General features: G+C 39.4%; 1 protein-coding gene and 2 non-coding genes across 3 annotated transcripts in view; all 3 read right to left on the bottom strand.

Moving 5' to 3' along the window:
• Positions 1-33,151: 33,151 nt before the first annotated feature.
• Positions 33,152-33,258, bottom strand: LOC141609806 (small nucleolar RNA R71). Its single transcript, XR_012527715.1, has one exon. It is a non-coding gene; the product is annotated as a small nucleolar RNA R71 (small nucleolar RNA).
• A 21,492-nt stretch (positions 33,259-54,750) lies between these two features.
• LOC141610261 (small nucleolar RNA R71) lies at positions 54,751-54,859 on the bottom strand. Its single transcript, XR_012528165.1, has one exon. It is a non-coding gene; the product is annotated as a small nucleolar RNA R71 (small nucleolar RNA).
• A 16,531-nt stretch (positions 54,860-71,390) lies between these two features.
• Positions 71,391-72,089, bottom strand: part of LOC141607374 (protein FAR1-RELATED SEQUENCE 4-like) — a 1,493-nt gene continuing 794 nt past the window's right edge. The window contains exon 2 of the mRNA XM_074426726.1: positions 71,391-72,089. This exon is cut by the window's right edge and continues 204 nt beyond it. Coding sequence (XP_074282827.1) covers positions 71,391-72,089 — 699 coding nt within the window.

The raw sequence follows: 72,089 nt of genomic DNA, 5'->3' as shown, positions 1-72,089 counted from the left end.
ATGAAAATCCTAAGCTATTTAAGCTAAAAGGAGAAATAAGAAGTCTGAAAAGATACTTGGTTATAGTAAGAAGTTACTCAAAACTAGTATTTTCAAATTTGCTAGGACTTATGAGAAGTGCTAGGCTAATCATCTTGACAATTGTTGCAAGATCCTACAAAACATATACCTGGTACATTATGAGTTGGAAGAACACTTGACTAGTGCAAGTTATGTCGTCCACCATAATTCGTTTGTTATGTGATAAACAACAAGAAAGTTCTCTCAAAATAAAGAACCTAAACCTATTTTGGGAAACTAGATATGTACTTGGTGAGATTCATGCTATGTAAGACAAACATGAAAATAAAGGAAAATGCAATTCAAGAGTTTGAACAGATGGACACATGGTGTGTTAAACTCATGTTGCAAATAACTAGTGTTTACACACTTACAATATACATCACAAGGTGGTAATATGGTATTGACTACCCGAATGTGATGTCCACATTTGTCGTTTGAGTTATTATTAACTCACCTTATACTTTGTTACATCCAAACGGGTTGTAGAGACAATTGAACCCCGTTAAAGTGAACACGGATTAGCATTGTATTCGCCCATAGTCACTTACATGAGGTGACGTCTCGTAATGACTAGAGTGTGATGCGATTGATGGCAAGTTCAAGTGCCATGGAGTCATGTGAGATGACTAGTTGATCACATAGGCAGACTGTTAGGAACACTTTGTCGGGCTAATCACCGCTTATAGAGTTCTGGCAAATTTATATAGCCTTGTCGTGGCGAGAGCTACTATAGTATTCTAATGAGTCGATTCTTTTAACTAAAGACTGTTCACCTAAGGTGGCACAGTTTCAGATTAACTTTGATTTATGTTACTGCGACCTTCGTAAATAGGGTCAAATGGGCATATTTTGGGTTATGATGGTTGTGGCTAGTCGAAGGGAATAGTGCGATAGGAATTGTCCACCCCTTGTCAGGGTTAAAACAATATCTCAGGGCTAGTCAAGGAGTAATGAACTGGAAATGCGTGGCCACGCTCGGAAGGTATCTATGGTAGATAATTCCGGTCAATCAGTTATTCTCCCCGATCGAGGAAACCACTCTCGATATGATCACTTGCAAGTACGACCCGAAAGACACCTTGCATTGAGTGGGAGATAGTAATAGGACAAGAGAATTGGTGACGCACACTTGTCGAGGACAAGTGGGAGATTGTTGAAATAAGTGTCCTCCGACAATAATGCGATCACAACTATAGATCATAATGATCACATGTTTAAATCTCATATTTAAGAATATATGTGGGAAGTAATATTTTACAGTCAACTGGTCCACACATATCGGTAATGATTGGCTGACTAGAGTTTGACATTACTGTCATGCGACGGTGGTGATCAGTTGATCCCCTTAGGTCATACCTATAGGGAAATACTCTTAATTGATTATTTAATTAATCGCATGCCGATACGAGTTAATTAAATTGCTTAAAATTGACGGATAATTTTGTGAGTAAAATTAACGTGTCTCATTGTAATTCGATTAAATTAGATACGGTCTAAGTAGTCGAATTATTTTATTACTTAGATTAAATTATTGTTTACGAAACAATTGAAACAGGTTGAATAATTTATTATAAATACAAGTCGTTGTAATTTATAATTCGATAAACCATTTTGGTACAAGTAATCAAGAATTACTAATTAAATTTTGTATGTGACATATTTTATTAATATGTTGATTTTTAATATGTTAAAAATACATTATAATGTAACATGTCATGCAACATGTGACATATAACAAAATTGACAAATGACAAAATAAAATGGACCTTCCATTTTATACATATGTACCGAAATTTTAGAGGGGATTATGGTTGATATAGTGTTTTATTTTAAATATAAACATAATGATTAAACCTAATATATAGCCTTGCACATCTAGCCTATTCTTGAGAAGAACAAGACCATGTATTGGCCTAAAAAATCCCCCCTACCACCCGGTTTTTAAGAGAGAAAACAAGAGGGTTTTCTCTTATATATTTTACACTACATACATTTATATTTTGGTAGTGTAGGATTATTCAACATCTCTCTACTTTTGTGAAATAATTTTAGAGAAAGAAAGCTCACAAAAATCCTCTTCTCTTGACCGAAATACAAGAGAACAAAAATACCATTTTTGTGTCCAAATTTTAAGTAAGATTAGTATTATTACTAGTTCATAATAATATTAGTTATTAAGGGTGTTCCTTGGGTATAAACTTTTGGGAGAGATTCTAATTTGAATCTTAGTTCATACATTGTTGGAAAGCTCAAGAACTAACAAGTAGGAGATCCTGTTGGTGCCCAATAAATCCGAAGCACCAATGTAAGAAGTGACGATTTCTTCTCTACTTTGTTTTATGTTTGCATGCATAAGATCTTGTTTTAATTTTATGACTAAATTAAACTATCATACTATGAATATGTATACTAATGAGATTAATGAATCCTAACATTTAGAGGCAATCCGCTCGTCTTTCTCCAGACGCCCGTCGCATCAACGACCCGCTCGTCTTTTTGCTGCAAGATTTTGGGATTTTTCCTTGTAACGAAATCCGAGCGTCTCTTAGAAAATACGCTCGTCCATCTTTAACAAAGACGCTCGTCCCGACTTCGATCCGATCATCCTGGCTGTTTCAAATTTTGGAAAAACTCGCTGTAAGAGAATCCGAGCGTCTTCCCAAGAATTCGCTCGTCCCAAAACGGAGGAATCCGAGCGTCCTAGGGTCGAATCCGCTCGTCTCCCTGCGGCCTTTATTTCCGGTTTTCGCGATTTTGTTTCTCCCTCATCACACAATTTGTGACACCTCAACCTTCTTTCCACTTATAATATAAAAACTCCCTCTCTTATGACTCCAACACATATCCCAAACACTCATTCACTCCACAAAAACAAAACCCCCCCAATTTCTAGGGTTTCAAAAGATTCAAAAGCAAAGATCTAATCCACAAAGAGCATCTCCATATTTCAACAAATCAAACTCCAAATCTACAATCAAAGAATGGGCCAACAGGATCTTCATTTAGGGAAAGAAGAAGGCCAAGAGTGAGAGGAAGCTCATCTACTTCTCACATCAACACTCTAAGGAGGGAACATGAAGAGATTGTGGATCTCACCAAGCTTGACGATTTTTCCAACATTGAATTTGTGAACGATGTTCAAATGCTTGTCTTTCACCGACTACTTGGTAAGAATATTCTTCCTACCAATTTTCTATGCCATAAAACATTAAGGAAGCTTGGAATATACCATCAAACGGAAGCCCTTTTTGAGTTATTTGGTCTTTCTACCTTGTTCCACTTACATGAGAAAACCTACCGACCTCTTGTTCTTGAGTTCTTAAGTTTCTTAAAGATCACAACTTTGAACAAAACAATTTGCATAGAGTTTAGATTGGAGAATGTGACAAGGATGATGACTCTTGTTGAGTTTACAATTGTACTCGGTTTGGATGTTTCGCCTACCCGAACATCAAGACCTAAGAAGTATAGTGTGGCACCATTGTGGAGAGCCATGACCGGTCAAGACTTTTTATATATCAAGGAATGCTTGGAATTTCACATCCAAAACCCTATCCTAATGCTCAGTTACCAGTTCTTATCCGGAACTATTTTTGCACGCCGAGACCCGACAATTGTGAATGAGCTCGATCTTGTATTCATGGAGTCATATCTTGAAATCCAAGGACGAGGTGGATATCATTTTAATGCACCTCTTGTACTACTTGAGAAGTGGGCTAAGTTTAGAAATGGGGATGACGATGGGATGAAGCATATCGTCAATGGAGGACTCGTTACGAGGCTTGCGAAGCACTTCAATCCAAGGTTCAATGAAAACAATGAGTACACTCCACTCTTCGGGAATACAAGGATCAATGAGGAATTACTTCTTGTGCAACATCATTGGATAACACACGAAGGTGTTGAAAAGAGGATCAAATGGATAACAAAGGGAAGTAACCCTATCTACTTGCCAATGAACGGTTTACCGAGAATTTCACCAAGGAGGGGTCCTCTATCCCCAATCCCGTCATACCTTATCTCCACAAACCCGAACCAAGCAAATCAAGCACCACCACAAACCCAACAACAACAAAACGAGCCACAACAACAAAATGAAAAGATCAAGATACCTCCCTACCTTTTTCAATACAAACCATACAATCACCCTAACCCCTTCATCCTCCCCTGAGACGATTTTATGATGGGAATTCTCCAAGACATGAATTTCCGTCAATATGAAGCCGCCGTGGATAGCTACTATGCTCTTTACCCACAATTCCACCATTTGGTTCAACAAGGGAAGGTTAGCGAGGAGGGAATGTTTCCCTCTTGGGCCAAATGGACATTCTCTTCCCAAACTCGGAAAGAGCAAATAAAGGAGCAAATGGGCAAGAAGGCGAAGGGAGCGATAAATCTTGTGGTGGGGATACGGTGGAGCTCAATAGTGACGAACATGAGTTCATGGACTTCAATGCAAGTGATGCATCCAAAGAGGTTTGGGATAGTGACTTAGAGGGGGATGATGGCGATCTCTAGGGATCTCTTCATAGCTAGATGGAGCGGGCATGAGGCACCCATCAAAGCTTAAGTGAAGATTCCTTATCCTCCCTCTTTTTAATTTTCATGAAAAGAATTTGATGTTTTGATAATTTGTACCATATTTGTCTTATGTTCGTGGAGTCTTAGCAACATGGAGGACTAACACCTTGGCTTCATTAAGGTGTTCATTTTCATTGTTCCCGACTTGTAAAATCCAAAATGACAATTTGTAGTTTCATGCATTGCATTCCATGTGCGTGAACTACCCCGAAATTCAAGACGTTAGAAAAAATGTCTATTTTGGTTTGGAGAAGTCCATGCATATGCATTGGGAGCTAATTTAAATTATGCTCTTCGCCATAACAAAAACACATGCATCATGTAGTGTAGCTTAGTATTGTTGCATTTAGTTTAGAAATCATGCATATTCATTGCATAATTTCCTATCGTATTGGCCATTGGGGATAATGCCCATACTAGTGTGGGGATGATAAATTCTAACTTGACTTTTATTCAAAATCCAAAAAAATCAAAAATTTCGAAAAATCCAAAAAAATTGAAAAATTGAAAAAATAAAAAAAAAACATGTTCATTTCCTTTTTAGTATAGTCTTGTATATATTGTTGTATATATTGTGTTTGTTCATCCTTGTTCACATTGATCGACTACGCCACATCCGAGACATGAGGATATTGAAGACCGCGTGGTATGATCTTTCCAATCTCCTTTTTCCTCTTTATGTTAATGACTATGTGGCTTTATTTTGATTGATGCGGTAAAAACAATGTGAATCTAGGATTGCATTTAGATTATTTGGCATACTACTTGGTAGAAGCATATGCATTAGGATGTATAAATGTTAATTGCATCATGGCATGTAGTTTGCATGTTAGAAAAAATTTGTGAAACCATCTATTTGGGAAGCTTGACAAGTGTATATAGGCCCTAGTAGATGCTTTTTCTTCTTAAGACTTTGCTTGTTAGAATACTTGTAAAACACCTTAGGATGTGTCATACTAGTATCCTTTGACCCATGGATTAAGGCCTAGTCAAGAATACCTTGTGGTGTGATAACTCCTTGGCTACCGTTTATTCCAAGGTGACCCTTGAAACCATGCAACCATCATTCATCCATATTCTACCACATTTTGTCATCAAAGGGAATGGGCACAAAAAAAATTGTTCAAATTGAGTTCAAGAAATGAAATGAAAAGTAAAAAAGTTTGCAAATTGCATCAAAAGAAAAGAGGAGTAACAAAAATAAAAACTCCTAATGCTTCAAATATAAGGCACCCTCGCTACTAATTGGGGTGACTTTTAAAATGTTCAAAAGAAAATTTAAAAAGTTGTCAAGTATTAAAATGCCAAAAATCGCAAGAAATTGTTCTCAAAATGTCAAATGCCACAAGAAATTGGGGGGAAAAACAACAACAAAAAGCAAACTCCCACATGAAACTCAAATTCTATTGATCCCTTTTCCATCGAATCCACTTTTGTGCATGGTAGAGAGGGGACGACCCTTCTTCTTGTCTAGGCAAGAAGGGGAATTCTACGATCCTCCAGTGTTTCTAACACCATAGGGAGTCTATTCTTGACAAAAGCATTTAACGATTGAGGACAAAGGTACCCTAGCTTAACACAACTTGGAGGTGATTTATTGGTATCCTTCTAGGCTTAGTAGTTTGAAGAAATTGCATCTATGAAGGAGTATGTACCCTTGAATTGCTTCCCCTTTAGATAATTTCCGCCAATTAGATGAGGAAAGTGGCTATTCGTTAGTAGATGCATCCATTACTTGTTTTTGTTACTTTAATGCTTGGATGTGTCGCCATTTTGGCAAGACCCACCTTGCCTTGCAATAAGGCATCCTACCTCATGGTTGTCTTGTTCTGAGTTGAAGGGGCGGAGTGAGACCTGCTAATTGTCTCGTGTCGGCTATATTAGTAGAATAGTTTAAATAAGGGTCCTAGTTTTTGTCACCTCTTTACTCGGGACGAGCAAAGGTTCGGTTTGGGGATATTTGATGTGACCATTATTTGAGCATATTTAGTCCCCGAATTAGCCTCGTTCCTATGCTTTTTAGTGCATATTTGGGTCATTTACTATCTTTAGTCCTTTGTTTTGCATATTTTTTGAGGTTTTGTTTCCTTGGTAGGAGAGGAGTGTAAACCTTGCATTTTCATGGCAAAATAGAGCTAAATTGATCGAATCTAATGACCAAGCATCAAAGAGAAAGACAAGACTAGAAGGCCTTTGTACATATTATAGTAGATGGGCAATGATGAAGAAATCCTTGCATCCCTGACAAAATCCCAGAGGATTGTTGGGAGAAGAGAAGAAGAAAAGAAGAAAAGGAAGGCTGGGACAAGATCCGCTCGTCCAACCAGCCATGACGCCCGTCCAAGACTGCAGGAATCCGAGCATCTTTACCATAGAGACGCTCGTCTAGAAGCCTCCCAGGACGCTCGTCTAACCTTGAAGGCCGCCCGTCCAGCCACCTGAGAATCCACTCGTCCCGACCCTTGGACGCTCGGATTGTGTTACAGACCCACGTGTCCTCTTCTTGCTCCATGAAAGATGCGAATATTTGTAAAAGACCGGCAAAAAGGAGACCCACATTTTTTTCTGAGAGGAGTGATTCCTCAAGGACTTAATCGTCATTTAAGCCCTTAGTAAACCCGAATTTGTGCACCTAATCCCCACTATAAATACCCCATTAGTCTAATTAGATTGAGGATGTTCTTATTATCAATCTTTAGTGTAGTTTATATCATTCTAATCTCTTCTTAATCATGTAATCAACTTCTAATCAAATATTAATACAAATCTCATTTCCTTAATTTCTCTTTTGTTCATCTTTTATTTTGGGTAATTGAAGATTATTTAGGTTTATTGGGAGATTGGCAACCTTCCATCAATCATCAAGTACTTCTTTTATTCTTTGTATTATTATTTTGGAATCATCATTAGGTATAACTCTCTTAATCCCTTTTTAATTATTGTTAATCATCTTCTTTTATTCATCATGTTTTGCTTTGTTAATATGATTGACAACCTTGTTAACATGTTAAACTTGATAATGAGTGAGTAGTTTCCTTAACTAGGGTTAATGGGTAATTAGGTGAAACCAACATGGGGGATGATTCATGCTTAATTTAATATATTTTCATAATTTATTTGCTTGCTTGTGGTGATCTTAACTTATGCACATGTAATGTTTGATGAAATGCGAGCCTATGAATCCTTGCATTTTTTACCCATCACTTACCTTTTCAATGAGACTTGTAAGACATAAACCAACTCGAGTCTCATTAGACCATGAATATAGTTGAGTAGGGAGGATTAAGTCGACTTGTAGGTATTGTACAATCTAATCGATTCGGCTCCGGGACCCAAACCTTCCTAGGATTGTAAGATATAAACCAACTCGATCCTATCACAACAATAATTGCTTGCTTATAATTTGAGAATATGTTTGTATGATCAATTCCAATGAATCCCCTATGACCCCATGACACCCTCGTGCTTTTAATCATTTGTTTACATCTTATTTTAATCACCTTGCTTGCTTACTTTTATTGTTATTTAGTTTAGTGATCTTCTTATCTCAACCCAAATTGTGACACCCCTAGACACCGCTACTTGCAATCGAAAATCCTACATCAATACCCGTCCCTTGGGATCCGACCTTTACTTGCCTCTTTACTAATAGTAGAGTTGTTTGTGAAGTTATAAATATTGTTTTGGTCAAGGTGCCCCTAACGAAAAGTAACCGAAAACTAAGCTCCAAGTGAGTCCGACCAGTTGCCATACCAAACAATCAAACCCTGGTCTGTGGAGAGGTCCGTGCCAAACAAGAGTAAGGTCGGTTCCTAGTCCATTACCTCGATTAGTGAAAGCCCTTGATATAAACATGAGTATGCACCACGGTATGGTTGACGTCAATCGCTATCTATCCTTAGGTCCAGATAAGAATTTGGACCGTCCAGACGGGATGATTGGTCAAATGGGTTGGGTTGGGTTTAGGAAGGCCGAATAAAACGACCTAAGAAGGTCAAGTAATGAAAACCGACAACTATCTCGTATAAACTATTCCCTAACCTTGTTCAAGTTTCACCCTTGGCAACACGTAAGTGTGTTCTCCCCAGCGAAGTCGCCAAACTGTGGACACAGGGGCCACGGGGGGCGATTGGGAATAAGCGTTTGCATTTGTGGAGTCGCCACCAATATTTATGGGAAATTGGAACCGTTCGAATACCTCGTGTCATGCCAAGACACAAAGTAGTGACATGAACACTAAGAACTCGTACCCTTAGCATTCTATATTTAGAATGACTCTCGTGGATGCCAATGAACACGGATGTTCACAGAGATCTGGAGTAAGGGGTGAGGGTACGTATTAGGAAGTCCTTTTACTGAACACCTAATCTCGCCCGCCTAGATAGCGGCCTCTACTAATGATTAGGGAAATCGTTTGTACTCGATATGTTGTCGACTATATGCATGCAATGCATCATCCAACGTTTCAATCCTAGCATTTGAATTAAACTATGTCGTTGAACAAGTAATTAGCACTTATTAATGTCGAATTAGGATTTAGAATTAATTACATGTGAAGAACAAGTAAATAAATCATACAATAATAATATAACGATAATTACAATAAATTACAATGGATAAATTAATTTACGTCAAAAATATATTTAAGAAGGACAATTTGAGAAAAGAAAGTAAAATAAAATAAGGTTAGAAAATATGGATAGATTAAGGGTGATATTACAGCTAATAGTCGATTAATACATAATTAAGGATTTAGGTCAAAGCAAGAACGGAATTTCAGAGACAGAACTTAACCCGGAACACGCGCAGCATTGCCGCGTCCCTTGGAAGAGGCGCAGTGGTCACTGCGTCTGTTCCTGAGGTGAGTTATGGTTGTGAAGTCAGAACTGCGTGTTATTTACGTTTGTTTGTATGTTTAATGATTAATTATTAATGTTTAACTCAAGTGAAAGTGATTTAGCATGTTAATTATGTACAAGAACGCCATAAAAGCGATAAACACAAATTAAAACGGATTAAAACTAATTAAAACAAGTTATAAACTAGTTACAATTAATTAGGTTTATTTATGGTGACGGAAACGATTTGAAAGGATGTGATAAACTTATGAAAACATATACAAAAGTCGAATTCCAGAGAGTTGATATGAACAAATCGAATCTCTAAAACCCGGGTTTGATTTGATGACGAAAATCCGCAAATATCGATTATAAGGGATTTAAGCCATAAAACAAAGCATAATAATTATTAGGATATATTTAAGATTTATTGTGTATGAATGAAAGAAAAATAAGAAATAAGAACAAAAGGAACGAAATCATCAGAGAACCGGGGAAGAAGAAGAAAGGCAAGAACTGCGGCAGCCTCTGGAAGATGCGCAGCAGATGTTGCAACTCTTCGAAGAGGCGCAGCAGTTGCTGCGTTTCTTCTCGACGTCTGGTTACTGCTGATCCGTAAAAACGGTTTAATAAAAGGGTTTTATAAGTCGGTTTTAAAGATACTTTTGACGTAAATCTTACATTAATTAGTACAAAAATAGAATACAATAATAAAGATGGGATTTACACCCTCAAACTTACATGTTTGATGAAACGAGATTAACTAAGTTATCGTTTTAGTGATTGCTCGACTCGAATGTATGATGAAAGTGCCCTCGTAAGATGATTTAGATTAAATTGATTGATGTGTAGTGGTCAAATTAGTCGGTCATGCAACGTGACTGGTACTCAGAATGATCTGAGCTTATGTGGTCGATTGATCAAGCACGTAGACGTCAAAGGCTTAGAGCACGGTCTTAGAATGCAAAGGGAGAAGAGAAGGGCGGACACTCGCGTGAAAAATATGTGGAACGAAGGTCCCTATTTATACTAAAAATATGGAGAGTTATGGAATGACTCAAACTTTGGAAACAAATCACGGAAAAATCTGAAAACTGGCAGAAAAGAGTTTGGGAAGAGGCGCAGCAGCTGCTACGATCCTTCGAAGAGGCGCATCAGGTGCTGCGTCCTTTCCCCAAGTGGTTTCCTCCTGCGGAAGAAAGATTTCCGCGTTTCTTTTATGGAATTGCGGTGGAGCTCAACTTCCTTATTCATTAAAATAAGATTTTCGGGATATGTTTTACCAAAAGATATAAAATTAAATTATGGAATAAAAATATCCGGAATATTCTGGGACATTCCGACTCGGCATTTAAACGGTTTATTAGAAAATGAAGCGGTTTTTTGACCCGGACTCCAAATGAACTCTAATTACTATTAAAACGACCGTATCAGCGCGTAGATGACGACCAAGGGCTAGATACACGTATTTAAGTTATCACTTGATGATAAACTTACGGGCTGTCATAAATCATTCCATGTAACAAACATGCGGCCCAATCATCACCGGGTGGCTTGCGAGAGGTGCAGAAATGAGGTATCTACAAATGTGCATGATTGATAAATTGATCCGGTAAACCCCGACCTAAGATCGAGAGCCTGGTGAGGGTTAGAGCTGCTACAAACATTAGAGTGCCCTAATAAGTTGCGAGAGCCCGTTAGAAGCATTCTAGGGCGATTAGCGATCCGAGAGGACCTTTTCACTATCCCTTAGACCGATATTTGCGACCGATCTATGACCTAGACAATACCGTTAGACGTTCATTGGTGAACCGACAATCCTAGTTGTCTCTCCATACTTTTATGCTCATTCTCTAATCTTTTATTTCTCTTTCCTTCACTACTTGTAGTTTAGCACACAAAATCAAACAACCCCGAATTTGTTACCTAGACAGATTTTAGTTAGCAAGTAGAACACATTATAGTCTCCCTGTGGATACGATCCTGACTTCCATAGATATATTAGTTAGAGACCAGTTGGTTATTTTTAATAGGTTGCGATAGCCGTGTCAAATTTTGGCGCCGTTGCCGGGGAGACGGTGATTTTCTATTTGTTTATTTTAGTTTGTCTTTTGTCTCAAGGGACTTTAGTTCCTTGAGACCATTCTTATTCTTTTCCTTTAGTGTTTGTTTATGCCCAGGTCTCACAGGTCCGAGCTCATTCCGTTTAATCTCGAACCGGAAAAGACATTTCGCGCTAGACGAAACTTTTGGAAGGAAATCCGTCAAGCCGATGACTTGAGTACGCTTGAATCCGTTTACGCCAAATTTGTCATAGAAACTCGATCCTTTGAAGAGGATATTTCTACTTCTGCCGCCGCTCAGATCATGCCTAAATTATCTAGCCATTCTGAGCCCATGCTCAATTCGATACCTAAGGGTTTCAAACTCCCTACAACTGAAAATGGCATGTTTGATATCCGCCCTTCCTATATCGATATGGTGGATCGAAACCAATTCAGAGGTAAGGGAGGTGAAGATCCTGGCAAGGACATGGAAACATTTACAGATTATTGTTCAGCAATCCCTCTTACTGCTGGGGTAACACAAGACCAGGTAAAGGAAATAATGTTTCCTTTATCTTTGAAAGACTATGCTCGTGAGTGGTATCGCGATTTAGACAAGGAAGCAACTAGGATAACTGACTGGAATTCTTTAGCACTTGCCTTTTACAAGAGATACTACCCTCCAAAGCGAACAAATGCTCTACGGGGACAGATTACTAGCTTCAAGCAGTCTCCAACTGAAGATTTGAACGAGGCTCGGGTCCGTTTCAAGAGGCTTATTCGCTCCATTCCTCATCACGGGTTTAGCCATGGTTCCTTTGCAACCAATTTTATAATGGGTTGTATAACGATCATAGGGCTATTCTTGATGCTTATGTGAATGGTAGGTTCCAGAAGAATATTGATGATGATAAGGGATGGAATATTATTGAGGAGATGGCTACCCATACAACAGAGTATGAAAATCCGAGGGGTAGTGTGCGAGATAGTAGCGAGGATAACAGTGTCGTAGATGCACAATTGGAAGCGATGAATGCCAGGTTCGACAAACTTGAATTGGGTCAAGCCTCGGGTGGTCATCAAATGGTTAATGCTATGATGCAACAAGAGCCTATTTATGAAAGACGTGGAATTGAGGGACATTATGCAGCTGAATGTATGACGGAGAAGGAGCAAGTGCTTGCTTTTCGTGACCACAAGCAAGCTAGTCCGTACTCAAAGTTTTATAATGAGAGAACTAGGGAGCATCCTAACTTCTCTTGGACAAGAAAAATGTGTTGAATCCTACTCCATCACCACCGCAACAAAAACAACAGCCAACTTATATTCCACTGCATCACAAACAACAAGGGTTTCAAAATCCTCCATCATTTCCTCCGCCTCACCAAAACACCTCTCAAAATCCAAGTGACATGACAGAGTTCAAGGGTATGGTGAGATCTCTTATGATACAACTCCAAAAGAGTGATCAAGCTAAAGATGCGCGTCAGTTAAGATGCTAGAGACTCAGATAACACAATTGGCATCAAAGCAAGCTACTAGGCAACCGGGTTTGTTGCCATCTCAGCCTGAGCATCCACATGATATGGCTAATGCTATACATCTCTGAAGCGGTCTCACTTATGACGGACCATCTATGCCTAAAGAAAGTGACAATTTCATTATTGAAGAAACAGATGTTAATGCTGAAGCTGAGATAGACGACGAAGAGAAGGCTGGTTCGAGCAGTGCTATTCGATCGACGGGAATTGTTGGTCGATCGACAGAAAAACCATGTCGATCGACACAAAAACCATGTTGATCGACAGACATACCATGTTTATCGACGGATATTCGTGATGGATCGACATAAATTATTCGTAAGTTAACCGACGTGTTTGATGAGTCGGTTTATACTGCTGATAAGTCGATTGGTGAAGTCGTTAAGTCGACTAATACAAATAAAAGGAAGGAGAAAATTTTTGAGACACAAATAGCTGTTAAGGTTCTATTTCCTAGTCGACTACGGGATACAAAGATAGAGCAACAGTTCGGTAAGTTCATGGAGGTTGTTAAAAATCTTCAGGTAACTATTCCATTCACCGAGTTGATCACCCAGGTACCCTCTTACGCTAAGTTTATGAAAGATATTCTAACACGTAGGAGAAATTTTAATGAAATGGAGATGATTGCTTTTACTGAGTAGTGTAGTGCACTCCTACAAAACAAATCTCCACCTAAACTGAAAGACCTGGGTAGTTTCTCAATTCCCTGTACCATTGGCACACATGTGATTGATAAGGCCTTATGTGATCTAGGAGCGAGTGTCAGTGTCATGCCTTATTCAATTTGAGAGAAACTGAATATGGGTAACCTCAAAGTCACTAGTGTGACTCTTCAAATGGCCGATAGAACAGTAAAGCGACCTTTAGGTATCTTAGAGGACATCCCTGTTCAGATAGGTAAATTCTTTATACATGTTGATTTTATTGTGTTAGACATGGCTGAGGATATCCAGATTCCTATTATTTTGGGTAGACCATTGTTACACACTGCAGGGGCTGTCATTGATGTCAAGCACGGATGCTTGACTCTTGATGTGGGGGGGGGGGGGGGCGATAAAGTAACCTTTAACTTAGCTACCACACTAGAAAAGCCTATGATAGAGGATACTTGTTATGCTATCAACATAGTTGATGAGTCTATGTTTGATTATTGGATGGGATCCCTGATTATGAACCCGTTAGAGGCTTTGATTGTTCATGATGATTACACAGAGGACATACAGGTTGATTACGAGACAATGAAGGCTGCTCTAAAAGGTCGAGAGTTCACTATTGAGAAAGGTGAAATGGTAAATGAAATCATGGAAACCTTTTATGCTGTTGAGGTAAAGAAACCCGAGCTCAAACCTCTCCCTTCCCACCTTAAATATGTGTTTCTAGATGAACCAGAGCAGTACCCTGTCATTGTTAGTGGCTTAGTGCTAAACTTGATGATAACCAACTTTCTACTTTGTTGGTTGTTCTTAAAAAGAATAGGAAAGCCTTGGGTTATAGTTTGAATGACCTTAAGGGAATCAGTCCTAACATTTATATGCACAGAATTTAGTTAGAGGAAGACCATAAGCCTTGCAAACAAGTTCAACGTAAGTTGAACCCGAAGATGCAGGATGTTGTTATGGCGGAAGTAATGAATTTACTTGGTGTAGGTATCATTTGTACTGTTGGCAACTCTAAATGGGTAAGTCCGGTTCAGGTAGTCCCGAAGAAAGGAGGGACTACAGTGGTAAAAAATGATAAAAATGAATTGATATCGACTAGAGTTGTAACAGGTTGGCGTATGTGCATTGATTATAGACAGTTAAATGCTGCCACAAAAAAAAAGATCACTTCCCCCTTCCTTTCATTGATCAGATGTTAGAAAGATTGGCCTCGCATAATTTTTTCTGTTATTTTAGACGGATATTCAGGTTTTTTTCAGATCCCAATCCATCCTGATGATCAGCATAAGACTACTTTTACTTGTCCGCATGGTGTTTTTACTTATCGCAGAATGCCATTTGGATTATGTAATGCCCCAGCTACCTTTCAAAGGTGCATGATGGAGATATTTTCGGAATATATAGTCGATTATGGAGGTATTTATGCACGATTTTAACGTCTATGGCAGTGATTTTGATGATTGTCTAACTAACCTTGAGAAAGTTTTGCAGGGATGTGTTGAAGTTAGTTTGGCTTTGAACTGGGAGAAGTGACATTTTATGGTCAATGAGAGAGTTGTCCTTGGGCACTTAGTATCTAATAAGGGCATCCAGGTCGATAAGGCAGAGGTGCGAGTGGTAGATCAATTGCCTCCTCCCGTGAACGTTAAGGGAGTTAGGAGTTTCCTTGGTCACACTAGCTTTTATCGCCGGTTTATCAAAGATTTTCTAAGATTGCTAAACCACTTACACAGCTGTTGCTTAAGGATGCCCCATTTATTTTTACTGATTAATGTCTTTCTGCTTTTAACAGGTTGAAGCAGGCTTTGATTATCACGCCGATTATTCAGGCTCCAGATTGGGAGCTACCATTCGAGATAATGTGCGATGCTAGCGATTATGTAGTTGGCGCGGTGCTGCGTCAAAGGAAAGACATAGCTTTGAGTGCAATCTACTATGCGAGCCGAACTCTGGATGAGGCTCAGGTGAAGTATGCCACTACTGAAAAGGAGATGCTAGCTGTAGTTTATGGACTTGAGAAGTTTAGGTCTTATCTACTCGGGTCCAAGGTGATTGTTTTTACTGATCATACGCCTCTGAAGCACCTTCTTGTCAAGAAGGACACGAAGCCGCGATTATTGATATGGATACTCCTAATTCAAGAGTTTGATTTGGAGATTCGAGACAAGAAAGGCTCTGAAAACGTTGTTGCTGATCATTTGTCTCGATTACAGCTGCAAGATGAGGGAGATATTGTAACACCCCGTAAATTTGAAGACCTTTATTATATTTTAAAAGTAATATTTTAATCTATTTTAATTTAATATTGATTTATTTGAAATAAAATTTATTTAATAAAATATAATCTTATTTTATTTTGAAGAAATGTAATTATTTTTGATAGTTTAGAAATGTTTAAAAGTGATTTAAACTATATTTAAACCTTTTCCTTTGATAAAATAGATTTCGGATAAAAGTCGTAAAATTGGGATTTTCCCATTTCTTACGGTCATTGGGTAAACGAGTTTGGATATTGGGCATATGAGTACTTAATCTTTTAGTAAAATCGTGTTTAAGAACTTTAATATTCTCGGAAATCGTGTTCGACGAATATTTCTAATTACCGTCGAAGCAAACCCCAAAACGTAAACAAATGATCCATCTCCCCATACCTTTTGGCTGGCCACCTACCCTCCATTGTCCCCTCTTTCAATTCTCATTTCCGCCATAATTCACTCTCTCTCTTCCTTTCATCAAACACCAAATTCATCTCAAAAATCCTCCTTATAATCCCTAAATCCACCATAAATCCTTCATTTCTCCACCAAATCTCATAAAAATTATATATTTGGAATCCTCTCTTCAATCCTCATCTACTACTAAGCTTTATTTTCATTTCTCCCAATTTTGTTTTAAGGCTCATATTTTAGGGTTTTCGAATTTAAGCTTAATAATTGTGTTTTTGTTGTTTTTATAGGTGAAGAATTTGAAGATGAGTTAGGTGACTCATATATTGTAGAAGATGATGAGTGATTTCGGTTTCTAGGGCTCTTTCTCAAGTGTTATTGTTCTCTTTTTCTAGCTTAAGGTAACTATTCCGAGTCACTCGACGAATTAATGTCACATTAGTAGTTGTATTTGTTGTTTGTTGTTGTTTGTTGTCGTTTGTTGTTGTTTGTTATTGTTTGAGACGATCTTGTTGATAAATGAATGAATGGAGTAAGATGAGTATGCTTATGTTTAATTTATGTTACCCATTTGTATATTATTGTTTGGAACAAATTTGGATGAGGAATTATGTGTTGTGACAAGTCCGTGTTTTGGCTGGGAACGCGTCGATGATCGGACCGAGACGGTTTCCAATGTTTCCAAAAATATGACAGATTGAACGGCATCGAAAAATTAGGTGGTTTAGCCACTTGAATCACTCAATTCGGAGTCCGTATGAGTAAATGGCGTCGTTTTATCGATTAAGAATTTATAGAAAAGTTTACCCTTGTGTGAGACGGTTATTTATGCTATTTTATTATGCGAGAATTTTGTGGAATTAGTTATTTTGTAAGTTGGAATGTTTTCTTTATGTTGATAGTGTTCACATGATAGAAATTGGAAATGGCATGAGAATGATATTGTGAGGAATTTTGTGATTTGGGCCAAAGTAGGCCAAGACTCTGAGCTGGGCCAGATTGACCGAACGAGTTTGGTCAAACTAGGTTTAAACCGGTCAGCCTCGATTTGACCGATGACCCGTCGCGGGACTCGGGTCGAGGGTTTGTCTTTGAGGTGAGATTGGTTGTTATTGGATGTTTTATGTTGATGCCTTGATATTTGTGATTATCATTTCACATGTTGGTTGTTGGATGCTTTGGATGCCTTATGCTTGAGTCTTGTTGCCTCTTTGCCATTTTAGCTTGTTCTCATGGATTATGGTCTTTGTTGGTTAGCCTGGAATTTGGATTATTATTGATATTGGAGATATTGTTGGATTGTCAGCTGAATATGCTTTTGCGTAGCCTTTCATATGCTAGGGTGTGTATGATCATTTGTATGTGCAAGTTTGGACTCTTTGCCCCTCTTATGGTTAATTGGGTGTCCTACTTGTCTTGTGTGGTGTGGGCTAAAGTATTCAAGCTGGGACTAGGTCTTAGGTGAGTATTTCGGCCTTCGTCATAGATAGGCCATTATAGTCTTTGACGAATGTATGTTTGCGGCTTAATAGCCTTTGTGTCTTAGCTTGGTGGGTTTATATCCAAGTTAGGGCAAGACCTCCTGACGTACTCTTAGAAGTATGTGGTCAGCTTAAGTACTAGCCAACCCTTTGGTGGACTCCTTAGGGGTACTCATGTGTTGATATCATGGGTCTTGGATGCGGTAGTTTTCCGCATGTCGCTAGGTCTGCGCAGGTTTAGGACTAGGGTGTTTACCTTACCTCGTGGTATAGACTCGAGTTACAGAGTGACTATTGACCGTCCTAAGAACTTATGTCTGTCTCTAGATATATTGTCCTTTCTTGTTTGATGATTCTATGAATCATAGAAGGTGAGATGCAAGCCGGCTATGGTTGATAGAGTTTGGATTCCTGGATGTTATGTGATTCACATGATAGTGTAGTATGAGTCGGTCTAGTATTCACATGCTAAGACTATGTGTTGTTATATTGTTGTTCACATGATAAGCACGATTGTCTAGCATCTATATGCTAAGGCTATGTGTTATTCATATTCTTTTTCTTATGTTTACATGTTATATTAATCATGACATTTCGTGGCTGGGAGAACTCGGAGTTACTCCCCACTGACTGTGGCTTTCGTATTTGTATAAAATGCGATTGACAGGTAGGTGATGCATATATGGGGTACATGGACGAGCTAGCTAGCAAAGTAACCTTGGGACCTATATTGGATTTATTTTATTGTGACCCTTAAACACTTTTTATGTTATATACTTTTTAGGGACATATGTCTCCCTTTTTCATATTTGGGTTGTATAACTTTGTTTCGCGATTTTAACGATGTTTTATTTATGAGATTTATTTTAGACCTTGCATGTTTGACACCTTCCCATTTGGTTATTTTGATAACAGGTTCAGGTTTCGTTTTCGGTTTTAAAAATTACAGGTTTTTACCCAAATGAACCTATTACAAACATATCCATGCAGTTTTTATATAGAATTATGTGTTTACTTTTCCGCAATGAATGAGGGTGTCACAGTTGGTATCAGAGCATATTTGCTCCCGACGCACGTTTGTGCACCCCCAATATAAATAACTTGACCTTAAAATAATAAACTTGAGAGATGGGTAGGATGGGTAGACTTAGGACCTTATGTTGTAGTCTCTGTGTGTTTGCTCTTTGTTAGGTTCTAACATGTTTGTTGATTGGCATGTAAAATTTGTTGTGCCTTGTATCAATAACTGTAAACCTACCAACGTGAAGATCAAGATTTGGTGCCTATTGCCGAGGACTGAAGATTTGTTTACCTTTGAAGAATGCTTCTACTTCCTCGAAGATGTTTCTCATTCTTTGTGTACCTTGTCTTATTCTTTATCTCTTGGTGCTTATTCGCCTTCTAAACTCTCTTTTCTCTTTCTTTGAAAGTTACTCTTGTACCCTCCTAACTTGTCCTTTGTTCCTTGCTTATCCTACCTTAACGCCTTTTTTGATAGTACTCTTTCTTTTGAGGAACGTTGACCTTGGTTTGGAAAATTCGACTTTTGAGGAGATTGTTTGTGGTTAACCCATAACCCTGGTTTTGAGAGGTTGTGATGTTAGAAAGACCTAGGTAGTGTGATGAGACATACTTAATGATTCTTAGACCTAGATCCTTAATAAAGTGAGTATTCTTGATTTGTGGATTTTGTGTTGTCAAGTGTGAGTTGCGTTTGTTACTAAGGCTATAGAACTTGGCTTTGTTGTTTAGGTTTGGGATTTGAGAGCCTTGGGAAGTGTAGTGAGACATGTCTTGGGAAACTAGTGCTTGGTACTTGACTTTAAATGGATGGAATTGAATGGTGGGATATTTGAGGAACCCTTTCTGGGAATTTATAGCTTGGTATTCGGATCTTTGATTGAGGACTTTACTATTTTGAGAAACCCATGGTTGACACTAGTTGGATATGAGTATAGCTTTGTTGGAACTTTGACCTTGATCTTGTGGAAGTTGTTTGTGGATGTTTGAGGATTTGGAGTGGTGAAATCACACTTATAGTGGAGTACCCTATTTCAAGGATTAGATTAGGATGAAGTAACATGAGCGTTTTGAGGAAATCCTTGGGAGTGATGTGGTTATAAGTTTTGTTGCTAAGAAGTTTTCGGAACCGCTTAGGTTGATATTGTTGTGTGAGATTTGAGTACCTGGCGTTTCCTTGTTGTCTAATTTCCTTTCTTCTTTGACCATAAGCGTTACTGTTCATACCTCCTTTCCTCGCTTCATCTTGCTCATGATCTTGAATTAGCCGCCGTGGTACATGCCTTGAAGACATGGAGGCATTACCTTATTGGAGTTCATTGCCGCATTTATACCGATCATAAGAGTTTGAGGTGTATCTTTACCCAGAAAGAATTGAATATGGGGCAAAGAAGATGGCTAGAGTTGGTGAATGATTATGATTCCGAGTTGATTTATCATGAAGGGAAAGCAAATGTGGTGGCCGATGCTTTGAGTAGGAAGACTAATCACTCTATGAGCACTATCCGTGTGTTACCTGATGAACTTACCACGAAATTTCAAAAGTTAGGGATAAGCCTTGTTGGGAAGGGCTTTGACTATCTTAGTGCCTTGAGTGCAGAACCCGACTTTTACCGTGAGATCCGTACGTGCCTACCTGAGGATGCTACTTTCAAGTCCATTCAAGCAAAAATCCAACTTGGGCAAGCTAAGGATTGTGTGGTGGATAGTGATGGATACCTTCGTTACCAAGGTAGGATGTATGTTCCGAGAGTAGCCGAGTTGAGGAAGAAGATCCTTGATGAAGCTCACCTTTCTCCTTACTCTATTCATCCTGGTGGTGACAAGATGTATAAAGACTTGAGATTACAGTTTTGGTGGCCTAGGATGAAGATTGATGTCCTAGAGTATGTTAGCAAGTGTCTTACCTGTCGGAAAGTGAAGATTGAGCATCAGAAACCCGGGGGTTTGCTACAACCTTTGGATGTTCCCCTTTGGAAATGGGAATCCATTTCCATGGACTTTGTGATGGTTTTACCTAAGATTGCGAGTGGAAAAGATGCGGTTTGGGTGGTTGTAGATCGATTGACCAAATGTGCTAGGTTTATACCTATCAAGGAGACATGGAGATTAGATGTCCTAGCTGGTGCCTACGTGAAGGAGATAGTACGCTACCATGGAGTGCCTAAGGATATTGTTTCAGATCGTGACCCGAGATTCTGTTCCCGTTTCTGGACTGCTTTGCAAGAAGCCATGGGTAGTAAGCTACTGATGAGTACCGCTTTTCATGCCGCTACAGATGGACGGACTGAGAGGACTATCCAGACTTTAGAGGACCTCCTCCGTGCTTGTGCTTTAGACTTCCACACTTCTTGGGAGAAATGTTTACCTCTTGTCGAATTCTCCTACAACAATAGCTATCATTCCTCTATCAAGATGTCACCTTATGAGGCTTTGTACGGTAGGAAGTGCCGTAGTCCTGTCTGTTGGGATCAAGTCCAAGATGCTCATGTGTTGGGACCCGATTTGGTGACTGAGACCATCGATCAGCTTCAGATCATTCGAGAGCGTATGAAAGCCGCCCAAGACCGACAGAAATCTTATGCCGATGTCCGTCGTCGACCACTTGCCTTTGAGGTTGATGATCGAGTATTCCTTAAGGTGTCACCTATGAAAGGGGTGAAACGTTTTGGTGTGAAAGGAAAGCTGAGTCCCAAATACATTGGACCTTTCCGTGTGCTTGAGAAGATTGGTCCCGTTGCTTACCGTTTAGAGTTTCCCCCGAATTTGAGCAAGGTTCATAATGTCTTCCATGTATCTCAGTTGAGGAAGTACATTAGTGATCCGAGCCATGTTATTCAAGAAGAAATCCCAGATTTGGAACCTAACTTGGCTTTGGAAGAAAGGCCGATCCGAATCCTCGAAAGAGCAAACAAGCAACTTAGAAACAAAGTTGTGCCCCTAGTTCGTATCCTTTGGCGTTGTGGAAATGTCGAAGAAGAAACTCGGGAGCCTGAATCTTCTATGTTAGCTAAATATCCCGAACTTTTCTCGTGAGGTAATTCTATTTCCTTTATCTAATTCTTGTGAGTTTTAGCTATCCTTTCGAGTGTTCCTCTCCTTCTTTTAAATACTCTCCGCGTTAGTAGTCCTTGCTTAGTTGTTTAAAATTCGTAGTTAGAGTTTGGTCATAGCTAGTGGAGTTATTATCCTTATTATCGAGTTTCGAACTAAAGATTTCTGAAAATGTTTTAATGTTTTCCACTGGTTTTAAAGTCAATGAGTGGTAAAGCTCGTTATTGGAGACGTCCGATAATTGGTTTTTCCATTTGTTGGTGTAAAAATATATATTTTTATGTCTTTGATTTGGAATGTTGATGTTCTTGAACGGCCGACGAGGATATTCCGTTCCATTGAAAAGACACTTATATTTCATACGTTCATATTTTGAAGATTTTGTTTACTTGATTTTAAAGAGATAGACCTACATATACACAATGTTCCTTCTTCTATGTTTCGGGGACGAAACTTCTTAAAAGGAGGGATGATTGTAACACCCCGTAAATTTGAAGACCTTTATTATATTTTAAAAGTAATATTTTAATCTATTTTAATTTAATATTAATTTATTTGAAATAAAATTTATTTGATAAAATATAATATTATTTTATTTTGAAGAAATGTAATTATTTTTGATAGTTTAGAAATGTTTAAAAGTGATTTAAACTATATTTAAACCTTTTCCTTTGATAAAATAGATTTCGGATAAAAGTCGTAAAATTGGGATTTTCCCATTTCTTACGGTTGTTGGGTAAACGAGTTTGGATATTGGGCATATGAGTACTTAATCTTTTAGTAAAATCGTGTTTAAGAACTTTAATATTCTCGGAAATCGTGTTCGACGAATATTTCTAATTACCGTCGAAACAAACCCCAAAACGTAAACAAATGACCCATCTCCCCATGCCTTTTGGCTGGCCACCTACCCTCCATTGTCCCCACTTTCAATTCTCATTTCCTCCATAATTCACTCTCTCTCTTCCTTTCATCAAACACCAAATTCATCTCAAAAATCCTCCTTACAATCCCTAAATCCACCATAAATCCTTCATTTCTCCACCAAATCTCATAAAAATTATATATTTGGAATCCTCTCTTCAATCCTCATCTACTAGTAAGCTTTATTTTCATTTCCCCCAATTTTGTTTTAAGGCTCATCTTTTAGGGTTTTCGAATTTAACCAATCTCACCTCAAAGACAAACACCAACGAGTTTGGTCAAACTAGGTTTAAACCGGTCAGCCTCGATTAGACCGATGACCCGTCGCGGGACTCGGGTCGAGGGTTTGTCTTTGAGGTGAGATTGGTTGTTATTGGATGTTTTATGTTGATGCCTTGATATTTATGATTATCATTTCACATGTTGGTTGTTGGATGCTTTGGATGCCTTATGCTTGAGTCTTGTTGCCTCTTTTTGCCATTTTAGCTTGTTCTGATGGATTATGGTACTGTTCGTTAGCTGGAATTTGGATTATTATTGATATTGGAGATATTGTTGGATTGTCAGCTGAATATGCTCTTGCGTAGCCTTTCATATGCTAGGGTGTGTATGATCATTTGTATGTGCAAGTTTGGACTCTTTGCCCCTCTTATGGTTAATTGGGTGTCCTACTTGTCTTGTGTGGTGTGGGCTAAAGTATTCAAGCTGGGACTAGGTCTTAGGTGAGTATTTCGGCCTTCGCCATAGATAGGCCATTATAGTCTTTGACGAATGTATGTTTGCGGCTTAATAGCCTTTGTGTCTTAGCTTGGTGGGTTTATATCCAAGTTAGGGCAAGACCTCCTGACGTACTCTTAGAAGTATGTAGTCAGCTTAAGTACTAGCCAACCCTTTGGTAGACTCCTTAGGGGTACTCATGTGTTGATATCATGGGTCTTGGATGCGGTAGTTTTCCGCATGTCGCTAGGTCTGCGCAGGTTTAGGACTAGGGTGTTTACCTTACCTCGTGGTATAGACTCGAGTTACAGAGTGACTATTGACCGTCCTAAGAACTTATGCCTGTCTCTAGATATATTGTCCTTTCTTGTTTGATGATTCTATGAATCATAGAAGGTGAGATGCAAGCCGGCTATGGTTGATAGTGTTTGGATTCCTGGATGTTATGTGATTCACATGATAGTGTAGTATGAGTCAGTCTAGTATTCACATGCTAAGACTATGTGTTGTTATATTGTTGTTCACACGATAAGCACGATTGTCTAGCATCTATATGCTAAGGCTATGTGTTATTCATATTCATATTCTTATGTTTACATGTTATATTAATCATGACATTTCGTGGCTGGGAGAACTCGGAGTTACTCCCCACTGACTGTGGCTTTCGTATTTGTATAAAATGCGATTGACAGGTAGGTGATTCATATATGGGGTACATGGACGAGCTAGCGAGCAAAGTAACCTTGGGACCTAGATTGGCTTTATTTTATTGTGACCCTTAAACACTTTTTATGTTATATACTTTTTAGGGACATATGTGTGGGAAATAATCTGTATACTTCCCTTAAACTAGAAGGATTATAACGAATTTAACAATGATGATTAAAGGTCATAAACAAAATACATAAACAAAGTATAAGGATTTAGAATTAACCTTCGGTCCTAGCAAAATTGGCCTAAGAACAATATCAAAATTGATATTCGCCTATTAGTTGCACCCAAGACGATCTGAGATATGCCCTTTGATTATGCTAGAAATCGATCTAAAATTTTCTGTAAAATTTAGTTGTTTTTGTGTTTTGTGATGAGAGAGAGGAGGCAAGGTCAAGAAAAAGCATTAGGGTAGAAATAATTCTCTCCCTTTCTTTTTATACTGACCGAATTATCGAGTTAATTAGGAAAGAATAATACTTTCCTAATTTTCGGCCATCAGACCGAAATAAGGACTATCAGCTCCTTATTTTTGGTCTTTCCAAAAATATATAATATGTGTTGAATTGTCATCTAGTGAGGATTGAACTCATGACCTCTTGGTATGTGTACCCTCACTATTACCACTATGACACATTCATCTTGTTGATATTAAATACAACTGATTATATTTAATTACGAATTAACAGATTAATTCGTTCAAGCTAACATTATATATATTTAATTAAATATAACTTATTATATTTAATTTACGAATTAATTGATAAATTGTCTCAACTAATATTATTTAATTTTCATTAAATAATTATCTCATCAACACATCGACTAACTTTTTAGTCATTTTGGGCATCAATGTGATTATATTTCTATAACCACATTTCTCAAACACTTCCTATAGGTGTGACCTTTAGGGACCAGTTGATCACCGCCATCTGTATGATAATAACGTCAAACTTTCTAGCAAGCCAACCGTTATTAGGTAAACGTTAATCAACTGATTAAATATACGAAGTATACCCTTGTGAACCTGTAAGAGATTTACAAATGTTATCGCACTAATTTGTGAAGGACACAAGCTCCAACAAACTCCCACTTGTACTCACAAGTGTATGTGCGATAACCGATTCTCATATCCTATAAAATTTCTCCCACTCAATGTAAAACAATTTGCAAATCCGAATTCACAAAGGTCGTATTTTACAAGCGATCAATATCAAGAGTGGTTTCCCCGACTAGAGAGTAACTTAACTGATAAACGAATCAACATTCGAGCATGGCCATGCATTTCAGTTACAACTCCTCGAGTGGCCCTGAGAAATAACTATACCTGATAAGGGTTGGATATTTTCCTCAACTCGAATCCTGCAGATGTAAGCACAGTATGAAATGACCCAGAAAAAATCTACTTAGCCCCAGTTACGGAAGACCGTGAGAAAGAAACCAAAGTCACCCAAAAACTGCCTTAATCTCAAGAGACAATTAATAGTCAAAAGAATCGACTCTAGGAACACAATGGATGTCCTATCCACGACTTGGCACCGAATGTTATTAAACATTTAAGACTCCATTACGTTGTCACAAAAAGTTGTCCTACGAGGTATCGTCATAATCTCGTATCTGTGATCGATTAGTCAACCGTTTAACTTATGGCTCGTTGAACCCACCATCAATCGACTGCACAATATAATAGCCGGAGTTATCAGCTCACATTGGCGATTACGGACCAAAACAAATATAATGTAATTCAGTTCACTTTGTGGCGTTCAATGTTGTCAGTACAATCCACATGAAAAACAAAATATTATATATATAAAACGATGAAGTTATAAATAGTATATGAAAAAGATAATGTATCAAATCCATAATCAAGTACTACAACTCAGAAACATGTTTAATTCCCATGGAGTTAACATGCCCTACATGCTTATCATAATTCAACGGTTTGGTGAGAGGATCCGCGATGTTATCATCCGTCGCAATCTTGTCAATCACTATCTCTTCTTGCTCCACGTAATCACGGATCAGATGAGCTTTCCGAAGTATATGTCTAGATTTGTTGCTAGACTTTGGCTCCTTAGCCTGGAAGATGGCACCTCTATTGTCACAATAGATGGTGATCGGGTCATTCGAACTAGGAACTACCGAAAGCCCTTGTAAGAATTGACGCATCCATATCGCTTCCTTTGCGGCCTCCGAAGCGGCATAGTACTCGGATTGATAGTAGAATCTGCTACAACATTCTGTTTGGAACTCTTCCGGTGACCGCAAAGCACCATTAAGAGTGAAGACGAACCCGGACCGAGATTTTGAATCATCTCGATCCGTTTGGAAGCTAGCATCTGCAGAATCTTAGGTTGCGCATAGCTTAGTATCGCCTCCATAAGTCAATACCCAATCCTTAGTCCTCTGTAGGTACTTGAGGATATTTTTGACTGCTATCCAGTGTGTTTCACCTGGAGTCTTTTGGTACCGACTCGTCATACTCAATGCATATGCCACGTCTGGACGTGTGCATATCATGGCATACATGATCGATCCTATTACAGATACATAAGGAACACGACTCATGCGCTCAATCCCTTCAGGCGTCGTGGGTGACTGAGACTTGCTCAACTGCATCCCAGTCGTCATAGGAAGGTTCCCCTTCTTGGAGTTGGTCATGCTGAACCTCTCAAGAACCTTATCCAAATAAGACTCCTGACTAAGTGATAACGTCCGTCGTGATCTATCTTAGTAGATAAGAATTCCCAAAATGCGCTGTGCCTCACCCAGATCTTTCATCTGGAAATGGTTCTTCAACCATTCTTTAACCGAAGAAAGGAGAGGAATGTCATTCCCAATCAAGAGTATGTCATCGACATACAATATTAAGAATACAATCTTGCTCCCACTCGACTTGATATATAAGCATGGTTCTTCGACCAATCAAATGAAGCCATACTCTTTTATCACTTGGTCGAAACGATGATTCCAACTCCGAGAAGCTTGCTTAAGTCCATAAATGGAACGCTTAAGCTTGCATACTTTCTTAGAATGTTCAGGATCTATGAAACCTTCGGGTTGCACCATGTACAACTCTTCCTCCAAATAACCATTTAAGAAGGCGGTTTTCATATCCATTTGCCAAATCTCATAATCATGAAATGCGGCAATCGCTAAGATTATCCGAATGGAACGTAGCATGACTACAGGTGCAAAAATTTCATCATAATGCAGTCCTTGCACTTGAGTGAAACCTTTTGCCACAAGTCGTGCCTTATAGATATCCGATTTACGCGTCTACGTAACGCTTTATTTTGTAAAGCCATTTGCCTTTATTGAGGTTTTACCTTTTTAGGTAAATCAACTAGATCCCATACGTTATTCTCATACATGGAGTCCATCTCGGATTGCATGGCTTCAAGCCATAGCTTTGAGTCGGAACAGGCCATAGCACCTTTATAGGTTGCGGGTTCATTACTTTCTAGAAGTAAAACGTCATTCTCCTCGACCATACCAATGTATCTGTCCGGAGGATGAAAGTCTCTACCCGACCTCCTAGGTTCCTCAGGAATATTAACCGTATCATCAGTTGGAGGTACAGCTTCCTCTATCCGTTCCTCGGTTGTTGGTTCTGGAATCTCCGACAGCTTCAAGGTTCTATTACTCGACTTGTTCTCGAGAAATTCTTTCTCTAAGAACCTCGCACTAGCCGCAACAAAAACTCGATGTTCGGTAGGCGAATAGAAGTAATGACCAAATGTTCCTTTTGGATAACCTATAAAGTATGTCTTGACCGATCGCGGGCCGAGCTTATCCTCGTGTCTCCACTTGACATCAGCCTCGCAGCCCCAAACCCGAATAAAGGACGAGTTGGGTATTGTTCCCTTCCACATTTTATATGGAGTCTTGTTGACTGCTTTAGACGGACTTCGGTTAAGTATAAGAGCAGCTGACAAAAGAGCATAACCCCATAATGAATCAGGCACTACGGTGTGACTCATCATGGATCGGACCATATCAAGTAAGGTTCGATTTCTCCGTTCGGACACACCATTCAATTGAGGTGTTCCAGGTGGAGTTAACTGCAAAACGATTCCACAGTCTTTCAGGTGTTGATCAAACTCATTTGAAAGATATTCGCCACCCCGATCTGAACGAAGTGCTTTAATCTTTCTATCTAGTTGGTTTTGTACCCTATTCCGGTATTCCTTGAATTTCTCAAAGGACTCACTTTTATGTTTCATTAAGTAGACATATCCGTATCTACTCAAATCGTCCGTGAAAGTGATAAAATATCTATAGCCATCTCTAGCGGTAATTGACATAGGTCCACATACGTCCGTATGTATGAGTCCTAATAGGTCACTAGCGCGCATTCCAACACCTTTGAAGGAAATTCGAGTCATCTTGCCAATAAGACATGATTCACACGTGCCATATGTAGAAAATCCGATTGCGGGAATAGTCCCATTATCGACGAGTTTCTTTACGCGTTTCTCATTTATGTGTCCCATTCGACAATGCCATAGATAGGTTTGATCTTTGTCACCAACCTTTAATTTCTTATTATTCATGTGTAATACTTCCGTGGTTTGATCTAAGATGTAAATTCCATTCATGGAAACTGCTTTGCCATAAATCATTTCATTAAAAGAGAAAATACAACTATTATCCTTTATTGAAAATGTAAAACCATATTTAGCAAGTACGGAAACAGAAATAATATTCTTAGATAAACTGGGTACATAGTAACAGTTATTTAAAGATAACTCAAAACCACTAGGGAGTTGGATTACATATGTTCCCTTCGAGGCAGCAGCAACTCGTGCTCCATTCCCGACTCGCAGGTCCACATCACCTTTTTCGAGAGGTATGATGTTCTTTAGGCCCTGCAAATGATTACACAGATGAGAACCACAACCAGTATCTAGTACCCAAGTTCCGAAACTTGCATGGTTAATCTCAATCATATGAATATAAGATGACATACCAACAGGAACGACGCGGCCTGCCTTGATGTCCTCACGGTAGACGGGACAGTTCCTCCTCCAATGTCCATTCTTGTGACAATGGTGGCACTCTATGTCACCGCCCTTGCTCTTTGTCTTGCCCTGTGAGCCACTAGTCTCACCAGACGCACTCTTACCGTTTCCTGGCTTCTTAAACTTTGGCTTACCTATAGCTAGGTCGCCATGAGCCTTGCCCTTACCTTTACCTTTGTAAATCGTGAGAACATCCTGCTTCACGCTCCCACTCAATTTCATATCCTTCTCGGTCTGTACGAGAAGGGAGTGTAGCTCATGAGGACTCCTTTTCAAGTCATTCATATAGTAGTTCGCCCTGAAAAGAGCAAAAGCATCGTGAAGAGAATGAAGCATTCGGTCAATGACAATGCTCTCACTGATTTTACAATTCAGTGCCTCCAGCTTCTCGACATTCTCAATCATGTGAAGAATGTGTGGGCTAACCGGTTGGCCCTTCTGGAGTTTCGCATCAAAGAAGCGACAGGTATGCTCATATGTAACGATTCTCGGTGCCTTTGAGAACTCGTTAGTGAGCGTGGTGAAAATCTTGTTTGCACCTTGGGCAATGAAACGTCTCTGCAAATTGGTTTCCATTACAAAGATGAGTACGTTCTTTATCGCACCCGCTTCCTTAACGAAATCACTATAAGCGAGTGACTCGTTGACTCCGCATTTGGGCTGGGTTGACCGGTATTGGCTCGATTAAATACCCGAGCTTACCGTCGCATGATGGCAGACATTCATGATGCCGCCTCCCAGTCCGCAAAATTGGACCCATCATTCTTCAGTCGAGTGGACTGATTCATTTGGTCCATGAACATCTTAAGCCAGGACGAACGATATAGTGTGGCACTAGGCATTGGGAATGCGTTATTTCCAGCCATTTGTTGTAACAGTATTATTGATAATAAACGTGTTCTACACTGCGAAAGAAGAATAAAATAATAAGCATGTGCATCGTTTTTATTTTAAGTCTAATGAACTAATGTCATAACGCGAAGACTCAAAAACATTTATACAATTGACCTCCCTCAAGAATTATATAAATGACCCCAAGACTCAATTCTCTGTAAATTGATAAGCTAACCTTTTAGCTAATTCTACCGTTAGAATTCTTGGTCGATAAATTTCTGTAAATTCTATCTATAGTCCATCATAATCACGAGAAACTCTTCGGACTATGATGTTGAGGTAAACTAAGTCAACACAACTACTTACCCAACGTAGAAGGGGTCATATTAGGCCTACCGACGAAGAAGGGATTCATAGATGTTTGCCCTTATAAAGACTAATCTCAATTTCCGTTTTAGAGGAAGATCCCATCATCTTTATTTTAATTCATTTTAAGTGAACTATAATCTAGCATGCGAGAATGAATAAACTAAGGTGATGGCTTAAAGACTGTGACATCTGTATGTCCATGAAAACTAACATACAACCTATATGAGTCAATTTTCATGCATTTTAGTAGTAGGTGGTTTGGTTTTAGGCGGAAAATGATGCATAAAACTAACATGTGAAAGAAAAGCAATAAGAATGAAAACGTAAAAACAGTAAAAGTCCTAGTGTGGCCTATCCTATCAAAATGAACAATAAATACAAGTTTGGAATCCATTCTTGGACCCGAGAAGTGATACGTGCCTAATGTATAGTCTTTTTAGCCTATTTCAGCACGTATTTCTATGCATATTTATATTGTTTTTATGGTATTTTGCCCCGAATTGGCTACTTTGGTTCGTTTTGTCCTTTTTGTAGAAATGAACGCGAAAGTAGTGAAATCGTACCCTTTTTCGTCCTTTTTGCATGCATTTAGAGGAGACGGGATTGTTCTAGAGTGAGATACTGCATTTGAATGCGTTGTTGCATGCATTACGAGGCATTCGGTGGCGGACTTGAGCTGAAATGAAGTCAGAGTACTCGATCGAGCTGTTTTACCACTCGATCGAGTGGTTTCTACGTCCCAGAAGTGGTCGATCGAGCACTTTGTACTCGACCCATAAGTTGCAGAAAGGCCATCTACTCGATCGAGTGACTTTCTGGTCGATCGAGTAGATTTGGCTGAGGATTTGCTCGATCGAGTGGTTTTAATCCACTCGATCGAGTGGTTTTGATGGTTTTGGGCTTTAATCAGCCCGCGTGAGTGTTTATTTCGCTAAACTTATTTATTTTGCTATTTAAGCACGCTTTACTAGGTTAATTAGGATTATCTTTCATCTTATAAACCTTGCTACTGAGAACTTTTTTACGTTACTTTTTATCATTCACTGTAACCTTGTTTTGGGATTATTATTGCTCGGATTCGATTGTTCTTTACGCCGGATTCGCATTGATTGTAATTCCTTTTCTTCCTTCAATAATAATTAACCTTTTGTTGCTTTAATTTCTTGTTTGTCTCATTATTTCCTTGCCCTAATTTCTCTTTAATGCTTTTTAATTGTTATTTCATTATGTTTATTGCTGGGAATTTAATTGTTGTTAGTTTAATTAGCGACATGAGTAGCTAAACCCCTTTCATGTTGGGATTAGGGGATCTGCGGTAGAAATGCGACGATGTAGTAAATGAATTAGATGAATTAATTGTGAGACCCTGTCACCATAGCAATTTGATTGTATTTATTCGACTTAGTTGAGTGCACGCTTCTATGTCACCCTTTAATCTGGCTAAAATTAATCCTGGATCGAAAGATTGGACTAAATAGGCCTGCTATGAACAGTAGACTACCCTAATGAGGATGAAAGTTAAGTTAGTGGTATTTTAGGATAGAAAGTGGACCGAAAGGACCTTTCAACATCCGTCTCACATTAGTTCGTCGAATCATTTACGGTGAGTTCTTTGGACTACCGTAGTGAACCGAAATCCCGACATGTCCCTCTCTTCTTGATAGTTTAAACCGATTTTCCTGCTCTTATTGCTCTTACTTTTATTTCTCTTTCCTCTAAATCTCGTAGTTTAGAAATCAATTCAACAAACCCCCCCAATTGTTACTTTAGGACTAGAATTAGACAAAAGTGATAATTACATTACCTCCCGTGGATTCGATACTGACATTCGCCTCTGCTACATTTTAGTTGAGACCGTTAGGTTTTATCTTTGATAGGGTTGCGATAGCCGTGTCAAATTTTTGCGCCGTTGCCGGGGAGGCAATTGTTTAAATTATTAGTTGTTTTATTTTTAGTCTTTCTTTTAGTTTAAGGGGCGTCCATTCCTTAAACTATTCTTATATTCTATTTGTAGTTTCTTCTTATGCGCAGGTCATAGGGTGGTGAACTACTACCATTCAATCCTGAGATTGAGAGAACCATGCGCGCAAAGAGGAGATTATTTCAAGACCAACAGTCAGAGGAAGAGCCTAGTTCTCATTCTAGCTTTTACGAGAACGAGCTTTTCGAGGAGGAGCCACCTTGCTCTCCAGTTTCTACTTCATCAGTTGAAACCGTCACTTCTCCAGACTTTCTAGAAATGGCCGAAGAAGCAACTATTGCCAGTCACTCTGAGCCGACAGCTGCGAATCTCTACAAAAGGTTCGAACTACCAAGGGAGGCAAGAAAATTCGAGCCAAAGCCTTCCTATATTAACTTGGTTGAGAGAAACCAATTCGGGGGAGCTGCAAATGAAGATGCAGCCAAGCATATGGAGATTTTTATCGATTATTGCTGCTCTATACCCCCGCCGACTGGTGTGACTCAGGATCAGATAAAAGAAACCATGTTTATTTTCTCACTCCGCGATGCTGCAAGGGAGTGGTATAGGGATCTGGACCGAGCTGCTCATGGGATAATCGATCGGAATTCGCCTGGCTTTAGCATTTTACAAGAAGTACTTCTCTGCCTCAAAGACTAATGCCATTAGAGCTCAGATCACGAGCTTTAAACAGGGACCTGATGAGAACTTTCATGAAGCATGGGTCCGTTTCAAGAAGTTGGTGCGAACCATTCCGCACCATGGTTTCGAAAAGTGGAGTTTATGCAATCAGTTCTATAACGGGCTGTATGACGATTAGAGGGCTATTTTGGATGCTGCAACCAATGGCCGATTTGCTGAGAATATGGGAGAGACTAAGGGGTGGAAGATCATTGATGACTTAGCCACCCATAAAGCTGAGTATGGGAATTCCGGGGGAAATCAAAGGAGAGCTGATGAATCTTCTTCTGTAGCTGCATTAGAGGCTCTCACGGCGAGGTTTGATAAGTATGAATTGGGAGGAGTTTCCAAAGGAGGGATGTATCGGGTGAATACTGTGGCAGATGGTCCTTTCGTCTGTAGAAGATGTGGAGGAGAGGGACATGTTTCAGATCATTGTCCCAACTCCTATGAGTCTTGTGCTGCCTTCCAACATTACAGGCACACAAATACTTATTATGAGCCGAATGCCCATCCCAATTTGAGGTGGACAAGCCAAAATGTGCTCAATCCTACTCCTCCTCCGAACCAGCAGCAGCCGTATATTCCTCCACACAAGAATAAACAAGGCTTTCAGGAGCCTCCGTCTTTCAATCCTCCTAACCATGGCGCATCATCTTCCGGCGCGGTGAGTGAAATTGGTGAGCTCAAGTCCATGATGCAAGCCCTTACAAAGCAGTTTCAGCTGAGTGATCAACAAAGAAACACAAGTGATCAACAGAAAGACGCGTCTATAAAGGCACTTGAAACTCAAGTTGCCCAATTGGCCGCGAATCAATCCTCGAGGAAGCAGGGTCATTTACCGACTCAAAATGAGAAGAATCCATATGAGACGGTAAATTTGATAGAATTGAGAAGCGGTCTTTCTTATGAGGGACCAGAAGTGTTGAAATCAGACCCGAGGAAGTCTAAAACTGATGATGAACAGTGTTCAGGCGAAAATAACGAGCTGACAGCTAAGAAAGTGCTCGATCGACTGATCTCAGGTGGTCGATCGAGTAGAAATGATGAAGAAACCGGTCGATCGAGTGGTTTTGCTGCTCGATCGAGTGAAGCAGAAAAGGGAGTTGCTCGATCGAGTGGGAATTTTACTCGATCGACTGATTCTGAAGGAGAAACTGCTCGATCGAATGAAGAAATTGGTCGATCGAGTAGTATTGATGACGGGAAGCTTATTCGAGAGCCTGCTAGTGCTCGTTTAAGCGAGATATCACCGGAAAGACCTCGTTCGAGAGGTAAGAAGCGTCCAAAGGATGTAGAACTTGCACCGGAAGATACATTGGAAGCGAGAAACAAGGGACTCGAGATACCTATCACGGTTCCTTTCGAGGAGGCTGCAGAATACAAAAGCTAATCAACAATTCGGCAAATTTGTCGAACTTTTGAAAAGCTTGGAAGTCACTGTGCCATTCACTGAATTGCTGACAAAGGTACCCTCTTATTTGAAGTTTTTGAAAGAAATTTTATCGCGTAAGAGGACTATTAATGATAGTGAGACCGTAGCTTTGACTGAGGTGGGGTTAGCCCTATTTCAAAATAAGTTACCTCCTAAGCAGTCAAATCCGGGTAGTTTTTCGATCCCTTGTCATATCGGTATGCATTTGATTGATAACGCGCTATGCGATTTAGGCGCTAGCGTGAGTGTCTTACCGTTGTCTCTGGCTAAGAGATTTGGTTTGACAAAGCTGAGTTGCACCAACATGACTGTCCAGATGGCCGACCGTAGTTTATCACGGCCACTAGGTGTAGTGGAAGACGTACCTGTTCAGATCGGGAAATTCTTTATTCCCGTTGATTTTGTTATCTTAGACATCCCCGAAGATGCACACACCCCTATCATTTTAGGGAGACCATTTTTGTCTACTGCCCGTGCAGTAATAGACGTCGGGGGTAAGACTTTGACCTTTCAGGTAGGGGACGAGGAGCTGATTTTTCATCGGTCCAAGTTCGGAGAGCTCCCATGCAAGCCCAGCCTTGCAATGCTCTCTCTTCTATTGATCCTATTATTGACACTCCAGATGAAAATTTGGAGAATTGTGCTGCTATTGTTAACCCTCCGCCTCAGACTGAGAGCAAAAAGAAGAAAAGTTCGTCTGTTTTCCTTGCTGCAGGTACAGATGAAAGCAATGAAGGAGCTATCAAAGGACATGGTGTAATTATTATCAATCAAATTGAAGATGATGACGCTAAAGCTGGTGATAAAGGAGTAAGGACGAGGAAAGTTCGCGCTTACGTGGATGTGAACTACTCCCCTCCTACCGTTTCAAGTGATAATTCATGCTCATGGAAGTTGAAGAGGACAGTCAATGTTGCTGAGATGACGTCCTCCAGTCAGGAGCCCTCCGAGGGGCTACTGAAATTTGTTGGTAATTAAGCGGGGAAATGCCCCGTGTAACACTTTGTAATAAATATTTTTTTGAATTTCTTTTGAATTTGTTTTATTGCTTTTATTAGGACAATTAATTTTAGACAGTTTTTAGCGTAGACGTAAGACTATAGACTGATCTTATGCGTATTTGGTATATTGGGAAATTTTTGCGTGTGTTTTATGCAGGTTTGGGGAAGTTTTACGCATTCCGAGGAAGAAAAGACGAAACTCAAGAGCTTACGCGAGAAAAGTCCTCGATCGAGTACTTTTTGTACTCGATCGAGTGAAAATTTGGTCGACCGAGTGCTTTTTCCAGTCGATCGAGCAAAGCCAAAAGGGAGACTTCTCGATCGAGTAGAATTCTACTCGATCGAGCAACTGGAGCATAAAAGTGCTCGATCGAGTGGTTTAAAACCACTCGATCGAGTAAAATGTACAGGACACAGGGAGTCTTTTTACCTTAAACTCTTTTGTTTTGTTCTTACACTCATTTCATCCCCTTATTTCGTCTAACGTACCCTAATTGCGATCAAACTCACCCAAATCCTCATATTTTCTTGCCCAATCTCCAAATCCGCCACCTACAATCCCTTGCTTGCTAATTAATCTTCAAAAGCCCTTTATTTTTCCCTTAATTTGTGTTAATTTTCACGGTTTTTTAGAAGGGTTAGGGTTTGCGGGTTTTTCGACTGAAAAATCGCTATTGTTGCTTGTTTATTTGAAGATTAATTGCATTTGTAGGATCATTCTCATCAACTAAGCAATTCTTTTACCTTCTTTGTATCTTGATTTCGATTATTTGGAATTTTATGAGGTAAAAATCGAATTTAGGGTTTGAATATCCATTGTAGGTCGTTTTTTCGACTTTAATTGAGTTTATTGCCCTTGCTTAGCTTGCTTGATGATCATAATTCCCCTTCCTCGCTGTTTTGCATGCTTAATTCGAATTCTACATGAAATTTTTGCGATATGGGTGCAGGACTGTCGAATTTTCGACTGTCACTTGGTTATTACTGCTGTAATCTGTCTAAATTAGCTTCTTTGTTGCTTAATTGTTGCTGTTTTAGACTGTTATCACACCATGTCGATGCCTAACATGCTTCCATTCGAATTTTGTGCAAAAATCTCGCGATTAGGGCTACCTCAGTCGAATTTTTCGACTGTCAGACGGTTTATATGCTGCATTGCTTTAGTTAACCTCAGTATTACTTATGTGCTGCTGTTGTTAACTGCTTTTCCCGTTCCCTATCGTTGTTGCCTACTGTCATTCGAGCTTTTTGAGGATTGTTGGGATTTGTATGCTGTAAGGTCAAAATTTCGACTGGTAGGGGGTTCATATGCTGTCACATGCTGGTTTTACGTGCTGTTTTAGCCATGGTTAGCAGTTATTTTCTCATCATACCCCTGGTCCCCCCTTAATTTCTGTTTGCAGGATGGATTCTAGTTCTTTAACATCCACTAGTTCGTCCTCCAGTCCGTCTTCGAGTGAGACAGTGGCCCCTGCTGTTGCCACTGTCTCCACTTTAGTCACCACTGCAGCCCCTGTGTTCCTAGTTTCAGTTGCAGGGACGGTTTTTACTCCGGCTAGCTGCTAGCTAGCACGATTCAGCCGCCACTTCCTCTACGGTCACCACCGCTAGCATCTTTGCTAGTTCTTCTTGATGGTGACCACAGCAGCCCACTACCTCTCGCACCAGCTTCTACTTTCACACTTGTGGCGGACTCGCGATCGCCGTTGCCTTGAGCAGACCCGGTTCCTCACACCGTCGCTTCACGAGCTTCGCTTTGAGTTCCGAGGCGGGGTCGAGAGCGATCCCGAGCTACACCAGCTCCAGTACCCTCTACTTCCGCTTCTAGCACTTCTACTGCTTCGCTTCGTCGCCTCTACTGCATCACATACGGTCGAGGGGACACCTCCCTCGACTCTCACCCAGATTATCCGCAGGTATTATTCGTCAACGCTTTACATCGTACAAAATTTTATAACCTGGTTCGTTGTGTGCATGTTCCTTCCCGATTCCTAGAGGAATCAGCGCTTACGAGACTCGGCATTTACGAGTCGGTCTGTACTTTACTACGGGGCACGGGGATGGCCGGACTCATCACCATGAGGGGCCGTACCTTCTTAGAGCTGAGTCTCGAGTTTCTCAGCTCTTTTACCTTCTCCCCCGGGGCACACGAGGCTGACCCCGATAGTCTTTCAGTGTTCTTCCGGTTGTTTAACCGGACCTTTCAGAGGACTTTAGGGGAGTTTGGTAGTTTACTTGACCTTTCCTCTACGGGCTTGACTGCCCCACCTAGGAGGGTCCACCGTCAGCTTTGGCAGTGTCTGGCCCAGACCACTTTCAGGGAGCAAAAGCTCCATCAAGTCCACCTACCCCCTGTCCGTGTTTTCCTTAGACTGATGGGGAGCACTATCTTCGGCCGAAAGGAGCCGAACAACATGACCCACACCGAGCTCTCCATCCTGGGCGGTTACCTGAACGTCGACTGTGAGGGTCATTTTACCCTCAACATAGCTTACTTGACCGCCCAGTACCTTGAGCCGTGGGTCAAGGAGACGGAACCATTACTGCGGTGGCATAGCCACCATTCTTGCCCGGTGCCTTTTCCCCGTTTGGCCTCGTGACTTGCAGTACCTCGCTGGAGAGAGGCTACTGAGTCTGGACGCCATGCTCTCTCAGCATTGGCTTACCCCAGACTACCGAACTTGGAAGATAGACGGCTCCTTGTCTGTTGACTTACCCTGTCAGACTCTCCTCCGTCTTGAGCCCTTGCCCACTGTTGCAAAGAGTCACCGTCTACCACCACTGCCTGACCTTCACCTTCCACTCCGACCCACTCCTGATACACCCGCTGGCAAGAAGCGACGACTTGAGACTGGAGAGGGGTCTACACCTTCAGGGAGTGCCCAGCCTTCCACGGTTACCCGCCGCCAAGAAGCGGCGACCCGACCCCTACTCCCACTACTACCACTCCTACTCCTGCACCTCCCACTGACCAGACACAGACTGAGCCGGTCTTACCGGCTACTTTCGTACCACCTCCTCCTTTTGTGGCTCCCGCGGTCCTGGACCAAGGGGGCGCAGTTTACGGTGTGTTGCTTGAGGTTGCAGCGCGTCAGGCTCGTATGGAGAGGGACATGTTCCTTGCCTTACACCCTCTGTACGAGTACCACTTGCGGCGACACATACCGATCCCGGAGGGTTGGCCACACCCTTCCTTCTTCCGTACCCAAATGAGGGGTACCCAGTGTCCGAGGAGGAGGAGGAGGAGGAGGACCCAGAGGTGGCAGTGGAGAGAGCTCGCGCTGAGGAGCGGAGTAGGAGAGAGGAGGAGAGAGACCCGGAGTACAGGGCGGAGGTTGGTCGTGAGAGCAGTGACGACGACAACGAGTAGCTACTGGTCTACTCACTTCCCCAGTTTTCTGGCTGGTTTGGGGAAGTTCGTATTTTGTATGTATCTCTTATTCTTTTATTTTGTCTCCTTTATTTTGTTGGTTGTATATCCCCGTTCCCCTGTATATATCTGCTGGTGTATGCTGGAGGACAACGAGGGCGTTGTCCGTTTTGGTTTGGGGAGGGTATTGCATCCTTTTGAGTCTGCATTTGCATTTGTTATTGCATTCACGTTTATTTTCAGCTTGCATTGTTGTTTACTTTCATTTAAAAAATCAAAAATTCAAAAAAAAAAAAAAATCACGTTTATTTTTGCATATAGGTTGAGTCGGAACGGTAAATTTCCATGATGATAATGCACTATAACTTGTCATTTTACTTGAGCCTTGCACTTTATTGATAGTTATTCGCTTTGTCATACGCATAGTCTACGAGTTTCTGTTCAAATATAGCTGACTGTTTAGACTTGACCTGATAAATTGGCAAACTACTTAAAAATTCTGAGATATTAGAGCCCATAACTGGTGACATTCATGACCAGTTCATTAGGAATTTCGAGTAGTACTCCTTGCATAGCATGTTCGTCTTTTTTGCACATTTATGACATTCAATTTCTCGTCAAATGCACATATTCGGGTTTGTGGTTGGTGTCACATGCAGGAAGGTGCTTGCAAATTTCCCTTTCCTTATATTTTTCACCCATTTAGCTCCACATTAGCCAAATTTGCCTTTTGACCCATTAGCTACATCCCAAACTAAGCCTGCCCTAGTCAAGCTAGTTAGTATGTTCTTTTGTGGTATGTTTTTCCATTGCAGTTTGGTCCGTATTTCTTGTTTTGGAGTTGGTGTAAGAATTGAGGAAGGAGGAAAAGAAGAAAAAAAAAGTATTGAAAAAAAAAACGTGAAAGTGAAGAAAAAAGAAAATGAAAAAAAAAATGAAAAAAAGAAGTTGAATGACGTGATACAGGAGAAGAAAGAAAGAAAGAAGTTTGAAAAAAAAAAAAAAAGTTGTTGTTTCAGTTAGCTATTTCAGACGGTGTTTTAAAAAGGGTAGTTTGTGACCGTCTGACTCCTCCGTTTTATTCCATATTTTTTGAGGAGATTGTGTTTGAGTTTAGTGAGCTGTGTGCCAAATGAAGGGCACTTGTACTTAGTTTTTTAGTCAGTTGAGATTCGGATGGTTTACTATGGTCCTGTTAGGAACTAGCTTGATGCTTTTACCTCCACATTTCCATAACATGTTTTGCCCTTTCTCACCTGAACCTCACTATTCCCATATTATTTGTAAGCCCTCGGCTGTGACGGACATTATTGGTTGGAGTGTTTGCATTAGTACTTGAATTGTCTTTCATTTTTTTTGCATGCATGGTATGTAGGTCGCAGTTAGGTGAGTGACTGTCTTTTCTCCTCTCTTTTACATATGATATCCACCCTTTGCTTCATGAGAGAAGAGTGACCACGAAAGAGTCCGATTTTGTTGGTCTTGCAAGGTCGATAGGTTGGCTATATTTCTGAACAGCTTATAACTCGTTTGCGTATTGACTGCTTAGCATTAACTGTTAGTTTTTGTTGCATTAAAATTGGTTCAAGTAGACAAGTTAAGTTAGCTCTGAGTTATCATTTCCGTTCCATTAGTTTAGTTTTGAGTTTACTCGAGGACGAGTAAAGGTTCGGTTTGGGGAGATTTGATACGTGCCTAATGTATAGTCTTTTTAGCCTATTTCAGCACGTATTTCTATGCATATTTATACTGTTTTTATGGTATTTTGCCCCGAATTGGTTACTTTGGTTCGTTTTGTCCTTTTTGTAGAAATGAACGCGAAAGTAGTGGAATCGTACCCTTTTTCGTCCTTTTTGCATGCATTTAGAGGAGACGGGATTGTTCTAGAGTGAGATACTGCATTTGAATGCGTCGTTGCACGCATTACGAGGCATTCGGTGGTGGACTTGAGCTGAAATGAAGTCAGAGTACTCGATCCAGCTGTTTTACCACTCGATCGAGAGGTTTCTACGTCCCAGAAGTGGTCGATCGAGCACTTTGTACTCGACCCTTAAGTTGCAGAAAGGCCATCTACTCGATCGAGTGACTTTCTGGTCGATCGAGTAGATTTGGCTGAGGATTTGCTCGATCGAGTGGTTTTAATCCACTCGATCGAGTGGTTTTGATGGTTTTGGGCTTTAATCAGCCCGCGTGAGTGTTTATTTCGCTAAACTTATTTATTTTGCTATTTAAGCACGCTTTACTAGGTTAATTAGGATTATCTTTCATCTTATAAACTTTGCTACTGAGAACTTTGTTACGTTACTTTTTATCATTCACTGTAACCTTGTTTTGGGATTATTATTGCTCGGATTCGATTGTTCTTTACGCCGGATTCGCATTGATTGTAATTCCTTTTCTTCCTTCAATAATAATTAACCTTTTGTTGCTTTAATTTCTTGTTTGTCTCATTATTTCCTTGCCCTAATTTCTCTTTAATGCTTTTTAATTGTTATTTCATTATGTTTATTGCTGGGAATTTAATTGTTGTTAGTTTAATTAGCGACATGAGTAGCTAAACCCCTTTCATGTTGGGATTAGGGGATCTGCGGTAGAAATGCGACGATGTAGTAAATGAATTAGATGAATTAATTGTGAGACCCTGTCACCATAGCAATTTAATTGTATTTATTCGACTTAGTTGAGTGCACGCTTCTATGTCACCCTTTAATCTGGGTAAAATTAATTCTGGATCGAAAGATTGGACTAAATAGGCCTGCTATGAACAGTAGACTACCCTAATGAGCATGAAAGTTAAGTTAGTGGTATTTTAGGATAGAAAGTGGACCGAAAGGACCTTTCAACATCCGTCTCACATTAGTTCGTCTGAATCATTTACAGCTGAGTTACTGGATTACCGTAGTGAACCGAAATCCCGACATGTCCCTCTCTTCTTGATAGTTTAAACCGATTTTCCTTCTCTTATTGCTCTTACTTTTATTTCTCTTTCCTCTAAATCTCGTAGTTTAGAAATCAATTCAACAAACCCCCCCAATTGTTACTTTAGGACTAGAATTAGACAGCTGATAATTACATTACCTCCCTGTGGATTCGATACTCGACTGCCTCTACTACATTTTAGTTGAGACCGTTAGGTTTTATCTTTGATAGGGTTGCGATAGCCGTGTCAAGAAGCTTGTCTTGATGTTCCATCTTGATCCATGTAGCGGGAGTGAGCTCCAATCTCCATCTTTAGTCTTCTTTGAAATTACAATAAATAAAATTACATAATTGACCTATTTATTACATTCTAATTTCAAAACCCAAAACTAAAATAAAAGGAGATTCGAGATCTCATAATTACATAAAAATTCATGTTTCCTTCATTACGAAAACATAATTTGACTAAGGTCACACTAAGTATTACAAATTACAACCGATTGCAAAAATAAATACGTAAATAAAATTCATTCATTCGATTCATTCAACAAAATTAAAAGCATCAACTAAAATAAATTAAACATACATAACACAATACATTAATTGTGTTGATTAATTTATCCAAACCACCTATTTAAATTAAATTAAGTGACAATTCCGCAATTTAATCACATTAATTTCATACTTAATCCATATTAAACTTGTAATATGAATTCTATCCGTCTAAATTTTAAACCGCTTTAAAATAACTCGGTATCTTTAAATTGTGAACCGATTCACAATAACTAATTGGCCAAAATAAAAAAAATAAAAAAAACCAATTAAAATTGGTCTCGGCTGAAAATAAACAACAAAAAATTTATTTTTTTTTATTATTTCAGCTCCTACACGGCCGAAAAAAAAAACAGTCTCCTTTTTTTTTTTTTTGGCAATTTAGGAAAAACAAAAAACTTACCATATTTTTTTTCTCGGCAATATGGCAAAAAAAACAAGAAAACAAAACTTTCCTTTTTTTTTCTCTCTTTCTCGGTTTACCAAAAAAAACAAAAATAAAATTTTTTTTTTCTCTACGGCAAACCCTAGAACCGTCCTTCCTTTTTTTCCTTTTGCGGCAATATACCCTAAAACAAAATTTGATGACTAAATTGTTTACCTTTGCTATTAGAACATGATTAGCATATGAAATAATATACATGATTAATTTATATGCCAAAAACTATATAGCAAAAACAATCTTTTTATCATAAACATGACGATCCCATTTAATTTTAACTTAATCTGCATTAAATCAAAAACTACCAATTCTTCATATGATAATTTTAACTGATTATAAACTATAATATGAAAAATAGAATGGAAAAATATCATCAAACTGAAAGAAAAAAAACGGCAAAAAAAAATTTTTTTCGAACCACAAAAAAAAATCGAAACCCTAAATTTTTTTTCGAAAATCCTATTGTTCACATACAAATTTATGAAAATCATCAAGATTAAAATCGTGGCCTAGTGCTCTGATACCACTTGTGGGAAATAATCTGTATACGTCCCTTAAACTAGAAGGATTATAACGAATTTAACAATGATGATTAAAGGTCATAAACAAAATACATAAACAAAGTATAAGGATTTAGAATTAACCTTCGGTCCTAGCAAAATTGGCCTAAGAACAATATCAAAATTGATATTCACCTATTAGTTGCACCCAAGACGATCTGAGATATGCCCTTTGATTATGCTAGAAATCGATCTAAAATTTTCTGTAAAATTTAGTTGTTTTTGTGTTTTGTGATGAGAGAGAGGAGGCAAGGTCAAGAAAAAGCATTAGGGTAGAAATAATTCTCTCCCTTTCTTTTTATACTGACCGAATTATCGAGTTAATTAGGAAAGAATAATACTTTCCTAATTTTTCGCCATCGACCGAAATAAGGACTATCACTCCTTATTTTTGGTCTTTCCAAAAATATATAATATGTGTTGAATTGTCATCTAGTGAGGATCGAACCCATGACCTCTTGGTATGTGTACCCTCACTATTACCACTATGACACATTCATCTTGTTGACATTAAATACAACTGATTATATTTAATTACGAATTAACATATTAATTCGTCCAAGCTAACATTATATATATTTAATTAAATATAACTTATTATATTTAATTTATTAATTGATTAATTAATTGTCTCAACTAATATTATTTAATTTTCATTAAATAATTATCTCATCAACACATCGACTAGCTTTTTAGTCATTTTGGGCATCAATGTGATTATATTTCTATAACCACATTTCTCAAACACATCCTATAGGTGTGACCTTTAGGGACCAGTTGATCACCGTCATCTGTATGATAATAACATCAAACTTTCTAGCAAGCCAACCGTTATTAGGTAAACGTTAATCAACTGATTAAATATACGAAGTATACCCTTGTGAACCTGTAAGAGATTTACAAATGTTATCGCACTAATTTGTGGAGGACACAAGCTCCAACAATATGTCTCCCTTTTTCATATTTGGGTTGTATAATTTTGTTTCGCGACTTTAGCGATGTTTTATTTATGAGATTTATTTTAGACCTTGCATGTTTGACACCTTCCCATTTGGATATTTTTATAACAAGTTCAGGTTTCGTTTTCGGTTTTAAAAATTACAGGTTTTTACCCAAATGAAACTATTACAAACATATCCATGCAGTTTTTATCTAGAATTATGTGTTTACTTTTCCGCAATGAATGAGGGTGTCACAGATATTATCCCTATTGATGATTCATTCCCAGATGATGCTTTAATGGCTATTGCAACTGGTGAGAACCCTTGGTATGCTGACTATGACAATTATATTGTTGGCCATTTACTTCCGCCGGATCTATCTTATCAGCAGTGGAAACGATTCCTCCACGATGTGCGCCAGTACTATTAGGATGACCCTTATTTGTTCAAAGAATGTGCCGATGGCCTATCCAGAAGGTGTATCCCTCAGTGGGAAGCTAAGGCTATATTGGAAGCTTGTCATTCGTCAGCTTATGGTGGTCACCATGGTCCTTCTCGGGCAGTGGCCAAGGTTCTTCAGTCGGGTTTCTTCTGGCCGACAATGTTTCATGATTCTAAAGTATTTGTTTCCGCTTGTGATGCATGCCAACGAATTGGCAATATTTCTAGGAGGCATGAGATGCCTCAAGTTGGTATATTGGAGGTCGAGATTTTTGATGTCTGGGGCATCGATTATCAAGGCCCATTTTCGTCTTCCAAGGGAAACAGGTTTATCCTAGTAGCTGTAGACTATATGTCCAAATGGGTAGAGGTCGTTGCTTCGGTCCACTGTGATACCAAAACTGTGATCAAGCTTTTCAAGAAGGTAATATTTCCACATTTTGGTGTTCCTCGGGTCGTCATTAGTGACGGTGGTATGCACTTTAAGGAAAAGCAACTTTCTGCGCTCCTGTCAAAGTATGGTGTTTCACATCGTAGAGGTTTGGGATACCATCCTCAAACTAGTGGTCAGGTGGAGGTTTCCAATCAGGAATTGAAATAAATATTAGCGAAAGTTGTTTCTAAATCGCGCAAGGACTGGAGTATGAAGCTCGATGATACTCTTTGGGCCTATAGAACTGTTTTTAAGACACCGGTTGGCACATCGCCATATCGGTTAGTCTATGGAAAGTCTTGTCATCTACCCGTCGAATTAGAGCATAAGGCTTGGTGGGCAATTCGTGAGTTAAACTTTGATCCTAAATTATGTGGAGGGAAGCAGTTGTTGCAGCTGGATGAACTTGAAGAGTTTAGGCTATGACAGTGCCGAAGTTTATAAGAAGAAGACCAAGAGATGGCATGATAAGAGAATTTTGCCCCGCGAGTTCAAATTGGTGAGAAGGTATTATTGTTCAATTCTAGATATCGTCTCTTTCTTGGTAAGCTGAATTCCAGATGGTCTGGCCCTTATACAATTGCAAATGTTTCGAAGTTTGGTTCTGTGGAGTTGGAAAAAGCTACTGGTGAAAAGTTTACGGTGAATGATCACCAAGTGAAGCATTATTTTGGTGAGAACGATTTCACTGGAGTAGTCGAGGCTTTGCACCTCGAGCCCGTTATCGAATCTGCTTAAAACGAGGTAACAAAGGTCGTGCGGGACCTTAAAAACCATGGCTGACCGGGAGGCAACCCGGACTTGTAAAAACCTTGTAATATAGTAGAAATAATTAGTTTAACTCATTCGTATTTATTTTGCATTTTAGTAATATAGTAGTTGTGCATTTAGCTAGATTTAATTCCGCATTGCATTATTTTAGTGAGTGAGAACGAGGGACTTATCGCTTTTGCTAGTATCGTGCAGGTAATGCCGTGCAGTGTTCGCAAATGCGTGATATGAGGATGGTTGATAGATGACAAGATGACGTGTGTCGCGAACGGAGTTGTTATATGAACGTCATAAGAGAAAATATTGAAAAGATTGATAGACATCAAGAAAAGGGTCGATCGACAATGGGAGCTAGACACAGGAAATCTTAATTTTGAGCGATTGATGGTGAGTCTCGATTGACATAGGAAGTTGTCTATCGACAGAGGACGATGTCTATCGACAGAATGAATGTTACACATGACTCCTTGAACATAGTACACCCAAATCAATACTATATATTAAATCCAGAAACCAAGGGACTTCAATGTAATTAAAGAAAGTTATACAAATTAATTATACTATATAGTTTTAAATCACTAGCACCGTGTGATGGACCCGATTAAGGGATCTCAATGCAAATATTATATAGTTTGGGTTAAAATTAAATTATATAGAAGTTTGGTAGTTTTCCTAAACATTTGTAAGAGATTAAAACATGGCCAATTTCCTTAAAATAAAATAATTAATTATGATGGTCAATTTAAGGAGACTAAAAGAAAGAAGATGCTTGGTAATTTTCCTAAATATTTATAGGAGACTAGAAGATGGTAAATTTTCTTAAAATAAAATAATTAATTAGTATAAACATGCACACTTATGCTATTAATTAATATCATCATAAAATTATATATTAAATTTAAAATCTATGAAATTTTATTAAACTTTATAGTTTATTAGATCTATAGAGGTGTTAATTATTTAACATAGAAAAATATAATATAAGTAGGTTATAAATAATTCAAGTTAGATTTCATAATATATAATATTACATAATTCTTTCGATTTGATTTAATGCATATATGTAATATATTTATATAAATATATAATCCTCTTAAATTGCATGTCTAAGTAGTAAAAGTAATTTCGTCAGTAAAGAAAAGAATTGTAGTAACATTGGATATAACTATATGATAGTAATCACTCATTTGAATAATAAAAGTAACAATATTATCAGCGGGATTAATGTAAGTGGTAGAAACAACAATGGGAGTACTGAAATAATCAATATTAATGCGGCAATAGTGAAAGTAACAATAATTACTATGGGAGTAGTGAAATTATCAATATTAAAGCGGCAGTAGTGGCACTAACAATAATTACGGCGTGAGTAGTGAAAGTAACAATGATTACGGGCAAGTATTGAAATGTTATTACTATTGTTTCATTAATAAGAGTAAAATATTAATAGCGGGAGTAGTGAATTTGTCTCAAAATTTATTTCTTTGTAATTTTAGGATATGTCATATATTAATGATAAACTTATGGGTTATGCAACTTTAGTAACTTTATTTAATGAAAAAAAAAATTAATGGTATATTAAATCCAGAAACCAAGCGACTTCAATGTAATTAAAGAAAGTTATACAAATTAATTATACTATACAGTTTTAAATCACTAGCACCATGTGATGGACCCGATTAAGGGATCTCAATGCAAATATTATATAGTTTGGGTTAAAATTAAATTATATAGAAGTTTGGTAGTTTTCCTAAACATTTGTAAGAGGTTAAAACATGGCCAATTTCCTTAAAATAAAATAATTAATTAAGATGGTCAATTTTAAGGAAACTAAAAGAAAGAAGATGCTTGGTAATTTTCCTAAATATTTATAGGAGACTAGAAGATGGTAAATTTTCTTAAAATAAAATAATTAATTAGTATAAACATGCACACTTATGGTATTAATTATTATCATCATAAAATTATATATTAAATTTAAAATCTATGCAATTTTATTAAACTTTATAATTTATTAGATCTATAGAGGTGTTAATTATTTAACATACAAAAATATAATATAAGTAGGTTATAAATAATTCAAGTTAGATTTCATAATATATAATATTGCATAATTCTTTCGATTTGATTTAATGCATATATGTAATATATTTATATAAATATATAATCCTCTTAAATTGCATGTCTAAGTAGTAAAAGTAATTTCGTCAGTAAAGAAAAAAATTGTAGTAACATTGGATATAACTATATGATAGTAATCACTCATTTGAATAGTAAAAGTAACAATATTATCAGCGAGATTAATGTAAGTGGTAGAAACAACAATGGGAGTACTGAAATAATCAATATTAATGTGGCAATAGTGAAAGTAACAATAATTACTATGAGAGTAGTGAAATTATCAATATTAAAGCGGCAGTAGTGACACTAACAATAATTTCGGCGGGAGTAGTGAAAGTAACAATGATTACGGGCAAGTAGTGAAATGTTATTACTATTGTTTCATTAATAAGAGTAAAATATTAATAGCGGGAGTAGTGAATTTGTCTCAAAATTTATTTCTTCGTAATTTTAGGATATGTCATATATTAATGATAAATTTATGGGTTATGCAACTTTAGTAATTTTATTTAATGAAAAAATATTAATGGTATATTAAATCCAGAAACCAAGGGACTTCAATGTAATTAAAGAAAGTTATACAAATTAATTATACTATATAGTTTTAAATCACTAGCACCGTGTGATGGACCCGATTAAGGGATCTCAATGCAAATATTATATAGTTTTGGTTAAAATTAAATTATATAGAAGTTTGGTAGTTTTCCTAAACATTTGTAAGAGATTAAAACATGGCCAATTTCCTTAAAATAAAATAATTAATTAAGATGGTCAATTTTAAGGAGACTAAACGAAAGAAGATGCTTGGTAATTTTTCTAAATATTTATAGGAGACTAGAAGATGGTAAATTTTCTTAAAATAAAATAATTAATTAGTATAAACATGCACACTTATGGTATTAATTATTATCATCATAAAATTATATATTAAATTTAAAATCTATGCAATTTTATTAAACTTTATAGTTTATTAGATCTATAGAGGTGTTAATTATTTAACATACAAAAATATAATATAAGTAGGTTATAAATAATTCAAGTTAGATTTCATAATCTATAATATTGCATAATTCTTTCGATTTAATTTAATGCATATATGTAATATATTTATATAAATATATAATCCTCTTAAATTGCATGCCTAAGTAGTAAAGTAATTTCGTCAGTAAAGAAAAGAATTGTAGTAATATTGGATATAACTATATGATAGTAATCACTCATTTGAAAAGTAAAAGTAAGAATATTATCAGCGAGATTAATGTAAGTGGTAGAAACAACAATGGGAGTACTGAAATAATCAATATTAATGCGGCAACAGTGAAAGTAACAATAATTACTATGGGAGTAGTGAAATTATAAATATTAAAGCGGCAGTAGTGACACTAACAATAATTACGGTGGTAGTAGTGAAAGTAACAATGATTACGGGCAAGTATTGAAATGTTATTACTATTGTTTCATTAATAAGAGTAAAATATTAATAGCGGGAGTGGTGAATTTGTCTCAAAATTTATTTTTTCGCAATTTTAGGATATGTCATATATTAATGATAAATTTATGGGTTATGCAACTTTAGTAATTTTATTTAATGGAAAAAAAATTTACAGGATTCGTAAATATCGACGACGTTTTAGTAAACATCGACGACGTTTTTTAAAAAAAAGACGCTTACTGCCCCTACTATCTCACTAACCCATTCTCCCTCACTCTCTATTCTCTCTACTCAAACTCAACCTCCAACTTCCACCAACACTCAACCACCACCACCTCCACCACGACACTGCCACCACCACGCCGACCACCCCGCCTCCACCTTGCCGCCACCACGTTGCCGCCGACATCACCAACAAGGTAAGTGCCGTTTTTTTTTATTTTGTTAAATTAGTTTAGAAATTGAAACTAATTGAATTAAACTATGAAATTAAATAGTTTTCTTTTTTTTATTGTTATTGTTAATCGATTAAATTGAGTGGATTTTGTTTTGTAATTGAATTAGTTAGTAAATTAGGTTATGTGTTAGGTTTTTATTAAAATTAATTGAATTAGTTTAGAAATTGTTAGTTTTTCTATTAAAATTCATGGTAATTAGTTGTTATTATGTAAATTTTGGTATTGTTATATGTTGTTTGCGAAATATACTTGATTGGGAGTGATTTTTGAGTCGATTTTTGTTGTTGTTAATCGGATTGGGAGTCAATTTGTAGCGATTTTGGGCCGATACCACGGGCAAACGTGGGGAATTTTCGTTTGGCTGTGGCTGAAACGTGGTAATTCCACGTTTGGTTGTGGCTGAACGTTGGGGTGGGACGTTTGGCTGCGGTCAAACGTTGATTTTTCACGTTTGCCCGTGGTCAAACATCAAGTTTTGTAGTTTGGCCGCGGTAAAAAAAAAAAAAAAAAAAAAAAAAGTAAACACGGTCAAGCAAGGGGTTTTTTTGTTCAACCGCGGTCAAAGAAGAGGTTTGTTTTGTTCGTCCGCGGTAAATTGATTTTTTTTATAAAAAAACCGTGTTTTATGCTATTATTTGCCGATTTTTGTTACTTTATATGATATTTAGTCGATTAACGTGTTTTCTAACAACTTATAATTTCCTAATGCAGATGGCAGATCGAAATGAGAGAGGAAAGGCAATCATGAATGCTCGCCTCCGCCTAACATACACGATCGCGGCCGGGCGTAATGTTACGGGCTCGAAGCGTCGTTTGCGAGTTAAGCAGGCCCACAAGCAGCCACCCCCACTTCGAGAGACGTCTGGAATGGTTATGATGCCTACTCCCGATCATGTCGTTAGCGAGTCGGAGGAGGCGAGGTCACGGGAGGTTCTTTGGTAGTTACCAGCATGATAGAGAGGATGAGCCGTCGGACGACGGTTCCGGGGAGGAGGAGGAGGATGCTGGAGAGTATGTGGTCCAACCGAACCCGCCACCGCCGAGAGTGTTGAGTCTGAAGTTGGGCCGGGATAGTAGAGGACGTTATTCGAGTGTTAGAGAGTCCTCTAGCACTGATAGGTCGAGGAGGCTGAGGAGGGATAGTTCTTGGATCCTGAGAGAGCCCGTTCCTGGTGGTCCTAGGAACCCTAACACCCTATGGAGTTTTGGTGGTCACGTTGCGTTCAACAGTTGGTCGGACCCTAACCCGGAGAATATGAGGTCGTGGATCAAGCTCTACGAGAGGCCGAAAGCTGCGAGGGAGATTAGGCACATGGTTCTCACTGAGGGTGTTGCAGCTAGGGTACAGACGAGCGGGCTTGGGGTTTTGAAGGAGTGTTTTACTACCGGTCTAGATGATAACCTCCTTAGTGCTTTTATCGAGAGGTGGCACCCGGATACTAACACTTTCCATATGCCTTTTGGAGAGATTAGTATCATGCTCCATGATGTCCAGCATATTCTTGGGATACCTGTTAGTGGTGATCGGGTGCTTGTGGCCGGTTCGGGCGAGGATGATGACAGTGGTCTGAGGGGCAAGATTGCGAGGTTTTATGGAGTTCCTGAGTCCGATGTTGTACCACCGCTCTACAAGAATGGCGGTTTACTAACATCGGAGTTGAGGAATGTTGTTTACCTAGGGAACGAGCCTGACTCGTTACGGGCTTACCTCTTGATGTTACTGGGTCATACTCTTTTCATGGATAAGAGTGGTGATAGGGTGTCCGCTCAGTTGTTGCCCTTGTTTGATAGTCTTGAGCGGGTTGGTTCATATGCTTGGGGTGCGGCTTGTTTGGCTTACTTGTACCGACAGCTAAGGATAGCATCGCGCCGAGATAGTACTGGTGTTAGTGGGTGTCTACCGTTACTCCAGGCGTGGATATACGAGTACTTTCTCAGGTTCCGACCCGGTGGTGGTTTCTTTTTTTGAGGGCCGTCCTCTTGTTGAGGCTTGGGCCACCTTGCCTCGGAGTAAGGGCGATTCTCATACTTTTCAGATGTATCGTCATAGTTTGGACGATCTTAGGCCAGAGCATGTCCGATGGTTGCCTTACGGGGACCGTCCTTAGGGAGCTTGCAGAGTATCGCTTTACTCGGGTTTTATCAGGCATCTTGATATAGTAGAGTCGTACCAGCCGGATCGGTGCATGCGTCAGTTTGGGTACCGTCAGGCTCTCCCGGTCTCGATGCCTATTGCGGTGAATGAGTCTCGGCCCGCGAACGGGCCTTACAGGCTGGACTTCGGGCAAGAGCCCGATAGGACATGGATGTCCGAGATATCCATCACACACCTCCGAAACCTGTCAAAGAAGGCATATATGCCTTTCGAGTGTACTGATGGATACGTGTCTTGGTATGTAGACCATTCACACCCTTACCTTTACCCCCCTCACACCGCCTCCATTTTCGGTCTGTCGAGTTTCATGAGGAGCCGGAAGTCGCCCTAGCTCTTAGTCGTAAGTTCAAGAATGTCTTCCAGCAAGATGATGAGGAGGCTGAGAGAGAGAGACTATAGAGGAGCTGTTTCACAGGATGCGTCCTTACTATGGAGACGTGTATGATGACTAGTTTGTTTTTATTTTCTTATGTTTTTCTATTTGTTTGGATTATGTTTGTATGGATATTTTAGTATCTTTGTATGGATAATTTTTATGTTGTTTTTGAGTTTTCAGAATTGATCGATCCCCTACTTAAACTGAAAATACAACTGAAATGGAAATCAAAAGACAACTGAAATGGAAATCAAAAGACGACGTAAAATCATTGACTGAAAATACAACTTAATTAAAACATAATTAAAACACTTAACTGAAAATACAAGGACATTACTGATACGTGCATATTCTATACACTTTATTTGCGGTTTTGGCACGTATTTCCATGCGTATTTGTTAGCTTTAAGCTATTATTTCTCCCGAAACGGTTTACTTTGCATTTTCTATGATTTATTGTAGGGATTAGCGGAAGTAGGCTAAATCAAGCCTAAATCGTCCTCCGGAGGCAACTTTTGGGAAGCTTTGAAGAAGGAAGCTCGGATTCAACCACCTCGGGATACGTGCTTGGGGTAAAGAGCTGATTTGAAGAAAGAAAGAAGCCACTACACAGCTCAGACCAGTCGATCGACCATTTGCATGATCGATCGACCATTGAAGTCTGCCAGGAAGCCACTTTGTCTTTGAAGTGACGATCGATCAACCATGTTGACCGGTCGATTGACCAGTCTGCGAGCTGATATTGATTTCTCGTATTAGACTTTTAAAAGCCCAATTTGTAATTTACTTTTGGCATCTTTTATCAGTAGAACGCAGCAATTATTAGGTCATGCTTTTTATTATGGAAAAACTGAGTTTTGAGATCTAGCTTTGGGAACGGAAAACCTCGAATTCGATTACGTTGTTCATCACTTGAATTAGTAAGTTTTTATGCAAATTCTTTCTTCCTTAAATTCTTGTTATTTCAATTCTTGTTTTTACCAATTTAATTTCAGCAGTTAAGTTCTTACCTTTTGTCTTAAGTTCAATTCAATCATGTCAATCGTGTTCCTTATATTCAATTTTGCAATTGTTATAATTTTAGTCATGCGTAGCTAATTGTTTTGATTGGGAATGAGGTGAGCCATGGCGTAAATTAGGATTGTCTTGTTAGTATGATTTCCTCCGTATCGATCTTGTTGTCTTTTGATAAACCTTTTTACTAGATTGAAAGATTAGTAATTAGAATTATCATTAGATTGGAATTTCCCTTGAGCGAAAGCTTGAGAAATTCTTGGGAATTAGAAGACCGTAAGGTAATTTTGAGCATTGATCGAAAGGCTTGCTCATACTCCCTGAGACCGTATTATAGGACCTCTGCTACCTTATCGACCTGACCTTAGCCATGGTGAACCGAAGTTCCCGATCTTCTTTTTATCTTGTTGAGAAATTTCATTTTTAGTAATTAGTCCTTAGAATCAACCGATTTCAAACCCCCCATTTAATCGTTACTTTTATAGACTGGAAATAGCAAACAAAATTAATCTTGTCTCTCTGTGGTTCGACCCTTACTATCACTAGCTATAGTTTTAGTTTGGATTTATAAATTTAATTTTGATACAAAACGACGGTATCAAATTTTGGCGCCGTTGCCGGGGAGACGGTGTAATTCTGTTTGCTTTATTTTTCGTTTATTTTTCTTGTCTCAAGGAACTTTGGTTCCTTGAGGCCTTTGCTTACCTTTGCTTCTAGTTTTGCTTTTGCACAGTTAGAAGACAGGTTTTTGAGAGGAAGGCTTGAGTACTCTCAGTTCTGCGAATATGGCTACAATATATGATAATCTTCAGCCAAAGGAACACCATCTTCCGAAGGGGCACCAGTTACCTACCCCTACTACCGGTAACTTCAAATTTCGTTCCTCTTATATCGATTTAGTGGAGCGAAATCAGTTTGCTGGTTTACCAGTTGAGGACCCCTTGAAGCATATGGAAATTTTCACAGACTACTGTTGTTCCATACCTATACCAGCTGGGGTGACTCAAGATGAAGTAAAGGGGGTGATGTTCTTATACTCCTTGAAGGATTCGACGCGAGATTGGTACCGCTACCTTGATAGGGTAGCAGCTGGAGTCACAGATTGGACATCTCTAGTATTAGCCTTCTACAAGAAGTACTTCCCGCTTTCAAAGACTGATGCCTTGAGGAGTAAAATTACAAATTTCCAGCAAGAAGCTGATGAGGGTTTTTGTGAGGCATGGGGACGTTTCAAAGGTTTAGTCCGAGTTGTCCCTCACCATAGCTTCCAGCAGTGGTATCTTTGCAACTTATTCTACAATGCTTTATATGATGATTACAAGGTCATCCTGGATGCAGCTGCGAATGGTAGGTTCCAAAACAATACCGGTCAGAATAGAGGTTGGAACACTATTGAGGAGATGGCAGTCCATAGAGTTGAGTTTGGGAGCTCACGTGGAAATTCACGAAAGCAAAGTGATGAAATGAGTACCGTTGTGACACTCATTACTTCTATTACTACCCGTCTCGAGAAGCTCGAGGCCTCTGAAGTTTCCAAGGGAAGAGTTGAAACTCCTGTCCATAATCCAGATGAGACCGCGAAGTTGAGAGAAATGGTCCAAACTCTTTTAGTTCAAGTGGCGAATATAGAAGCAGCCGGGATTGAGTCCTCAAGGAATTTTGTGAAGCAGTTGGAGAATATAGAGGCTAAGCAAGTCGCAAATTCTTCAAGCAAATGTGAAGTGCCAATTGAAACGATCAATGCCATTAATCTCAGAAGTGGCCTCTCTTATGAAGGTCCCGACAAGCCAAGAGGAGACTCGAGAAATGATGAAGAAGCTAGTTTAATTTCTGGTGCAAAAACGAGTTCAATTGCCAGCACTTCTGGTCGATCGACCACTACTGTCAGTCGATCGACTGGAGCGTCAGATAAAAAAGTTTTTGATCAGAAACTATTCATACCCAGCACAGGTGGTCGATCGACCAACATTGTCAGTCGATCGACCGAGACTCCTGACGAAGAAGGCTCTGTCCAGGAACTGTTCACGCCCAGCCAACTTGGTCGATCGACCACTCTTATCAGTCGATCGACTGATTCTCCAGTACAGGACGCAATTCCGTCGACTAACTTGCATGATTCTACACTTATTGATGATTTGACGGAGGTTTTAAACTTACGGAAGCCGAAGGTTACTGATCCTACGGCCAGTGTTGCAGTCCCGTATCCGGAGCGTTTAAAGAATACTAAGCTGGGGCGCAAGTTTGGTAAGTTTTTGGAGATGGTTCAGAACCTCGAGGTAACGATTCCTTTCACTGATTTAATTACCCAGGTACCCTCTTACGCTAAATTCATGAAAGACATTTTAAATCGTAAGAGGAATTTTCGTGATGATGGTAATGTTGCTTTTGTGGAAGAATGCAATGCTCTTTCGCAAATTAATACACCACCTAAATTAAAGGACCCGGGTAGTTTTTCTATTCCTTGCACTATAGGTAACCACGAAATTGGAAAGGCCCTTTGTGATTTAGGGGCCAATGTTAGTGTCATGCCGTATTCTATTTGCGAAAGGTTAAATATTGGTAGACTTAAGGTGACTGATATTACCGTCCAAATGGCAAATAGATCGACTCAGAGACCTATAGGAGTTCTAGAGGATATACCCGTTCGAGTGGGTAAGTTTTTTATTCCTGTCGATTTCGTTGTTTTGAACATTGCAGAGGACAGTCAGATACCTATTATTTTAGGTAGACCGTTCTTACATACAGCTGGGGCTGTAATAGATGTCAAACGTGGAACCATCACCTTAGAGGTAGGGGATGACACCATTGAGTTCAGTCTTGCTCACAAGGCGACCGCTGATGATGATACGTGTTAATCCATTGATATTGTTGACAGGGCTGTTAGTTACAATTGGAGGGAATCCTTAGCCAAGGATCCCTTAGCTGATCTAACTGGTTTAGATGAGTGTGCAGGTACGGCAGTGGAGAATGATGAGGAGCCAGATGCTTTGGTAGCCTCAATGGAGAGCTATGAGCTCAATGAGGAAGAAGATGAGATGCTTTTAAGCCTGGCCAATGAGAATTTGGTAAATACTTGCTACACCATTGAAGCTAATTCTGTCTATGCTGTAGAGGTAAAGGTGCCAGAGCGTAAGCCACTTCCTCCTAATCTTAAGTATGTTTTTCTAGATGATACGGAGCAGTACCCAGCTATTGTTAGTGCTAAGCTTAATGATGACCAGTTGTCTGCTTTGATGTGTGTGCTTAAGAAAAACAGGAAGGCTCTAGGTTACTCTTTGGATGACATTAAGGGCATCAGCCCTGATGTTTGTATGCACAGGATAGAGTGGAGGAAGGCCACAAGCCTTACGAGACATGTGGTCAACGCAAGTTGAACCCGAAGATGCAGGAAGTTGTTATGGCTGGGGTGATGAAACTACTCGATGCAGGTATTATTTATACAGTTGGCAACTCCAAGTGGGTTAGCCCAGTTCAGGTAGTTCCGAAGAAAGGAGGGACTACCATGGTTAAAAATGAGAAAAATGAATTAATACCGACACGAGTTGTGACAGGGTGGCGGATGTGCATTGATTATAGACAGTTGAATGCCGCCACCAAGCCCTCTCCCTTTTGTTGACCAAATGACTGAAAGACTTGCTTCTAACAAATTTTTCTGTTTTCTAGACGGATATTCAGGGTTCTTTCAAATCCCTATTCATCCAGATGATCAGAGTAAGACCACTTTTACCTGTCCACAGGGTGTTTTTGCATACCGTAGAATGCCTTTCGGATTGTGTAACGCCCCTGCTACCTTTCAGAGGTGCATGATGGGGATTTTTTCTGATTATATAGAGAACATTATGGAAGTATTCATGGATGATTTCTCAGTTTATGGTAGTGACTTTGATCGTTGTTTAGCTAATCTTGATAAAGTCATGCAGCATTGTATAGATGTTAATCTTGTTTTAAACTGGGAAAAGTGTCAGTTTATGGTCAATGAGGGAGTTGTGTTAGGGCATCTAATTTCTGATAAGGGTATACATGTTGACAAAGCAAAAGTGCAGGTGATTGAGCAATTGCCTCCTCCCGTGAATGTTAAAGGAGTGAGGAGTTTCCTTGGTCATATTTGGTTTCTATCGGCGTTTCATTAAGGACTTTTCAAAAATTGCTAAACCACTTACACAATTGCTCCTTAAGGATCTTTGTCTTTGAGTTTCGATGAGTGCCTTTTAGCTTTTAACGAGGTTGAAGGAGGCTCTAGTTTTCGCACCAATCATCCCGCTGATTGGGATCTCCCATTTGAGATCATGTGTGATGCCATCGATTATGCAATTGGTGCAGTTTTGGGACAGCGAAAGAATAAAGCTTTGAATGCCATATACTATGCGAGCCGAACTCTGGATGAGGCTCAAGTCAACTATTATACCACTGAGAAAGAGTTTCTAGCTGTAGTTTTTGCCTTAGACAAATTTCGGTCTTATTTGTTAGGTTATAAGGTTCTTGTTTATAATCGACCATGCAAAGCATTGAAGACTCTCTTTCTTAAGAAAGATGCGAAGCCGAGGCTTTTGAGGTGGATACTCCTTTTGCAGGAGTTTGATTTGGAGATCAGAGATAAGAAAGGAGCTGAGAATGTGGTGGCTGACCACTTATCTCGTCTGCAGCTGACAGAAAGGGAGGATTCGTTACCTATTAATGTTTCTTTTCCTGATGAGAGTCTGTTAGCTATCACTACTTCAGGGTCTTATCCACCTCCGTGGTTCGCTGATTTTGCTAACTTTGCTGTGACAGGTAGGATACCACCCGAGCTTTCATGTCAGCAGAAGAAGCGGTTTGCTTATGATGCTAGACAATACTTTTGGGATGATCCTTATGTTTTCAAGGAATGCGCAGACGGTCTCATCCGAAGATGCGTCCCTCAATGGGAGGTGAAGGATATCCTAGAAGCTTGCCACTCTTCTGCTTATGGTGGTCACCATGGTCCATCCCGGACTGTGGCTAAGGTACTCCAATCTGGTTTCTATTGGCCAACTTTGCATGCAGATTGTCGCAATTTTGTTGCTGAGTGCGATGCTTGTCAAAGATCGGGGAATATTTCCAAGAGACATGAGATGCCACAGGTAGGCATTCTTGAGGTTGAGATTTTCGATGTCTGGGGCATTGATTATCAAGGACCCTTTCCGAGCAGTCAAGGTAATAAATATATCCTCGTAGCTGTAGATTATGTGTCCAAATGGGTGGAAGCTATTGCTACTCCCCATTGCGATGCAAAGGCCGTGATTAAACTGTTTAAAAGGATTATTTTCCCTCGTTTTGGTGTCCCTCGGATTGTCATTAGCGATGGTGGAATGCATTTTAAAGAGAAACAACTTATTGCTTTATTGACTAAATTCGGTGTCCAACATCGTAGAGGTTTGGGGTATCATCCCCAAACTAGTGGTCAGGTTGAGGTTTCTAACAGAGAATTGAAAGAAGTCTTAGCTAAAGTTGTTTCTAAATCACGGAAAGATTGGAGTCTTAAGTTAGATGATGTCTTATGGGCTTATAGAACCGCGTTTAAAACGCCAATCGGGATGTCGCCATACCGATTGATTTATGGTAAGACATGTCATTTGCCTGTTGAGTTAGAGCGTAAGTCTTGGTGGGCTATATGTTATTTGAATTTGGATCCTAACCTCTCTCATGAGAAACGCATGACACAGCTGAATGAGCTGGAGGAATTTAGGCTGCTGGCCTATGACTATGCTAGGATCTACAAGGAAAAAACAAAGCGCTGGCACGACAAGAAAATCATCAATCGCGAGTTCCATATTGGCGATAAGGTACTTCTTTTTAACGCTCGTATCCGTTTATTTCCTGGTAAGCTGAAATCCAGGTGGACCGGCCCCTATACGGTCACAGCAGTCACAAAATTCGGATCAGTTGAATTAGAGACCTCTGCTGGAGAAAGGTTCAAAGTTAATGGCCAATATGTGAAGCATTATCACGGATCAGATGAGTTTGTTGGGAAAGTCGAGGTATTGTACTTCGACCCGTTATCGGATGATGCAAATTGAGGTAAAAAGGTCGTGCGGGACCTCTTAAACCAGCGCTAACCGGGAGGCAACCTGGGTTGTAATTAATTGTAATTTAGGAATTTTATTTTGTTATTTCATTTAATTTGCATTTTGAGCTTTATTTATTTCCTTTTAATTAGCATTTCATGGTTTGAAAAATGTGTGCCTTGAGAATTTGCCCAGGAATTTATTTTATGCAAAGTGCGTCAAGTGGTTTACTGAATATTCATGCAAGAAGAACGGGAAATTGAAGTGGCAAAAAATGATTTTTTGACGATTTTGGGTTTAATTCCCAGCGTTTGCAGTCGATCGACTAAGTTACTCAGTCGATCGACTGAGGAGAAACAGAACAGAGGGTACTGTGCAGGGATATTGGTCGATCAACTGGGTCATATGGTCGATCGACCAATACACGAGACTCCAGAAGCTGCTGCAAGTGAAGACTGGTCGATCGACCGGGTAAGGTGGTCGATCGACCACAGCGCGGGTTCAGAAAGCATTTTAATAAGGGAGTCTTCTTTCCTTTCTCATTCATTCACTTTTACACTCCCTCTAATTCAAAAAATCAAGAGCAAACCCTAATTTCATCCCCCTTTTCGCGATTTTCACCTGCAATCCCCTCTTACACTTGATTTTTCTTGCTTTAATCTTCACGTTTCTTCAAGGTATGTCTCTAATCCTATTTCCATGCTCTATTTTCGATTTTTACTGCGGTTTCATGCCAAATTTTCGAGCATTGTGCCTTTGAGACGGAAAAATCGATTTGGGATAATCGATTTAGGGGTTGATTTCTTGTAGTTCTTTATGCTTTAATGGCTTCTTATACCCTTTTTCCTTGATTTTCGAGATAATTTAGCAACTAAGAGGTGATAATGCCGTTTTCCCCCAAATTTCGAAACCCTAATTTGATTTTCAACATCTGATTTTGTTTCGGGTTTTCGTAAATTGACACTGTTAGGGGATTCTTGTTGCTAATGGGTTGTTTGCATGTAACAAAGATGACAAAAGGAAAGGAGCACATGTTTGAAGGGCAGTCGAGCCAGGGCGCTGCCAAGCGGCCGCGCGGTCCGCCACTGATGATTGAGGACACCACGGATAGTCTACCTGACTATCCGCAGGTTATCTTTTCTAATTCTACTCAGCGTGCTAAGTTTTCTCTTTTTGCTGCGAAAATGAAAGTTACAGCTACCCGATTTCTTCATAAACCTACTTTAGAGAAATTAGGCTGTTATGAGTCGGTTGTGTCCCTGCTAAACGGGACAGGAATGACGGGTTTAGTGGACATGGCTGAGTTCACGTATTATATTTTGACCCTCGAGTTCTTTTCATCTTATGCTTTTAATTCGGCTTCCTTTGCGGAAAATAAGACTAATACTTATATTTCCTTTCGGCTATTCAATGTCAACTACTCCCTGACATTAGCCGATTTTGCTGGTTTTCTGGGTCTTTATTTCGAGGGTAGAACCTCGGATACCTCTGATGTTCACCGAGTCATGTGGTCTTGCATCAGTGACTTTTACGGGCCTAAAAGGATGGGCACTTCCGTCCACTTGCCCCCTCTTCGTTATTTTCTACGGCTAATGGGTAATACTATTTTCGGCCGTAAGGAGTCGAATAATGTGAATAATATCAAACTGTCTATCTTGGCGGGCTATCTGAACATCGAAAGTCGGATGGCCCGTATCTATAACATCGCTTATTTGACTGCCGCTCACTTTCAGACTGTAAGTGACGGCACTTTGGCCACTATTGCTTGTGGCGGGTTGGTGACGCGTCTCGCCAACCGTCTTGTTTTACTTTTCCCTCGAGAGGAGGCCCCTATAGACCCTGACCTACGCTTCATGGATCTTGCCTACGCGCGGTCCGTGAAGTGGATCGATCGTAGGAGTCGGTGGAAGATCGATTCTTTCATCTGCAACCCCATCCCTGTCCTAGGCTACCCTCCTATCCTGCCCCTCACTACTGTTTCGGGGGCAGCTCGCCCGCCCTTGCCTAGTTACAGGCTCCCTATTAGGGCGGGTACTGCTACTGCTAGCACCTCGAGGAGAGCTCGTGCCTCCTCTTCACAGGCACCCTCTTCCTCCACTCCTGCTCCCACCGGCTACCCGGTCACTTTCCGTCCTCCCCCACCTACTGTTATCCCTCCGGTCATGGACCAAAGGGGGATGTCATGTGTGTTGACTGACTTGTGCAGGAGTTTCGACCAGCACCGTCTTGACACGGCCTTGGCCCTGTACCCGGTTTACGAGGAGTACGCCTGGGGAGGGATGCTTCCACAGGGTGCCTGGACTCACCCGTCCTTCTTTGTCCCTCCGGTGGGCGGTTACCTTCAGCCTGCCAGGCGACCTCCTCCCACGACTACTACTACTGCCGTTGCTGCTGCGGAGGGGGAGAACGACTCGGGGTCCGGAGAGTCTAGTGGTGAGGAGTACGACGGTGGTGATTAGATGCTGGTGACCTCCCCGTTTTTGGCTGGTTTGGGGAGGTCGTTTTTTGTGAGTTTCCGAACCTTCTTTATTAGTTTCCTTTTTATTTTATTATGCTTTTATTCTTCCCTATTTCTGCTTTGGTGATTGATTTTCTTTGAGCACAATGAGGGCATTGTGCGTTTTGGTTTGGGGAGGGTATTTGCATATGTCTTTTGCATCTGCATATGTTTTTTATTGCATTTCAGTCACATGTTTAGTGCATTTCCGTTTGCATTTGTTTTGCATATGTCTTTTGCATCTCCATATGTTTTTTATTGCATTTCAGTCACATGTTTAGCGCATTTCCGTTTGCATTTGTTTTTCAGTTCAAAAAAAAAAGAAAAGAAAAAAAATTGAAAAATTCATAAAAATCAAAAATATCACGTTTATTTTTGCATATAGTTGTGTCGGATTGGAGTTTATTAATGATGATTTTGCACTATTAGTCAAATATGCCATTCGTTGCCTTTTCACAGCTGCTTAGCGAGAATTAAAAGTGATTTTCGGACAATTAGACTTGACTCATTACTTTTGGCAAACTACTCATACTTTCTGAGATATAGAGCCTATAACTGGTGACATTCATGACCGGTTAATGTAGGATTGAGAGTAGTACTCCCTTCATTTCATGTTTTGCACGTGTATGAGTTTTGATTTCTTATTGCCTATACGCATCGGTTTGTGGTCGGTATTACATGTTTTGAGAACTATTGCATTTTCCCTTTTCTCATTTTACCCCATTAACTCCACTATAAGCCATATCTGCCAGTTGCCCTTAACTACATCCCATACTTAGCCTACCATTGTGCCAAGCTAGGAAGTAGTAGAGGAATTTGCCGAGTTATAAGCAGTTTTGGTTCGTTTTTGTAATGTTGGAGTGAGTACTTATGAGAAGTGAAGGAGTTGCTAATGTTCAGCCTGAAGGAAGAAAGAAATTTAGAAGAAATGAAAAAAAAAAAAAGAGGATGTTTACCTGGCAGAGAGCACTTGAATGCACAGGGTGGTCGATCGACTGCCATCACTGGTCGATCGACCACCAGCTCAGAAGCGAAAAAAAAAAGAATGAAAAGAAAAGAAAAGAAAAAAAAAAGAAGAGAACAATAAGAAATTTGAAAAAAATAATAATTTGGTTGAATTGAGAACACGCCTCATGTGCTTACTTCATGAATTGGAGGTGTTTGTTTCGGGATATTGTGTTGCTTAGTCTTTTAAAGGCATGGTTTATATTTCGAGTTGGAGGAACGGGATACGGTTTCTGATGGTTTGTTAGGTACTAGCTTGGCTCTTACCTTCACATTTCCATACTTGTTTTGCCCTTTCTTTCCCACTTAGCCTCACATATCCAAATTTTGCAATAGTTCGGCATGTGATAGTCCTTGACGGTGGTTATGCGTGTGTACGGTAGCTAGAATCATTATTCATACTAGTCAAGCATACATGTTTCGTTGGTCGTGATCTAGGTGAGAGTCTGTATTTTCTTCCCTCTCTTTTACATATATTCTTACCATTTGCTTTGCTGAGGGAAGAGTGACCCGGGAGAGTCCGAATTTATGAAGTCTTGCAAGGTCAAACGCCCGATTTAATTCCATGATATGCATAAATTTGTTCACTTGATTTGAGCTTTGCGGTAGTTGACTATGTGCATTAAACAGTTTGGCATTGACTTGTAGTTAGCTCTAAGATATACTCCTTTCCATTAGGTTTTTATATGGGTCATAGTGCTTGCTTGGGGACAAGCAAGGTTTGGTTTGGGGAGATTTGATACGTGCATATTCTATACACTTTATTTGCGGTTTTGGCACGTATTTCCATGCGTATTTGTTAGCTTTAAGCTATAATTTCTCCCGAAACGGATTACTTTGCATTTTCTATGATTTATTGTAGGGATTAGTGGAAGTAGGCTAAATCAAGCCTAAATCGTCCTCCGGAGGCAACTTTTGGGAAGCTTTGAAGAAGGAAGCTCGGATTCAACCACCTCGGGATGCGTGCTTGGGGTAAAGAGCTGATTTGAAGAAAGAAAGAAGCCACTACACAGCTCAGACCAGTCGATCGACCATCTTTGCATGATCGATCGACCATTGAAGTACTGCAAGCCATCGTGTCTTTGAAGTGACGATCGATCGACCATGTTGATCGGTCGATCGACCAGTCTGCGAGCTGATATTGATTTCTCGTATTAGACTTTTAAAAGCCCAATTTGTAATTTACTTTTGGCATCTTTTATCAGTAGAACGCAGCAATTATTAGGTCATGCTTTTTATTATGGAAAAACTGAGTTTTAAGATCTAGCTTTGGGAACGGAAAACCTCGAATTCGATTACGTTGTTCATCACTTGAATTAGTAAGTTTTTATGCAAATTCTTTCTTCCTTAAATTCTTGTTATTTCAATTCTTGTTTTTACCAATTTAATTTCAGCAGTTAAGTTCTTACCTTTTGTCTTTAGTTCAATTCAATCATGTCAATCGTGTTCCTTATATTCAATTTTGCAATTGTTATAATTTTAGTCATGCGTAGCTAATTGTTTTGATTGGGAACGAGGTGAGCCATGGCGTAAATTAGGATTGTCTTGTTAGTATGATTTCCTCCGTATCGATCTTGTTGTCTTTTGATAAACCTTTTTACTAGATTGAAAGATTAGTAATTAGAATTATCATTAGATTGGAATTTCCCTTGAGCGAAAGCTTGAGAAATTCTTGGGAATTAGAAGACCGTAAGGTAATTTTGAGCATTGATCGAAAGGCTTGCTCATACTCCCTGAGACCGTATTATAGGACCTCTGCTACCTTATCGACCTGACCTTAGCCATGGTGAACCGAAGTTCCCGATCTTCTTTTTATCTTGTTGAGAAATTTCATTTTTAGTAATTAGTCCTTAGAATCAACCGATTTCAAACCCCCCATTTAATAGTTACTTTTATAGACTGGAAATAGCAAACAAAATTAATCTTGTCTCTCTGTGGTTCAACCCTTACTATCACTAGCTATAGTTTTAGTTTGGATTTATAAATTTAATTTTGATACAAAACGACGGTATCAATTACATAAACCACTTAAAATATAATTAAAACATAAACCACTTAAAACATAATTAAAACAAAACTAAAGCCCATACCCTAAACCCTAAACCCTAAACCCCAAACCCTAAACCCCAAACCCTAAACCCCAAACCTCAAACCTTAAACCCCATACCATAAACGATTATTACTTAAAACATAACATAATTAAATAACTATCGAACTTAATTATCTTCCGATGATGAAGACGACGATTCCTTATCTTCTTCATGATCTTGAACCTCAATTTCGTCAGGTTGGGTAGACATATATTGAGTTAACAAATCATTGATGTAGAGATAAAGAATTCCTTGGTTGGGGACTCTACCAGCACATAAGTCTGATAGTCTTGGGTAATCGATCACGGTGAGGATGCGCTCAAAGGCCCTGTTCTTTTGGACTTAAAGTCACTTAATTTAAGTTCACTTCAGATCCCATAAGTTCAGTTCAGATCAGATCCTATAAGTTCGGTTCAGATCAGATCCTATAAGTTCAGTTTAGATCTTATAAGTTGATTCGATTCGATTCGAGATCCTATAAGTTCGATTCGGCTCTATACGTCACTTAATTTCGATTCGATTCGAGATCCTATAAGTTCGGGATTCGATTCTGTTCAGATCTTATAAGTTGATTCAGATCCTATAAGTTCGATTAAGTTCAGATCATATAAGTTGATTAAGTTCAGATCCTATAAGTTGATTCGAGATCCTATAAGTTCGATTCGATTCGATTCGAGATCTTATAAGTTCGATTCGATTCGAGATCCTATAAGTTTCAGTCCAAAAGAACAGGGCCAAAATATGTAAAGAGATCACTTCTTAACCTGCGAAACTCCCACATCTTCTCGGTTAATGCTTCATCAGAGACAACCTCATCTCTAACTGCTGGAATTAGCACATCTTCTCGGTTTCCGGCTAAAATTATACAAAGGCTACCAATTGGAGGCTCTTCAAGCATGTGCCATACAGTGGCACTGGGAACCACTGATTCAAGACGCTCAATTAGAATTGGTAAATTTTGAACAATTAGATCGATTCTTATTTGATAAACTCTGGTTTTTTGAGCATTTGTGAGAACCATTTTAGTATTGTAGTGAGTGAATAGGATTGGATGTTGTGATTGAAATTGACATAGAATGGCCTATTTATAAGCAATTAATTATAACGGCTAATTTTTAATTGTAACGGCTATTTTTGAATTGTAATGGTTATTTTGAATTATAACGGTAACATTTGAATTATAACGGTAACATTTGAATTATAACGGTTATTTTGAATTATAACGGTTATTTTGAATTATAACGGTAACATTTGAATTATAACGGTTATTTTGAATTATAACGGTAACATTTGAATTATAACGGTTATTTTTGAATACTCAACTATATTAACATATTCATCTTCTTCCAGTTTTCAATCATCCTCATCTTCTTTTACTTTTGACTTCTATTTTCTTCCTTATCTATCCACTAATGTCGACATCATCTTCAATGTGTAGAAACCACCCAATTGAAGGCCTTAACTTTAAGAATCAACGTTGCAATCTTTGTCGCAAAAACGCTATCATCATGATTTCCGGGTCAATTAATAATCCAATGAAAGCGTATTTTAAGTGTTTAGTTTGCAATAAATTTGTGTCGTGGTTGACTGAAGATCATTTGACAATAACAAAAAGGTTGGAGATAGCATGTGAAGATGAAGGTGATGATGCATCAAGTGGAAAAGTCATGAAAGAGCAAGTGATATGTTTGAAAGAGGAAATTTCGAGTTTGTCAAAGATGATGAAGTTTTATTTCAAGTGTATCTTGTATTTGTTTGTGTTTCTTATGTTAGCCATTGTTATGAAGTAGTGAGTATTTGCAAAAATTTGCAAATTTGTATTAGTTGTCATGAATTCCAGAAATTTCAGAAATTGGTAAAATGATTGTTATGCTTTTCAATAATATATTACATTACACAAGTGAACTTAATAGTTTTTTCAATCCGAACAACTACTAACTGAGATAACTGTCGCACTATCAGAGACCCGACTTCTACGACGTCTTCTCGGAGTTTCTAACATGAAAGCTTGCCAAATCTCAATGTGTAGATACCCAGTATATGTTGAGACTCCAACAAACACCCGATGATTATCGGACTACAACATGTTTTGGGATCGCAGCGTTTGATCGACAGTTTGTGTCCAACTTTACGTCGAAAAACTTAAAACGATTTCAAAAACAAAACATTTCAAAACATTTCAAAAATACCTGGAGTGTTTAATGCACGACGACGGGGTCGCAATGACACTAACTAGAGTCAAAACCGACACCGGACCAAAAACCGACTCAAAAATTCAAATCCCGACTCCAACAACGAGTCAAACCGAGTCAAACACAAAAACCAAAATATCTCAAACCTTCTATGCTAAGTTTTCCCGGATTCATGTTGGTCAAGTACCAAACATGTGACTACAAAACCTAGGATAGAACAAATCATGATTGCGTTTGTTGTGATAGTGACAACACAACTCGAAGTGCCGCGACGTGGCTCGCGCCTCTTTGAGCAGCCCAGGTGGCCACGTCGCTCAAAACTCACAAAACCACTCATTCTCCTATAAATAACCCTCAAATGCCACCCGTTTGAGAATTACGCGAGTGTCCGCCCCCTCTTTTCTCCCTTAAAATTCTCGACTCGACTTCTTAAGTCACAATCCGACGCGTATTTACGACCTACCGATCGTAAACACGAGCCTTACACATTGTTTGGTACCGTCATCGTGCATTAAACCACTTGACCGACCACTACACCATCACTAAACTTTTAAAACACTCTTTATTTACCAAACGGTTTTAAACCGAGCTTTTTCCGATCAAATGAGTTGTTACACTTACGTCGGTCACTCGCCATAACCAAACATGTATGTATGAGGGTGTAAAAATCCTCTTTTATTATGTTTTCATTTGTTTCATGACTCTAACATGCTAAAACATGCATAACATGAACCAAAACATGGAATAAACGAGCCAAAACCGATTTTTGGTCTGAGGCAGAAGCCCCTTGGGTCGCCAAATGGCTCGCGCCTAAATGGGGTACTCAGACCAGAGATCAACCGTGTTTGTTCTCGTCATTTCCCTTAATCCATTTTTCATATTTGTAATCGGGTTTTACCATTTCAAGTATTTTCGAAACCTTTTTGTTTCATTTCACATGTTTTAACCATAAAACATTTTTCAGCCTTGGTTCTTCACACCATGACGGTTAAATCCGTGTTTCGGTGATAATATTTGGTTAATGACATTTAAAAGGTATTTTAAAGCCTTTTATTTCATTTCTTTACATTTTCAAACAAACATATTAGTCACCAACACAAAATCATCCTTGGTTCTACATACCATGCCGGATTTTAACCCGGGTACGATGACGAGTACCGACTAATTACATTCAAAATGGACTTAAAACAATTAGTCCATAATCATTTTCAAAACTATTCATGTCAAGCTTGTCAAACCGAACCCGACACCGAATATTATCAAATAATGATGATTATTCGAGTCTAGTTCTTCAAATCGACAAATGCGGTCTAAACGACTCTTTCAAAATCAAACCGGGTTCAAAAACCCATTTTTAACACGTTTTTTAACGTTTTCTAAACAGTCAGAACACGGCATACAACCGTTGGCTAACCCGCGCCTCAAGCAGGCCTTTTCTTTCTCATTTTCAAAACCAGAGGGAGGCCCCTTACACCGCCGGCTGGCTCGCGCCTCTTATAGCCGTCAGTGCACAGGGCCTGTTCCCTTCCAAAGATTAGTCTAGGACGATCCCGACTCGGTTAACCCGGATATAGGACGGATCAGATGACTATTCGATTATTCAAAACCATATTTGCAAAATGCCTTACTAAGACAAATGGATCATGTTATGCACCCTAAACCTAATACGGTAAATGGATGTTTAATTTCCGTCTTGCATGCAAATCAATCATTAATCCAACTCGACATCTTATACTTGATACTTGGATTAAATCAAACCGACTTAAAAAGCTCTCACATGTTAGGTTTAAATTATTGGATGTGCATTCATGCATTTAAACCGTTCTATCAACTTTTGCATTCAACCAACCAAGATCGATCAGTAGAGGCCGCTAAACGCGGGCGGGATTGGGTGTCTGATTAAAGGGCTTCCCAATACGTACCTTCACCTCTTACTCAGAAACTTTGGATAGTGGACGAACTTATCCAGGGCGTACGAGAGTCATTCTAGAGATAGGATGCTAAAGAGGAACGATTTCCTTATCTTTAGTACCTATGTCAAACGCTGCTTTGTGCTTCGATTTGACCGAGGTATAAAGTGGAATTCGAACGGGTTCCAGGCATCCCACAAATGCTTGGTGGCGACTCCGAACATCTCTAATCGTTTCGAGACCCTTACCGAGACGAAACCGACCGATCTAAAACGATCCGGTCGAAGGCATTTTTACGCCGCCGAGCGTGGCTTTCAAAAGACCGCTATACGTCCACAGATTGGCTAGGCGTGTAGGTGGGCCATGTCCACACAATGTTATGTTGGTACAAAGTCTCTAGGTGAACAACACTGGGATCTCGGAAGGTCAACCAAGCGGGATCAAGTGGCGGCATAGGGAGACTCTCAGGGGGGGCTTCTACAATGCAACCGCATCCAATGGCTATGATGTAGGACAAATCACAAAATACCACACGGTAGTCGGCCTTCCACTCGGGTCTTCAATGGCATGATTGTTTTGCAACTTCCTTCCCAAACATTCTTCCCGTCTCGCCGTGTATGACCAATCACACATATCGTCCAGTTGAACAGCGTTGCAAAAACTAGCAAATCGTCGCTACACATCCAATGGTCCTGCCCACAACTAATCTGCTGAAAAAACTCAACTCGTCGAAGTGCTATATCCAACCCTGACACACCGCTGAGTGGTGATTGAAAACCTTCATATAACTCTGCGTAGATAGAGTCGGTCCTCATCTCCCTCGAATACCATTCCCGCATAACTATATAATCTGTCTCTTGGCCTCGCTGGGCGTGCGATATTACCCGGAATCCACAATGACCGTCATCTCCAACATCCACCCAACCATCGAAGTGGCCCCACAAAACCTCAGGAATACCCCACCGTTTGACCCATGTTGATATAAAGCCAATGGTAAAGTTCTTTCCCAAAGGAGCACCGGGAGTTCCTGATTCGAAATCACCAAGTCTTTGTTGTGATTGATCTGCATTTGTTGAACATTGAGTACTTGGTGTCCCGAACTTCCTTTTTGCATGCTCAAAACCCGACTTGTTTCTAGTTGTTGAACCTCTCGGACGACCTTTCGGGTGCTCATTAATAGGGGGTGGCAAAATCTCTTGGTCCTCCGGGTGGTGGAAATCACGCAACAAGTCTATGGCCGCCCTTAGTTTAACCGGGTCACTGTGCCTCACATCATCCACTAATTTCTCCCATAAATCACCGTCATTTTTCGGCATTTGTTGATGAATATCATACACCAATGTCTTCCAAAAGACATGAATATCCTCGAGATGGACCCTCCTACCTCTTCCGTGCAAAGATACTAAATTGCATGCACAAGGTAATCCATGAGTCGTTCGCATCACGTGTCGGCATCGATCATCCACTCCGATACCCAAACCAAGGCCACTAGTAAGTTCTTTCTCCATTAACTCTATGGCCTTAGTAGACACGTTTTCTTGCAATAAGGAGAAAGTACGATATGTTCTCCTTGGTTTACTCATTTCATCTTCGAGTTCTTTCTTAATATTCGAGTGTTAACTTTCAAGCATGCCGTGGATACGGGACCACATGGAGTCAAGTGTGAGATGCTTTGACTTCAGCCAAGCCTTCAATAGAGAATGTGCTGACTCAACACGGGAAGTTGCCGTGTTACCAAAATGTAAGACCTCGTTTGTATAGCATAAAACGAACTTCCCTGCGTGTTGACCCCAAGCTGTCCGTACATAATCCTCCATTTTCGGCCACTTACGTTGGAAACACTGCCACGCACGCTGAAACGATTCCTCGGTAACTGCATTGATCACCCTAAACCAACCGTCTTCTTCATTTGAGATGACAAATTTCCTCATACTTTCAGTTTTGTATGATGTCAAGGCTTTTGCATTGATGGCTTTGTTCACATGCCATCTACACAACAAATGCTCAGCCCGGGGAAATACTTGCTCAGGAGCGCTGATCAAACCCAATTCCCGGTCGGTGACAAATACTGACAGGGGACGCTACTCGGTGGCATCTAAAATCATGACTAACTTTCTCAACGACCACTTGTAATTCACGTCGGACTCGGTAGGAATCATCGAACATGCAATTAAGAAGGACGATCCCGTGGGTGTCACACCAACCATCTCAATGAGTGGATTCTTGTAAATGTTGGTTTTATAAGTCGAATCCATGAGGACGACATAAGGATAAGCCCGGAACAACTTAATCGCTTCAGGATGAGCCATGAAAATGTGAGTCAACTCTTTTGACTCGGAATCAATCTCGTAGAAGTAGACGTATTTCGCTTCCACCGCTAGAGCCAACATTTTCTGAGCGGTGTTTCTTTCACCCATTTCTTCTTTCTTAATTTTCCTTGTTTCATTATACAGTTGGGTGCTTGACGGTTGAGGTTTTTCGGGGGTTCTCAAATGAAGACCATTTTTAATATCCCTCGGTTGAACCCCGGCCAATGTTTGTTGCCTAACATATGCCTTCTCTTCCGCGTCCAATCCCGCAAAGTGCCGGTCCCCGTCCTTATAAACGGCTACGTTGTGGTTGTGTAGTCCAGCACCCTCAGAGGTTACAATGTTCCACACCACCGTCTCTTTATCATTTTTAGACACGAAATTTTGAACGGCACGAATACGAAACTTGCATGAACACTTCTGCGACCTCCTTGGCTTTTCAAGATCGTTCGATTCTTTTGGTTTACCATG

Source organism: Silene latifolia, chromosome 10, assembly GCF_048544455.1.
Source record: "Silene latifolia isolate original U9 population chromosome 10, ASM4854445v1, whole genome shotgun sequence".
NCBI lineage: Eukaryota > Viridiplantae > Streptophyta > Magnoliopsida > Caryophyllales > Caryophyllaceae > Silene > Silene latifolia.
The sequence above is the reverse complement of the archived record's forward strand: the minus strand, read 5'-3'. Positions and strand labels throughout refer to the sequence as shown.